This window comes from Nicotiana tomentosiformis, chromosome 1 (genome assembly GCF_000390325.3).
Source record: "Nicotiana tomentosiformis chromosome 1, ASM39032v3, whole genome shotgun sequence".
Lineage (NCBI taxonomy): Eukaryota > Viridiplantae > Streptophyta > Magnoliopsida > Solanales > Solanaceae > Nicotiana > Nicotiana tomentosiformis.
The window spans coordinates 20,067,983-20,140,071 of record NC_090812.1 but is presented as its reverse complement, the minus strand read 5'-3'; the positions used below and the strand labels follow the sequence as shown (position 1 = coordinate 20,140,071).

The window sequence follows — 72,089 nt, the reverse complement described above, 5'->3', positions numbered from 1 at the left end:
TGGACGGAAACTGGAAAAAAAAAATTATATTTTTAAAACTAAATACCGGCCAACGTTGGTCGGTAAATTGGTCAACGAATTGACCCAACTGGTCAGACAAGAAAATTTTGGATTACCGACCAACGTTGGTCGGTAATCTGGACCCAATTTTTTAAATTTTAATAATATTTATATTTACTATCTAAATAATATAAATGTAATTCGTTAACACTTTTGTAATACAAATAATGAATACACTAACATATACTATATATAACATGCTATATATGTAGTTAAAGTAGTACAACGAAGCGTGTTATATATATATATATATATATATATATATATAGAGAGAGAGAGAGAGAGAGAGAGAGAGAGAGAGAGAGAGAGAGAGGTATAGCCGTATATATATAAGAACACGAAGCGCTAGGACCACGGGGTTGGGTTCTTTAATTTATGGGATAGACTTGTGAAGATCCTAATTAGTATATATAATTTATCATCAAATATATCTATTTGTAAATTGATTCATCGACTTATAACTTACTTAGATGCATCGATGAATATTAAAAACAAAACGTTTGACCTATATCGACTAATAGTAAAAATAAAACGTCTCGACCTATATCGATTAATCTATGCCATGCATTATTAGTGATGAATGAATGAAAAATAAAAGAATTAATACTAAACATCTTTGACATATATATATATATATATATATATATATATATATATATATATATATATATAATAAACGAAAGAAGTTTATTAGTATTAAGTAAACGAGTTAAATTAATAGGTCAAACATGGTCAAACTTTAACAAGCTCTATATATATATATATATATATACACACTAATATATACTATAACAAGCTATATATATAGTTAATGTGATGACCCAAAATGTCATATTTAAATTTAATAATTAATTATGTATTCTAAGACCTCAAAAAGTATTGTTTATCATTCCTCGACTTGCGTGCGCAATCCGTAAAATTTCATAGAAAGTTTTTATGTGAAAAATAGATTTAAATATGGATTAGAGTTTTAAAACTCAATTGAGTTGACTTTGGTCAACATTTTGAGCAAACGGACTCGGATCAGTATTTTGACAGTTCCGGTAGGTCCGTATCGTGATTTGGGACTTGGACGTATACCCGGAATCAAATTCCGAGGTCCCTAGCCCGAGATATGGAATTTCGAAGAAAAATTAAAATGTTTAAGTTCGAATAGTGACCGGATGTCTAATTATGTGAAAACGACCCCGGAATAAAATTTTGATGATTCCAACAGCTCTGTATGGTGATTTTTGACTTAGGAGCGTGTTCGGAATTTTATTTGGAAGTCCGTAGTTAAATTAGGCCTGAAATGGCTAAAAACAAGAATTTAAGTTTGGAAGTTTGACCGATGAGTTGACTTTTTTATATCGGAGTCGGAATCCAGTTCTGAAAATTTTAATAGCTCTGTTATGTCATTTATGACTTGTGCTTAAAATTTGAGGTCAATCGGAGTTGATTTGATAGGTTCCGACATCGAATGTAGAAGTTGAAAACTCTTAGTTTCATTAAGCTTGAATTGTGGTATGATTCATGGTTTTAGCATTGTTTGATGTGATTTAGAGGTTCGATTAAGTTCGTATAATGTTTTAGGACTTGTTGGTATATTTGGTTGAGGTCCCGAGGGCCTCGGGTGAGTTTCGGATGGTTAACGGATCAAAAAGATTGGACTTAAAAGCTGCTGCAATGTTTCCTCTTCTGTTGGATATTATGAGTTGATATCGATCCCAGGGTTGACGAGGCTCAGGCTCGAGCTTGAGATCGAAGCCACGATCGAAGGTCCAGCTCGAGGACATGATCAAAGATAAGGCTCGAGGGCTAGGATCGAGACCCATGCTTGATGCCCTGATCGAAGGCCCATGCTCGATGCCCTGATCGAAGGCCCAACCTCGATGCCCTGATCTAAGGCCCATGCTCGATGCCCTGATCTAAGGCACATTCTCGATGCCCTGATCAAAGGCCCAGCCTCGATGTCCTGATCGAAGGCAGGCCATTACCGAGGTCCAGGCTCGAGCCTGTGATCAAAGCCGCGATCGAGTCCCAGTTCGAGGACCAGTTCCGAAGGCTGCTGGGCAGTTTTATAAAAAGAGGACATTCGTCCCATTTGCCATTTTTGACGAACATGAGCTTGAGCGGAGGCGACTTTTGACAGAATTTCAAGGGAAAAATATTGGGGTAAGTGATTCTAACTCGGATTTGGTCGACATATACAAGTATATTATTGTTTTCACCATAAATTAGTGTTTTGAGATTTAAATTTGAGAAATTTTTAGAAATCTCATAGAAACAAATTTTTGAGATTTCAGTATCGATTCGGAGTCGGATTTGAATGAAACTGGTATCGTTGGACTCGTAATTGAATGGATTGTCGGATTTGAATGAAACTGGTATCGTTGGACTCGTAATTGAATGGGTTGTCGGATTTTATAACTTTTTCCGAATTTCGAGATGTGGGCCCCTAGGACGAATTATTAATTAATTTCGGGATTTCTATTTAAAATGTAGTATTTTCTTATAGAATTTGTCCCTATAATTTTTATTAATTATATCAAATTATTTTGGCTAGATTCGAGCCGGACAGAGTTGGATTATCATGGAAAAAGGCATTCTAGTGGATTAAATTAGAGCAAATTGAAGTAAGTTTCTTGCCTAATCTTGTGAGGGGGAAATTTACCCCATAGGTGATTAAATTAAATATATTTTTGCTAAATTGCGGGGGCTACGTACGCACGAAGTGACGAGAGTCCGTGCGTAGCTACTATTAATGCTAAAGTCCGGGTAGTTTAGGACTCAAAGCATGAATTACTTGTGTAAATTGTATTCTTTAATAATTAAAATAATTGATGTATATATTGTGAATTGTTATGAAAAGTAGAAAAATATGAAATTTTCATATGCTTAATTTTTGTTTAAATCAATTAATTGTTAAAAGAAATTGTTCTCCTCCAAAATTTATCTTATAATAACTATACTCTCCTTCCGGAGGCACATAAGAAAATGTCTTCCTTTCTTGTGGAGCGGGCCGAACGCCTCGGCAGGATAGATGCATCTATGGATCGTGCCGCACGTCCCTCGGCAGTGTACACGACACTCTAGATCAGGTCGTACGTCCTCGGCAGAAATCATGCTCAATAATAATAATTACACGATAATTTAATAATATATTTCAGCTTGTGAAGCTAATTAATAAATTGAAAAATCCTTGTAATTTAATAAATTATTATTCTTGCTCGTTAAGGAATTAATTGTTACTCCTGTAAATGAGGTTTAATTGATAAATTGGAAATTATGTGAATTGAAGGAATTTAATTAATATATTGAGAATTGTTACATTTGAAGGAATTTGATTATTTCTGCTGATTAAATAAATTATTGTAAATTCTGTAAATCATGCTGATTTAAATATCCTAGTTTTATTTCAGTTATTATTATTGACCCATAGTGAGTGTCAAAGTCGGCCATCTCGTCTCTACCACTTCGAGATTAGGCTTGATACTTACTGGGTACACGTTGTTTACGTACTCATACTACACTTGCTGCACTTTTTGTGCAGGATCTGAGACAGGTACTAGTGGAGGACCTATCATCACATACCCACGTCACTCCGAGGCATAGTGGTGAGCTGCCTTTTTGAGCCGTTCTGCAGCTACCAGTGTCTCTTCTTATATTTATATTCTGTCTATTTTATTTCAGACAGTATTTGGAGTTTTGTATAATCTACTAGATGCTCATGCACTTGTGACACCGGGTCTTGGCACACACATTGGTAGAAGTTGGTATTTTATTATTTTTTTGGAATAAAAGTTTAACCAATGTACGTTTGACTTATTAGTTGGCTTGCCTAGCTGTAGTGTTGGGCGCCATCACGACCTATAGGTGAAATTGGATCATGACAGTTAAAGTATTACAGTGAAGTGTGTTTGTGTGTGTGTGTATATATATATATATATATATATATATATAAGAACACATATATAGGTATAGCCGTGTATATATAAGAACACAAAGCGCTAGGACCACAGGGTCGGGTTCTTTTAGGGATAGACTTGGGAAGATACTAATTAGTATATATACTTTATCATCAAATATAACTATTTGTAAATTGATTCGTCGACTTATAACATACTTAGATGTATCGATGAATATTAATCGATGATTCATCAAAACGTCTCGACCTATATATCGATTAATCTAGGTCATGCATTATTAGTGATGAACGAATGAAAAAAGAAGTTATTAGCATCAATTACAATATGGTGTATGTGTGTGAGAGAGAAATTACTCACATACTTAATTATAACTTAGAAAATTTACTTAGATAGATGCTATTATAATTTATTAAAATTAAATAGTTAATATAATTATTTATAAAGATTATGCTTATAGTTTATAATTATTTATAATAATTCCATAGTTAAATAAAATAAATGCTTGTAGTTTATAATATATATTTTTATAGTTTATAATATTTTAAGAAAAAAAATACACAAAAAAAAAAAAGAATTTAATTTTTTTTTTTAAAACCGACTAAAGTTGGTCGGTTTTCGATCAAACGGTCAACACTTAATGTACCGACCAAAATTACCGACCAACTTTGGTCAGTAATTCTGAAATCATAATTGAAAAACGGGGGAACCCCCATTTCTCTCTTATTTTCCCCTCTCCTTCTTTATTTCCCTCACTCAAAACCTTCCCCCCTCCTTCTCTATTTCCCTCACATAAATCTCATTCCCCACCCCGCGTCGCCACCGCCCAGTCCTCGCCGTCGCCGCTGCCACTACCTCCCCTCTCCTTTTCCATCTCATAAAAATTATAGGTTTGAATTACAACCCATTTATTTATTATTTCTAGGTTTTGTTAATTAGTTATGAATTAGTTTCAATTGATTAGTGTTTCAATTATTTGAACATTACATTTTATTGAGGATTAGGGTTTAGGTCTTATTTTAATTAGTTTTGTTAATTAGTTTTATTAACTAATTAGTTTTGTTAATTAGTTAATTAGTTATGAATTAGTTTTAATTGATGAGTGTTTCAATTTTGAGTTTGTATTGTCTTGAATAGTTTAGTTAGAATTGAATGATTAACTTTGTATTGTCTTGAATAGTTTAGTTAGAATCTAGGGTTTACGATTTGTTCTTGTGAATCGAACTTTTAGGGTATGGGTTGAATTTCTTTAGTTTAGTTAGTTTATGTTTAAACTCGTAGGATATGAATTAAAATTTTAGTTTTTAGGATTTGTTCTTGTGAATTGAACTTTTAGGAATGGGTTTATAGAGAATTACTTTGTGTGGGCTAATCATGGAGAGATCGATGGTAGCCGTGGGATATTTCATAACATGGTTGTTGGTGAAAGTAGTAGGTCGGTGGAGAATACAAATCTTGATTCTAGAATTTAGGATATGGTTGCGGATGCTTTTGGGATGCACTTCGGGGGTGAGCCCAATGAAAATGTTGATCAAACTCCTAATGATGACGCAAAACATTTTTATGAACAATTAGAGGAAGCTAGTCGTCCACTACGTGAAGGAAGTCCGCACTCTGAGTTGTCTGTTGCAGTTAGATTACAAAGTATCAAATCTGATTGGAATATTTCTCAAGCAGCCATGGACTCTTTCATTGACCTTATGAGTGAACTAGTTGACCCTAATATCAACTTACCTGGTGATTTCTATAAGGCAAAGAGATTGGTTTCTAAGTTAGGACTTTCGTCAATGAGAATTGATTGTTGTGAAGATGGTTGCATGTTATATTATAAAGATGATGCAACTTTAGACAGTTGTAAATTTTGCGAAAAGCCTCGTTTCAAGGCGATGCATTATTTACCTCTTATACCTAGGTTAAAGAGGTTATATGCGTCGATGAGTTCTGCTCCTCATATGAGATGGCACTTTGAAAATAGAAGACCACCTGGTGTTATGTGTCATCCTTCAGATGGAGAAGCTTGGAAGCACTTTGATAGGACATATCCAGATTTTGCTAGTAAACCAAGGAACATTCGGGTAGGTCTGTGTGCGGATGACTTCACGCCTTTTCTATATCTGCGACACTATATTCATGTTGGCCTGTCTTTCTTACACCTTATAATCTACCACCTGAGTTGTGTATGACTAGTCCATATATATTCTTAAATTGTATTATCCCCGGTTCACGTAATCCGAAAAGTTTGATTGATGTATATTTGCAACCTTTGATTGATGAGCTAAAACAATTGTGGTATGATGGTGTTGAAACATATGACATATCAACCAAGCAGAATTACAATTTGCGTGCTAATTTAATGTGGACTATTAATAATTTTCCTGCGTATGGAATGTTGTCTGGGTGGATGACTGCTGGGAAGCTAGCTTGTCCTTACTACATGGAAAATAGTAAAGCGTTCACTTTGAAACATGGCCGAAAGCAATCATGGTTTGATTGTCACCGTCAATTCTTGCCTTATGATCATGAGTTTAGAAGGATGAAAAATGCATTCAAAAAGAATAAAGTGGAATATGATTCTCCACCTCCGATACTTTCAGGTGAGGAAATTTGGGAGAGGGTCCAGAACTTCAGTAAAGTTGCTGAGGCTCCACCTTATAGATTCTCCGGATATGGTGTTAATCATAATTGGACGAAACAGAGTATATTTTGGGAGTTGCCTTATTGGAAGCATAATCTTCTCCGACACAACCTTGATGTCATGCATATTGAGAAGAATTATTTTGATAATTTGTTCAACACAGTTATGGATGTTAAAGGTAAGACAAAAGATAACCCGAAGGCTAATGGACTTACAAGAATATTGCAGGCGGCCTGAATTATACTTGCAGACAACAAACAATGGTAAGGTGTTCAAGCTCAAAGCAAGTTACACATTCACTTTGGAGGAAAGACGACAAATTTGTGATTGGGTTACGAAATTGAAGATGCCTGAGGGTTATGCGTCGAATCTTGGAAAAAAGTAGATATGGAGGTAGGGAAGTTGAGCCATTTGAAAAGTCATGACTGCCATATTTTCATGGAGACCTTAGTGCCTATTGCATTTTGTGGTTTGCCTGAAAGAATCTGGAAACCCATCACAGAGATTAGTTTGTTTTTCAAAGACTTGTGTTCTACCACATTAAGGGAAGAAAACCTACTTCGGATGGACCAGAACATCCGTGTAATTTCTAGTAAGATGGAAAAAATATTCCCATGTGGTTTCTTTGATGTGATGGAACACCTTCCAATACACCTTGTACACGAGGCACGACTTGGAGGGCCTGTTCAATGCAGATGGATGTATCCCTTTGAGAGGTAATATTATAAGTTTGATGTACTATTCTATTTTATTTGAATGTTATTGGCTAACATGAGATTATGTAGGACAATTGGCAAATGCAAACAATTTGTTAAGCAGAGGAATAAGATTGAAGGATCTATATGCGAAGCCTATCTTGCAAAGGAAACTGCACATTTTTGTTCTTATTATTTTGAGAGTAACGTGCCATGTTCTAGGAATAGGCCCAATAGGCACACGGTCGAATGTGTGAATGATCCATTATATCCACCAATGTCCATATTCAATCAACCAGGCCGATGTTCTAAGGATGTTAGAGAAGTTTGAGTGATATGGAGTACAAGTCAGCTACACTTCATGTGTTGCTAAATTATCCCGAAGTTGCACCATTTCTCAAGTAAGTATTGATTTATTAGTTATCAAAATGTAAAATTTACTTTGACTATATATTGATGCAACTACTAAAAATATTTGATATGTCACAGTCACTTTGTGGGTCAATTTGGCCATGATGATGTATATACGAGATTTGATACGTGGTTCAAACAGTTTGTAAGTGTGTGTGTGTGTGTGTGTGTGTGTGTGTGTGTATATATAGTGAATGTATAAAAATTGATACATAAGTTGTGCTAACTTATGAATTTTTTTAACACTATGTAGGTAAATAATCCAAATAATGGTGTAAATCAATTTTTGAAAGATATATCTTGGGGACCTGGGCTTCAGGTCACAACAATGTCTAAGTACGTAGTGAATGGTTATAAGTTTCATACAGAGGATTGCTCTAAAAATAAAAATAGCAACAACAGCGGGGTGTGGGTTCAAGGTGGTGATGGCAACCAAGTTGGAGATATTGATTATTATGGTGTGGTCAAAGAAATATTACAACTAGAATATACAGGTTGGCCATATAAGAAATTGATACTCTTTAGATGTAAGTGGTTTGACCCAAATCCAACAAGAAGTACAAGAGTACACAACCAATACAACATAATTGAGGTTAATCATACGAGGGAGTATGATCGCTATGATCCTCTCATAATTGCACATAACGTTAGGCAAGTGTATTATGCTCCTTATCCATTGCGGCGGAATAAGTCTGATTGGTGGGTTGTAATAAAAACTAAGCATGTAGGTAGGGTGGAAGTCGAGAATGTGTTAGATGTTGCATATCAAAACAATATCTCCAACGTTCACCAAATGGTGTACGATCAGTTAGAAAATGATTTGGAACATCCTGAACGCATATTGGAAGAAGTTGATATAAATGAAGTAACTATTATAGAAAATGAGGACGAAGAATCAACTGATGAAGCTCAAACAAGTGAGGACGAAGAATTCTCGGACGAGGAACAATACGTCAATGAGGATTAAAAAGTTGGTTTTTTAAAGCACTCTCATTTTATAGCTAGTTTCTTATATGTTTCAATCTAAATGTGTATTATATTATGCAGATGGCAGGCAAGGGTCAAGGTAACAATGACCCTACTAGTTCTCGGGGTCGAGAAAAGGGTAGGAAGGGAAAGAGGAGGGTAGAAAATGATACTCCCTCTTGTCCACCCTTTTCAGAGATGCCTATGTCTTATCCTCCACCACACGGCTATACTGAGCTGCCAGATCATCACGAGCCGTACACCTTCATTCAGACACCAAGTCTTCCATCACAAGGCCATAGGACTATACGTCCGACATACAGTCCAGCTGCCTCACAGCCATCTGCATCGCAGCCATCTACATCACATCCACATAGATCACATCCCTACATATCACAGCCACTCGGGTCACAGCCATCGGTATCACATCCACTTGGGTCGCATCCAGCTATGTCGCAGTCACAGGGATCGCAACCATGTTCATCATCGACTCCATATATTGTAGGCCTTTGCCTGCGAGGCAGTAGCTCTAACCCGCCTACACCGTCTTCACATGCCTCTGATACACATGCTTCGGATGGTGATGACGAGGTAGTGCATTATGATCGATATGGCAGGATCATCATAGTCTCTGAGGGTGATGGGTAAGTGTTATTCATTATTTTTGCGTCTATTGATTTATAACATTTTTACTAAGATATTAATGTATTTTTATTGTTAAATTACAGGTTCAGGCCGGGTAATAAGACTACGAAGATAATAACCAATGCCATCAGAAAGCTTTATGATGGCCCTTATGCGACTTGGACTGATTGCCCATTCTCACTGAAAGAGCAAATTTTCAATCAATTTAAGGTATAAATGTTCTTTTAAACAGTTTAATAATTTATATTTATGATGTTTTCATCTAATATTTAACTTTTGAAATACAAAGCAAGTGTGTATGGGAAGACCACTATAACGCGGAAGTGGTTGCAAATTTTCATCATAAAGCTCGCAAGAGATTGGCGGATGCTTTCTCAGATGCTAGAAAGAAGAATAAGAGGCATGGCTGGTTACTTGAGAATTTGTGGAATGATTTGCAAAGGCAATGGCTTACCGCAGAGTTCTTAGAGAGGAGCGAAAAAGGAAAGAAAGCTCGTGCATCCGAGAAGGGAGGCTCCTTGCACACTGGAAGTGCGATCAGCCTAGGGACAATAAAAAGAAGATTGGTACGTAATTGCTTAAATTATTTTACTTTTCTAAGTATATCTATTCTGTTTATTAACTAAATTAATTTGTTTTCAGGAAAAGAAGTATGGGCGTCCAATGAGTCATGATGAGCTATTCAAGGAGACACATGTTGTGAAGAAGAAGAAAGAGGGGGATCAAGATAGGTGGGTCGAGGACCGGGCCTCGACTGCATATGTAAGCTTTCAATTTTATTTAAGTATTATAATTTACTTTTATAAACAACTTGAAATACTGATTTAATTTAAAATAATATAGGGTCGCTACCAAAGTAACGTGGAGGAATTCATCCGTAGTCATCCAGCTGGTGAATCGGGTGAGCCAACCCAACCTTCGGACGAGGATGCTGAAAGAATATGGTTGGAGTCTGTTGGCGGTCCAAAATGGGGGAAGGTATACGGGCTTCCTACTAAAAACTTCCATCGCTATAAGTGTGGAATGCGAGGAATAGGGACTTCCTCGCAAGGTGAGCAACTTAATAGGGAGAGCCTCTCTGCTATGCGGGAGACAGTGACAAAGCTCACATCCGAGCTAGAAGCGGCCAAGGAAAGAGAAAGGCTTAGAGATGCTCAATTCCTTGGCATGCAAGCTCAGATCAGAACTCTCCTATCTAGTGGAGCTTTTCCGTTGCCCCGATCTTGTGAGTCATCTCCAGAGGGTCGACCTCCACGTGATCGTTCCTCCCGTCCTGCTCATGATCGTTCCTCCCGTTATCCCCGTGATCGTGCTTCCCATCCTCCACAAGACCGTTCTCTATATCGTCTTGTAAATGAAAGTTTATCAGACAGTGTTGATGATGTTGTAGAAAACACCCCTTGACTTTTATATACTTTGAACTAAACAAATAGAACCAGTTTTGAATTAGTTGTAATTAGTTCTAACTTGGTTTTGGAATTTTATGTTCAATTGAACTTTAATTTGTTAGTTTTAAAGTATTTATTGAATGTTTTGGTTGTTGTTGTGTTGTTGTTGTTATTGTTGTTGTTGTGTTGTTGTTGTTATTAGGTGTATTGGTATGCTGGCAGGTGGTGTAGCTGCCAAAACAGGCATTTTATGCCAAAATTAAACCCAGAAAAACCGACCAAAGTTGGTCGTTTTTAATAAATAAATAAAAATTATTCCAAAATACCGACCAAAATTGGTCGGTTAATGAACATTGAATTCCCAGAATTCAACATTACCGACCAACTTTGGTCGGTATTTTGCCTGCACTGTTGAGATTACCGACCATAGTGGGTCGGTAATGTTTAATTTTAATTATTTTAAAAATATATATTTTTTCAATTACCGACCAAAGTTGGTCGGTTTTTTAAAATTTTAATAATTAATAAAAAAAACATAATTTAGTTAAACCGACCAACTTTGGTCGGTAAAATTAAATTAATAAAATATGTTTCCGACCAAAGTTGGTCGGTAAGTACTTATACTTGTCAGATGGTCGATTTAAGCTACCGACCAAAGTTGATCCAACCAACTTTGGTCGGTAAGCCATTCCGACCATCAAAACACCGTTCACACCCTAATGGTCGCGTTTTGGTCGGTAATTGGCCATAACCGATCAACTTTGGTCGGTTTTTAGCGAATTTCTAGTAGTGAGAGCAAAAGGATTTCATTTCATTCCTTCTGTTTTCATAGTTTACATTGGCATTTTGCTATGTAGAAAAAAAGTTGCCATGACTTGTGGTTATCTTGTATAACTTGTTTCTTCGGGGCTGGTTGTTCAGTCCTCGGTCCCGATGATGCGTGGCATTCAGTGTTGCCTTGTCGGATTTTCGTTCCCGGTTGATGTGGCATTCAATGTTGCCTTGTAATCATATCATTATCCCCCCCTCCCCCGTGTTCTAATGCGAAGAATGCGAGTTGGAACACCGGAAGTCTTGTATCTTCGAAGGTTCCACCGATGAATTGCTACGTAACTCTTCGCTTGGCAACATATTTTGCTTTCCCCTTAGGAATTCATGCTGTCGAGAGAAAAAATGCCTAACAATCCTCTAGTGGTTTGTGCTCGTGAACGATCGTGTAACCTTTGTTTGGTAGCAAACTTAACTTCCCGATGGGAATTTGCTACCGAAGCAAAGATTACCTTATCGTCCCCGAATGGAGACTTGTTTGTTTGCCTTGTCATCAAAGGTCTTATTACTGTTGTTTTTGTAGTATGCATGTGGTTGCTGCCTCGTTAAAAACCTTGCCTGAAAAAACCTAATTAGGATAAAAAGCGGAATGAAGGACAAAAGAGTGTAGCACATACTTTCCGTTTGACTGTTGTTTGTCAGCAATAATATTTTTTGAGATGAGCCATGTTCCAGTTGCTAGGCAACTTGTCTCCGGTGCGGTTTTCCAACTCGTATGACCCTTTATCAGTGATAGTCGAAATCCGGTAAGGGCCTTCCCATATAGAGCCTAATTTGCCGGCGTTGAGTTCTCGGGTGTTCTGAGTCACCTTCCTCAAGACCAATTCTCCCACTTTAAAATAATGAAGGTTGGTTCTTTGATTGTAATATTGCTCCATTCTCTGCTTTTGGGTTGCCAATCTGACATGCGCTAATTCCCTGCGTCCCTCGAGCAGTTCCAAGTTGATTAGCATTGCCTCGCTGTTCGATTCTTCGTCTGCCTGGAAATACCTTAAGGTTGGCTCCCCTACTTCCACCGGTATTAGAGCTTCTGCAACGTACACAAGGGGAAAAGGTGTTTCTCTTGTGCTTGACTTGGCCGTTATCTGGTAGGCCCATAGCGCTCCCGATAACTCTTCGGGCCAGCAACTTTTTTGCTGCTTCTAACATTTTCTTTAGGTTTTGCACATTTGTTTTGTTTGTTGACTCCGCTTGTCCGTTTGCACTCGGATGGTAAGGTGAAGAGGTAATCCTTTTTATCTTCAAATCTTCAAGGAATTTTGTAAGTTTTGAGCCGATAAACTGTGGCCCGTTGTCGCATGCGATCTCTTTCAAGATTCCGAACCTGCAAATTATATTATCCTACAGGAAGTCGACCACTTCGCGTTCTCCGATATTTTGATAAGGACCTGTTTCCACCCATTTGGAAAAATAGTTAGTCAAAATTAAAAGGAACCTTAACTTTTCGGGAGTCAGTGGTAGTGGTCTGACGATGTCCATCCCCCATTTCATGAACGGCCACGGGGATAGAACTGAATGCAAGGTTTCCGTCGGTTGATGTACTAGTGGTGTGTGGCATTTTCGTACAAAGTTTTTGGCATCTTGTTCCAAATGGGACCAGTAATATCCTGCTCGGACTAAATTCAGCACCAGAGAATCTGTGCCCGAGTGGTTGCCGCATATTCCTTCATGGACTTCTCTCATGACATAGTTGGCTTCTGATGCTCCTAAGCACCGGGCCAACGGGCCTTGAAAGATTTTTTTGTAAAACTAGACTTTCCTGAAGCTATATCGTGCAGCTTTGGTGCGCAATGCTCTTGATGCTTTGGGGTCCTCTAGCAACTTTCCATGCTCAAAATAATCGATTATAGCAGTTTTCCAGTCCCAGATCAGACTGGTCGAATTTACCTCGTAATAACCCTCTGTGTCCAAGGATGAGTTCATCAGTTGTACAACCGTACCTGATTTTGGTCCTTGGATTTCTGTTGATGAGCCCAGATTTGCTAATGCATCCGTTTTCGCATTTTCTTCCCTCGGGATGTGGGTTATTGACCACTCCCGAAATTTTGTCAGTAAAGCCTGAATTTTTACTACGTATTGTTGCATACACTCATCTTTGGTGTCAAAAATTCTGTAGACCTGATTTACCACTAAATGTGAATCATATTTTACTTTGATGGCTTCGAAGTCAAGTCCCCGGGCCAATTCGAGCCCTGCAATCAAAGCTTCATACTCTGCTTCATTGTTAGTTAGAGGAATCGTTCTGATGGGTTGCCTTAAGGTTTCCTCCGAAGGCGTGATCAAGACTATTCCGATCCCGGACCCTTTCACGTTTGAAGCTACATCCTTGAATAAGGTCTAGACTCCCGACGCCGGTTCTACACCACTATTGCCTCTTTGGCGGCCAGTGGAAATAGTGCCAGGCTGAAATCGGCCACAAAGTCAACGATCACTTGTGATTTAATCGTTGTCATTGGCTTATATTCTATGTCGAACTCGTTCATTTGAACGGCCCATTTGGCCAATCTACCCGAGAGCTCGGGTTTATGGAGTATATTGTCACGTCCTTAGTTGTTAACTAAGTACACGTGCGGCACTTGACAACTCGCTCACGATGTTGCACAACTTGCTCACGTTCTTTCTATGCTAAGTCAGCCTTACCACACTCAAGATCACTAAGGGAATGTTAGAACACAAGAGAATTGACAAATCAAGCTTTTGTATTAGAGAGAACTTGATTGTTTTCCTTGGTGAGTTACAAATGACTAACCCCCTTTATATACTAGTTTCATAGGGGCTAGTGAGTAAATAATAATTATACACAAGACCATTATTATTTAAAAGTAAGTCCCTTCTCTAGAATATTCTACATAGTTAGAATCTTCTAAGGACTTTCCTAGCAATTCCATAGGGTTCTAAGGTCTTCCATGAGAAATCTCCATATTTCTCTAGAACGTTCCGACATGTGCTAATCTATTTCATATGTAAGCTTCCACATGGCATTAATATATGTCAAATGGCACCTACATGGCATGATGATGTGGCGGTTCATGACACTCTACCCCACCTAATTTTGTGCCTCCCTCGGCACAAAGCATCGACACGTACGTATGCACCTCGCCTTGGTGTCGCCGGAGATCTTTGTCCATTAGTCATGATGCTCTATGGAGCGGTTTGCCTTCCCATGTCACAAGGTAGTGGTCACCTTTATTCTTGCCCTGTTTGTACTTTGGACGGCGAGCAATGATGGCTTCGATCCTCCGCCCATCGGATGCCTCTCCTTGCTCTTGGCCTGAATCTCCCCATGACTCGACCAAGTGTAGCAGCTTCTCAAGCATCGGGTACATGCTTCCACTCCCTATTTGGCTGCCTCCGTGGTCACAGCTTTACTGGCAAACTTGGCCTCTCTACTTGGTGCTCCATCTAAGTCCGATAGCATGCCATCACTTTGTAACTCGCCATCCTCTTCAACTATGTCCGCCCAACGTTTCTTGCTACCACCATGCTCCATTTGCTTGGCTCCAAGACAGGCTTTGGAATCCCCTACTTTCGTATTAGATTCCAAGTGCATCCCCCCAATACTGATGGTCCCTCATGTGTCACCCTTGTGTGCTTGAGCAAAGTTCCTGATCATTGTTGCAAGCCTCCCCAAATCTGGGCATTCACTTGCCCGATGTGATCCTTTACAGAAGTAGCAACCTCCCTTAGGCACGTACTCGCTACCGTTTTTCGGCCCCTTGCCATTTCGCTTGGACCCCAGTCTATTATGGGATGGACCCTTGCCATTGCCCTTGTATACCTCGGTTATGCCTTTCCCGTTGTCCTTGTCATGATCTCCCCCACCCCTCTTGGCGTTGCCTTCTTTGAACTTGGCAGGCTCCATCTTGAAGTCAATGAGTAACTCGGCTACCGCTATGGCCTCATCCACGTTGGCTACTTGATGTCTTCTTAACTCCTACTTTGCCCAATTTTGCAACCCATCCATGAAGTAGAAGAGTCAATCTTCCTCGGATAATGACGGGATTTACAGCATTAATGTAGTGAACTCGCGCACATACTCCCGAATTGTGGTCGTCTGTCGGAGCTCCCTTAGCTTCCGCCTAGCCTCATACACCACATTCACCGGGTAGAATTGCTTCTTCAACTCCTTCTTAAACTGCTCTCACGTCTCAATCTTGCATAGCCCATTCTCCATGTCAACACACTTTCGACGCCACCACAACGCAGAAATCGCTGAGAGGTACAACACAGCAGTGTTGATCTTGGCCTCATCGTCTTTCACTTTGCCGTGCCTGAAGTAGTTCTCCAAGTGCCAAAGAAAATTCTCCACTTCTTGTGCACCACGAACACCTTTGAACACCAGCGGTTTGGTAGCCTCGATCTTGGCCTCCCTCGTCACAATAACATTAGTGTCTACCTCGGTTACGCCAGCATTGACATGTTCCTCGAGTAATTCTATCTTTGCCTTCATAGCATCGATAGTACTCAAGGACTCAATAAGTCTACATTCCAAGGCAGATATGGTTTGCCTTAGCTCCATCTCAGTCTGTGTACGTCCCTCCAAGTCATTTCAGATACTCTCAATCTCCTCAAGAGTGTGTCCTTCAAGAACGCTAAGGTTGCATTCCACCTTCCCCAAGCATTGGCCAAAGATCTTGATGGCATCCATCCTCGCATTCACCTTCATCACCCACTCTTTACCGAGCGAGACGTCCTCCAACAGGACCTTCACTTCATCCTCGCTCGCTTTAGTGGCAGATGGTTCTTGGAATGTAAGCCCCTCGTACCTCTTGGCTCTTGTTGGTGGCATTCCTCTTTTTTTTATAGCCACGCTTGCCAGCAGTATCCTAGATGACGTTGGCTTGGGTATTGGCAACATTAATTTCTCCGTCGTTCGTCATTCCCTTAGTTGTAACCTTTTCTCTGATACCACGTTGCCACTTCCTTAGTTGTTAACTAAGTACATGTGCGACACTTGACAACTCGCTCACGATCTTGCATAACTTGCTCACATTTTTGCTATGCCAAGTCAGCCTTACCACACTCAAGATCGCTAAGGGAATGTTAGAACACAAGAGAATTGACAAATGAAGCTTTTGTATTAGAGAGAACTTGATTGTGTTGCTTGGTGAGTTACAAATAAATAACTCCCTTTATATACTAGTTTCATAGGGGTTAGTGAGTAAACAATAATTATACACAAGACCCTTATTATTTACAAGTAAGTCCATTCTCTAGAATATTCTACATAGTTAGAATCTTCTAAGGACTTTCCTAACAATTTCATAGGTTTCTAAGGTCTTCCATGAGAAATCTCCATATTTCTCTAGAACATTCCGACATGTGCTAATCTATTTCATATGTAAGCTTCCACATGGCATTAATATATGTAAAATGGTGCCTACGTGGCATGATGATGTGGGGGGTCATAACAATATTCCTCAAAGGAAAAGCAGTCACCACCGTTACTGGGTGGCATTGGAAGTAAGGCCTCAGCTTTCGGGCAGCTACCACGAGAGCTAAGGTCAGCTTTTCCAGATGTGGGTAGAAGGTTTCTGCTCCCGTTAAAATTTTCCTAATGTAATATGCAGGGAATTACGTACCTTTTTCCTCCCGGACTAAAACAACGCTTACCGCAACTTCTGAGACTGCTAGGTAGACCCGCAATGTTTCTCCTTCTTTAGGTTTCGAGAGCAACGGAGGGCTTTACAAGTATTTCTTTAATCCCTTCAAGGCTTGTCGACACTCTAGCATCCACTCGAAGTTGTTTTTCTTTTTGAGCAGCGCGAAGAAGCGATGACATTTTCCCGATGATCGAGAAATGAACCTGCTCAAAGTCGTTAATCTGCATGTGAGTCTTTGGACTTCCTTTACGTTGAATAGTTGATCCGGGATGTCCTCTATGTCCTTGATTTTGTCGGGATTTACCTCAATTCCTCTTTGTGAGACCAGGAATCCTAAGAATTTACCTGAACCGGCCCCGAACGCATACTTCTCGGGGTTAAGCTTCATATTATGCTCCATCAGTGTGTCAAACGTTTCTTGCAGATGCCTCAAGTGGTTACCTGCATCCAGAGACTTAACGAGCATATCGTCTATGTATACTTCCATAATTTTTCCTATTTGTTTTTCGAACATCTTATTGACGAGCTGTTGGTAAGTGGCTCCGGCATTTTTTAGTCCGAAGGGCATTACATTGTAACAATATGTACCAAAATTTGTTATAAATGAGGTCTTTTCTCGGTATTTTGGGTTCATATTGATCTGATTGTACCCAGAATAGGCATCGAGGAAACTCATTAACTCATGCCCGGCCATAGCGTCGATTATTTGATCGGTATTTGACAATGGGAACGAGTCCTTCGGGCATGCCTTATTAAGATCTTTATAATCTACGCACATACAAAATTTATTGTTCTTCTTAGGAACTATTACCACATTAGCTAGCCAAACCAGATATCTTACCTCTCGGATTGAACCAATCTTAAGTAAACGGGTTACCTCTTCTCAGACGAACTTATTCCTTGCTTCGGCAATAGGGCGCTTCTTTTGCCTTACTGGAGGTATGCTCGGGTCCAAGCTTAACTCGTGCACGGCTATTTCTGTTGGGATTCCTGTCATATCCTCGTGCGACCATGCAAAATAATCAACGTTAATTTTAAGGAATTCAATAAAATCTTGCCTGAGCTTTGGGTGTAGTCCGGTTCCCAAATGAAATTTCCTTTCTAGGAATTTTTCAAACAGTGCAACCTGCTTTAGTTCTTCTGCCGTGGATTTCGCTGCGTCCGTTTCTTCCAGACTTCCGGTACTTGAAAATACCTTGGTCTCTAACTCTCCTACCCCAGGGAAACTTCCTCTGGTTCGGGGTCGGAAGTCGGTTACGATAACTGCTGTGCCGCATGTTCCTTTTTCTTGCTATGAGATACTGAGATCGCATTCATCTCTCTTGTTGTCGGTTGATCACCTCTTATCTTCTTGATCCCATCGCGTGTCGAGAATTTCAGCAATTGGTGGTACGTCGAAGGCACAACTTTCATCTCGTGAAAGCCACGGCCTTCCCAATATGATATTATAGCCCATGTCTCCATCTACTACTTCAAAGAGAGCCGTCTTTGTTATTCCCTCGACCTTTATGAGCAGTAAAATTTCCCCTCGGGTTGTCATTCTTGCGAGGTGGAATCCAGCAAGGAGCTTTGTCGACGGGATGATGCTCCTGGTGAGTTTAGCTTGATCCAGAGCTCTCCATTATATGATATAAGCGAAACTTCCCGGATCCTCTAAAACACGTTTAATTTTAAAGTTTAACACATTTAAGGAAATTACGAGTGCGTCATTGTGCGGCAGTGGTAATCCGTCTGTATCTTTATCTGTGAACGTGATATCATCTTCCCGGAGCCTCTTGCTATGGGTTGTTGAAATTTCTGTCTTCATTGCGGACAAGAAGGTGATCTCATTGATCCCATCCCCTCCGAAGATCATGTTGATCGTTTGGCATAGAGGTTCCTCTCCTGGTTTTGAGGTTTGCGCTTCACCCCTGTCCTAGCCATAGTTGTTTTTGGCTCGGTCACTCAATAATTCTCTGAGGTGACCATTCTTTAGCAGCGTTGCCACTTCTTCCTGGAGGTGCCGGCAGTCCCCGATCCGATGGCCATTAGTGTCATGGTATTCACACCATAAATTTGGGTCCCTCTGACTGGGACCGTACCTCATCGGTATCGGGAACCTTGCCTCTTTGATTTCTCTCATGGTCGACACTAACTCCACCACGTTGACGTTGAAGTTATACTCTGATAACTTTGGATAAGAAGAACCTCGTGGTCCTGAGGTTTCTCTATCCCGCATTGCTCTGTTCTTCCGCCCATGATCGGTCCTCCTATTAACGATGAACTTGTCCGATGTCCGGAAGCTCCTGTCACGACCTTCCGCCCGCTCGTACGGTAGAAACCGGCCCCTTGAGTTCCGCCTATCCGAGTCAATACCATCCTTCATTTTTCCCTGTTCTTCTTCGGTCCTTTGATCGATGACGCAAAGCCGACCTGATCGTCTTTGATCCTTATTTCCGACTTGCACTCATTGTGGACATCTTCCCAAGTTATTGCTTGAAACTCGAGCAGGCTTTCCTTCAGCTTACGGGAAACATCTGAACTTCTCGGGTTTAAACCCTTAGTGAATGCTTCAGCAGCCCATTCATCCGGGACAGCCGGTAACAACATCCTTTCCTTCTAGAACTGGCTAACGAATCTTCATAATAACTCGGATTCTTCTTGCGCGATCCTGAATATGTCGGCCTTTAGGGCTTGTACCTTTCTAGCATCGGCATGGGCCTTGATAAATGAATTCGCGAGCATTTCGAAGGAATCTATGGAATGTTTGGGCAATAATGAGTACCATGTTAAGGCTCCCCTCACGAGAGTCTCACCAAATTTCTTCAATAACACGGACTCGATTTCGTGAAGAGCCGGATCATTTCCTTTCACCGTCGTTATATAGGTGGTGATGTGCTCATGTGGATCTGAGATCCCGTCATATTTTGGTACTTCAGCCATTCTGAATCGCTTTGGGATTAGTTCCGGGGCCGCAATCGGTTTGTACGGTAATTGGATGTACTTCTTCGAGCTCGGGCCTTTCAATACTAGAGGTTTTCCCGGGATTTGGTCCATGCGGGCGTTTACTTCCTTCATGAACCGCAAGAGTTCCTCTTTGAATGGATCATTATCGTTGTTAAGGCCAGATATACTCCCCCCAACCCCGTCGGAGGCAGCTTTGCCCCTAGGAGTGTTGTTGTCGATTTTGTGCGTTGTTTGGTTCGTAGGAACAACGGGAGGAACTGGATCTCGCCTGTTTTCATTATTTGAAGCGCCTAATAGCGCCTATTTTAACTTCGTCATAACCTGATCCTGTCGCGTTAGGTGATCTAGAATGATTGCATGTTGCTCTTGCAAGATCCTTACCGCGTCTGTTACACGTCCCTGGTCAGCATCATCTTATTCCTCATTGTGAGTGTCGCTGATTGAGTCCTCAAGATATGGGTGTTCCCCTTGAACCTTAGGGTTGCGAGCGTTTTTAATGGTATTGATTGGCATTTTCTGTGATCTTGCTAAGACAATATCGACCAAAGCTTGTGAGTGAAAGAGGTAAGGATCGATTTAACCACACGACTGTCTAGGTCCCACGGTGGGAGCCAAATTATTTACCTGAAAAATAGTACAGTTGAATTTGTTCGTGATTCAATTTGATCCCAAAAGATAACGAATTAATCAATTTTCATGCAAGATACTTAGCTCAAATGTAGATAAAATGATAGATTTGGAGAGTCCGGGAATAGGATTTACGGGCACAACGATGATAAAACTAACAAGCGAGGGAGAGAAAAAAGAGGGTATCAAAGTGCTATCAAGAATCCTTTTTATGTTCTCCAGAAAAACCATCCTCTACAATGATAGTTGAGCCTATTATTTATAGCTCAGTGGGCGTAATGTAAGGGTGGCAAGTGGGCCGGTCCGGGACCGGCCCAAGCCAAATGGGTCAGGACCGATATGCGTGGGCCTGGTCGGGGCTTCTGGGCCGGTTCTATAATTGGGACCGTTGGGACCGGGATCGGGACCGGACCGGTCCATGGCGGGCCAAACGGTCCCAACGGTCAAATTTTAAAAAAAAATTGTAATTTAAAATCTAGCCATTGGGGACTGTCACAAAATAGTCGTTGGCTATTTACAAAATAGCCATTTAACCTCCCCCTCCCAACTTTGTTTTAACCCCAAACTTTTTATAATTATACTTTTTTCCCATTTTCAACTATAAATACCCCCTCATTTTTTTATTTTTCTTACAAAATTATCAATCTATCACAATCTCTCTCTAATTTTCTTCTATAATTACTACTATTGCTTACTTTATTGTTACAATTTGTGAAAAAATTATGAAGTTGGTGAATTGAAGTCTTCAAGTCTTCAACGATAATCAATTTTCAACAAGTTGTTCGTCAATTCGGTAAACTCGTTCCAACTCTTAAGTTTTAATATTATAGTTTTGTTTGTTTTATTTATTTTCTATTACTTGATTAATTAAGATGGCTTCCTTAAAAAACCTTTTTGGTAAAAATAAGGGAAAATCAAGAGCGGCGAATCTAGTGCTCAATTTGTTCCTCCTCCACTGCCCCGGGCTCCCCGAACCAAACCTCATATCCGTCCTACACCTGCTATTCTTGATAGCGATAATAGTTTATTACAATTTAGTGAAAGAAAATTTTGCCATAATATTAGAGCCAGTGAACAATTAGACCATGAATTAATGAATGATCATTATTCTAATCCAACTATTGATGAAAATGATGATGAGGAAATAGATTTTGATGAAACTCAATCGAATGATGATACACCCACTAGTCATTCTCCTCATGTTAATCCAACTAGTGATAACCCTGCTAATCCAAATGATGCCCCATCTGATACTCTTGTTACTACTCCTACTTTTTCTAGACAACCTATCAAACGGACGAAAACATCTCATGTTTGGCCATTTTTTACTCAACTAATTCCAGAAAATAAGATTAAGTGTAAAACTTGTGGCACGGAGTTAGCTTTTAAATATTTTGGATCACGGGAGGGGGGGGGGGGACTTTGGCTTGACACATATTAAAACACCCTCAAGATAGAGTGAGATATCTTCGTCTGAAAGCTTTGGCCGAAGGGAAAAGTGTACCTACTCCTAGTCAGGCTGACCCTAGTACCGGTTCAAATCAATTTCAACCTGGAATTACACTGTTACCGGTAGTATTTTATATTATGATCCAAAAAAAGATCGGGAAGAATTGGCAAAAATGGTAACTGTTATGTGCTTACCCTATAGTTTTCCTTCTGACCCTAACTTTGTGCATTATATTAGAAATTTTTTTAATCCTACTTATAAAGGTTTTCCTCGCACAACCGTAAAGAGCGATATTTATAAATATAAACATGAATATGAATAATATTTGCGCTATTTATTTACTCATATAAATTATCGTGTTGCTATTACAACTGATATTGGTATAAGTGGTAACGACTGTGATTACCTTATTGTTACCAGTCATTGGATTGATGAGGATTGGATAATGCAAAAGCGCATTATTGCTTATAGAATAATTAATTCACGTCACATAGGGTAATTTATTGCTAGCACAGTTACAGATATTTGTAGATATTTTTGCATTAGTGATAAAATAATGTCAGTTTCAATTAGGGCTGGCAAGTGGGCCGGTCCCAGGCCTAAACGGGCCAAGTGGGCCGGTCCAAACGGTCCCGAGCGAGGGCCAAACGGGCTTTTTCTAAGGACCGGCCCGGACCCGGGACCGTTTGGTCCCGGGCTAAACGGTCCCGGGCAACGGGCTAAGTGGGCTATAAGATGTATATATAGTATATAAGATATATATAAGATGTATATATAGTATATCGATATAAGATGTATATATATATATATATATATATATATATATATATATATATAAAGCTATATTCGATAAGCTATATATACATCTTATATATTATATATAAGATGTATATATAGTATAGTATATATATTAAATGTATATATAGTATATATATATATATATATATATATATATATATATAAGCTATATTTGATAAGCTATATATACATCTTATATACTATATATAAGATATATATATATAGTATAGTATATATATTAAATGTATACATAGTATAGTATATATATTAAATGTATATATAGTATATATATAAAAGCTATATTCGATAAGCTATATATACATCTTATATACTATATATAAGATGTATATATAGTATAGTATATATATTAAATGTATATATAGTATAGTATATATATTAAATGTATATATAGTGTATATATATATAAGCTATATTCGATAAGCTATATATACATCTTATATACTATATATAAGATGTATATATAGTATAGTATGTATATTAAATGTATATATAGTATAGTATATATATATAAGCTATATTCGATAAGCTATATATACATCTTATATACTATATATAAGATGTATATATAGTATAATATATATATTAAATATGTATATATATATATATATATATATAATTATATATACATCAAAAGGATGTTAAAAATAATATCTAAGTCTAAAGACAATAATATTATAAAGAGATATACCTTGTAATTTTATTATAGCATTAAAAAATATGGTAATATCTTTCTTAGTCTTCATCCCCCTATGGAATGAGCACAACAAGGTGCTAATACCACTATTGAGAAGAAGAAAAAACTAATCAAGATGTGCCAAAATATAAGTTACATAATACATACTAATTTTTGTTCATACAAGTTACATGGTATCTCTTACAAATTTCATAAATCTATCAAGGTCCGAAGGAATTTCCGTTGGTGGTGGCGGAAAAGTTGCTTGGTCATCGCCACTTCCATGCGAAGCAACATCCTCCGCAAGTTTAGCTAGCATTTCTTCGTAAGCTTCGTCTTCATCTGGTTGTGATTCAGCAAGTCCAAAATTTCTTCTTTCCGACCGGATCCAATCTCTGAAAAGTACTGATTTTTCCAAACTCTCCCTCATAGACGCTCTATAATCACCGAGTTGAAGTCTTGCTTGACCGAAAGCGCTCTCTGATACCACTGTTGAAGCTTGAATAGTTAAAATATCTCGGGCCATCCTTGAAAGAACCGGAAAGTATTTTTCTTTGTCCTTCCACCATTCCAAAAGATTAAAGGAACCGTCGGGATTCACTTCCTCAATTCCATGCGACAAATAAACTTCAAGCTCATTTAGTTGTAAAAAATCACTACTACTAGAACCTTGAGAACCCCTAAACCCCGCCCAAGCATTAAGTGCTCTTACTCCCGCAGTTCTTTTAGATGATTGAGAATCAGAAGAAGAATGAATTGCAACATTTAGTCTAGCATGATTTAATGCAACTTGATAAGTATTAAAAATAGTTTGAGCATTTATTCTAATTGAAGCTATTGTTTCCGGAAGTTGAGACAATTCCTCATCTTTAAGTGCTAAACCATTATAAACAGTTTCATACCAAAAATGAGGACCTCCTAATTTCATACAAGGATTTAAATAAGCAGAAACACCATAAATAGGGGGAATAGGAAAAAAATATTTTTTAAACATTTTTCTCATAGAATCAATAGCAAGTTTATAAATTTTCCCACCCTCGAAAAAATGAGCAAACAAATTTGCAAGTTCTGCAATATAAACTAAACAGTTAGAAATAGTAGGATAATATTGCCCAGAAAATTTATTTATAGCAATATAAAATTTTTCTAAAAATTCTACAAGTATTTTAACACTAGCCCAATCCCCATTTGTAAGGTGCTCATCATCATCACTTACATGTGCATTAAATATTGAGTTTATGGAGTTTCTATATTCATATGCAACAACCAAACTTTCATACATGTAATTCCATCTAGTTGGACAAGGTTTAGGAATCTTTCTTTCTCTTAGGCCAAATTCATCGCATCTTTTAAAATATTCTCTAAGTCTACTTCTACGGTTTGAATAAAAAAGCCAGTTAAGAGCCATTTTAACCTTTTTAATTTTAATATTTAAAATTCTTATACCATCACCCACAATTAAATGGTAAATATGACAAATACATCTAACATGAAAAATATCACTAAATGTAGGGTTTAGCGTAGTGGTAAGCAAGACTATAGCATTTGTGTTACTAGTAGCATTATCCATTGAAATTGACATTATTTTATTACTAATGCAAAAATATCTACAAATATCTGTAACTGTGCTAGCAATAAACTGCCCTGTGTGACGTGAATTAATTATTCTATAAGAAATAATGCGCTTTTGCATTATCCAATCCTCATCAATCCAATGACTGGTAACAGTAAGGTAATCACAGTCGTTACCACTTCTATCAATATCAGTTGTAATAGCAACACGACAATTTATATGAGTAAATAAATAGCGCAAATATTATTCATATTCATGTTTATATTTATAAATATCGCTCTTTACGGTTGTGCGAAGAAAATCTTTATAAGTAGGATTAAAACAAATTCTAATATAATGCACAAAGTTAGGATCAGAAGGAAAACTATAGGGTAAACACATAACAGTTACCATTTTTGCCAATTCTTCCCGATCTTTTTTTGGATTATAATATAAAATACCACTGGTAACAGTGTTAATTCCCGGTTGAAATTGATTTGAACTGGTACTAGGGTTAACCTGACTAGGAGTAGGTAAACTTTTCCCCATATCTCATTTTATCTTGAGGGTGTTTCATTATGTGTCTAGCCAAAGTTCCCGTCTCTCCCCCCCCCTCCCTCCCCCTCCCCCCCCGCGATCCAAAATATTTAAAAACTAACTATGTGCCACAAGTTTTACACTTAGCCTTATTTTCTGGAATTAGTTGAGTAAAAAATGGCCAAACGGGAAATATTTCCGTCCGTTTGCTAGGTTGTCTAGAAAAAGTAGGGGTAGTAACATGAGTATCAAATGGGGCATCATTTGAATTAGCAGGGTTACCACTAGTTGGGTTAACATCAGGAGCATGACTAGTTGGTGTATCATCATCCGGTTGAGTTTCATCAAAATCTATTTCCTCGTCATCATTTTCATCAATAGTTGGATTAGAATAAAGAGCATTCATTAATTCATGGTCTAATTGTTCACCAGATCTAATATTATGGCAAAATTAACTTTCAGTAAATTATAATAAACTATTATCGCTATCAAGAATAGTAGGTGTAGGACGTATATGGAGTTTGGTTCGGGGAGCCCGGGGCAGTGGGGGAGGAACAAATTGAGCACTAGATTCGTCACTCTTGGATTTTCCCTTATTTTTACCAAAAAGTTTTTTTAAGGAAGCCATCTTAATTAATAAAGTAATAGAAAATAAATAAAACAAATAAAATTATAATATTAAAACTTAAGAGTTGGAACGAGTTTACCGAATTGACGAACAACTTGTTGGAAATTGATTATCGTTGAAGATTTCAATTCACCAACTTCACAATTGTTTCACAAATTAGAACAATAAAGTAAGCAATAGTAACAATTATAGAAGAAAATTAGAGAGAGATTGTGATAGATTGATGATTTTGTAAGAAAAATGAAAGAATGATGGGGTATTTATAGTTGAAAATAGGGGAAAAGTGTAATTATAAAAAGTTTGGGATTAAAACAAAGTTGAGGGGTTAAATGGCTATTTTATAAATAGTCAACGACTATTTTTGACAGCCCAACGGCTATATTTTTGACAGTCCCGGACCCTGGCGGGCTAAACAGTACCGGGCCTGACGGGCCCAAATCATAGGACCGGCCCACGAGACCGGCCCAGGCCCGCTAAAACGTTTAGCCCGTTTAGCCCGCGGTCCCGGGCCTGGACCGGCCCACTTGCCACCCTTAGTTTCAATGGATAATGCTACTAGTAACACAAATGCTATAGCCTTGCTTACCACTACGCTAAATCCTGCATTTAGTAATATTTTTCATGTTAGATGTATTTGTCATATTTACCATTTAATTGTGGGTGATGGTATGAGAATTTTAATTATTAAAATTGAAAAGGTTAAAATGGCTCTTAACTGGCTTTTTTATTCAAACCGTAGAAGTAGACTTAGAGAGTATTTTAAAAGATGTGATGAATTTGGCCTAAGAGAAAGAAAGGTTCCTAAACCTTGTCCAACTAGATGGAATTACATGTATGAAAGTTTGGTTATTGCATATGAATATAAAAACCCCATAAGCTCAATATTTAATGCACATGTAAGTGATGATGATGAGCACCTTACAAATGGGGATTGGGCTAGTGTTAAAATACTTGTAGAATTTTTAGAAAAATTTTATATTGCTATAAATAAATTTTCTGGGCAATATTATCCTACTATTTCTGACTGTTTAGTTTATATTGCAGAACTTGCAAATTTGTTTGCTCATTTTTCCGAGGGTGGGAAAATTTATAAACTTGCTATTGATTCTATGAGAAAAATATTTAAAAAATATTTTTTTCCTATTCCCCCTATTTATGGTTTTTCTGCTTATTTAAATCCTTGTATGAAATTAGGAGGTCCTCATTTTTGGTATGAAACTGTTTATAATGGTTTAGCACTTAAAGATGAGGAATTGTCTTAACTTCCGGAAATAATAGCTTCAATTAGAATAAATGCTCAAACTATTTTTAATACTTATCAAGTTGCATTAAATCATGCTAGACCAAATGTTGCAATTCATTCTTCTTCTGATTCTCAATCATCTAAAAGAACTGCGAGAGTAAGAGCACTTAATGCTTGGGCGGGGTTTAGGGGTTCTCAAGGTTCTAGTTAGTAGTGATTTTTCACAACTAAATGAGCTTGAAGTTTATTTTTCGCAGAGAATTGAGGAAGTGAATCCCGACGGCTCCTTTAATCTTTTGGAATGGTGGAAGGACAAAGAAAAATACTTTCCGGTTCTTTCAAGGATGGCCCGAGACATTTTAACTATTCAACCTTCAACAGTGGCATCAGAGAGTGCTTTCAGTCAAGCAAGACTTCAACTCGGTGATTATAGAGCGTCTATGAGGGAGAGCTTGGAAAAATCAGTATTTTTCAGAGATTGGATCCATTCGGAAAGAAGAAATTTTGGACTTGCTGAATCACAACCAGAGGAAGACGAAACTTACTAAGAAATGCTAGCTGAACTTGCGGAGGATGCTGCTTCGCCCGGAAGCGGCGATGACCAAGCTACTTTTCCGCCACTACCAACGGAAATTCCTCCGGGCCTTGATGGATTTATGAAATTTGTAAGAGATACCATGTAACTTGTATGAACAAAAATTAGTATGTATTATGTAACTTGTATTTTTGGCACATCTTGATTAGTTTCTTTTTTCTCTCAATGGTGGTATTAGCATCTTGTTGTGCTCATTCCGTAGGGGGAAGGAAGACTAAGAAAGATATTGTCATATTTTCTTAATACTATAATAAAATTACAAGGCATTACTTTGAATATCTCTTTACAATATTTTTGTCTTTAAACTTTAAATTTGAATTAAAAAATTTAGGTCACAATCCTATAATAAAATTTACAAGGCATTGCCTTAGATATTTTTTTTAACATCTTTTTGCCTCTGATTTCTATTTAAAATATATATATATATATATATATATATCTGTTAGGCCCATTTAGCCCGCAGATCGGGACCGTTTAGTCCGGGACCATGAGTTCGTGGGCCCGATCCCCGGGCCGATTCCTACAAAAAGATCATTTGGCCCGGGACCATTTGGCCCGTTTAATTTGGGACCGACCCGAGACCGAGATCGGGACCGTTTGGACCGGCCCACTTGGCCCGTTTAGGGCCCGGACCGGCCCACATGCCAGCCTTAGCGTAATGGTTGGGCCCACCACTAATGATAATTATTGAAGTGTGATGATGGAAACCTAACGATAAACATAAAAGCCCAAATTCTTGTAATGAGCCATTACTCTTTAATGTTATGGAATATTCTTCATTAAATGTTACCGGGCACAGCATGCTTAATGCCTTTATGGACCTGCCTTTCTCGGTGACACACGAGGTAGATGTGCCCGATTTTCTGTCCTCCCGGCTTTAATTTCACGTGTCTCCTTCTTTGGTGGCCATGTAACGTAACATATTTTACCCAATACAATGGGCTGGGTCAAGATGGTTAAAATTTGTGTCATAGCCCAACCCACCTAACTCTTACCAATCTTTAATTGATATGTGTTGTTTCATGGAGTATGAATTATATAATTACTAAATAAGATTTTTTTTTCTTTTGTTGTGGTCATATATAACATATCAAACAAAAATAATATTTCTAAGATATTTTAACAAAGTTACTCAAAGATTAATTTGGGCTAAAAATCAGCCCAACTTTAAATGGGTTGAGACGGGTTGAGTCAAGGTAAACTGACTTCAATAAATGAGTAGGTCAATAACCAACCCAACCTTAGACGGGTTGGGCGAGTCATCTGGGTTTGGGCCAAATTTGACAGCCCTATGTATTTCTATACTTAATAATTGGATGTGAATGACTTTAAAAGGTGCCCAAATATGCCTGGAATATGGAGTGAGGAGCAAGTGGAAGCATGGAAACCAGTAGTGGAGGGTGTACATGAGAAAGGAGGGGTCTTCTTTTGTCAAATTTGGCATTCAGCTCGCTTGTATGTCCCTACTATTAGTGCGTTATTTATCGGCGGAATTCCCATACTTACAGGTAAGACTTACAATAGGGAAATCCCAATTCATTGGGCCTTTCGATACAATCAAATAGAAAGCCCCAAGGGCGCCATATTCTAGGAGCCCAAACTATGTGATTGAATAAATCCTCCTGCGGGTCAAGGGCTCCTTTGCCATGGCACATCTAAAGCGATGTGATATGAAATTTGAAGCTAGAACTATATATTTACAAGATACACCGTAGATAAGGAGGAATAAATGTACTCGAGGATTTATGATATTGTTTTCTAAAGCATTTCTCTATTTTTCGGTTTCTTTCTTCTTTTTTCACATGCAGCACCTGCAGATAATCAAGTTTACGAGAAACCAATACGCCATCCTAATTTGAAATCTGATGAAATCCCTGGAATTGTCAATGATTTCAGGATCGTAGCCCGTAATGCGATTAAAACTGGTAACATATATTTTGATACTGATAAACCACAAGAAATTCATCAAAACATGATAATGAAGATTGAGAAGTTAGCTAGCTAGAAGGTTAATTAACCTGGTAATTAAATACATAATAATCTATATATTATTAAAAGTAGAGAAAAAAGTCCTCACATCAAGCCAAGTGGCAGCCTCAGAAGGGCACTTAACAACTTAGGACAAAGTAAGTTTGATTAGGTAATAATTAGTTTCTTTTTGAATTTAAATTTTAAAAATTAAAATTATATATAATTTGTTGTTAATTAGTTACTCTTTTTGAATTTGAATATAAACATACTTAACTTCTTTTTTTTTACAGAAATAATAATTTTTATATATTAAAAAAATATTTATTCAAAAACCAATTCTATTATAAATAGGGAAGTTGCTAACATGACAGAATAGTATTTCGATTATATGTAAAATTCAAAATGAAGAAAATTAATTATAATAATATAGTATAAAAAATGTACAAAGATGAAAATAGAGATAAAATGAGGATATTTCAATTTTAAAATAATTTAGAAAATTAAATAAATTAAGTAAATAATACACAAAGATATTATTGATAAGTTTAAAAAATTGACGAATTTATATCTATATCTATATCTATATATTATTAAAATGAGAGGAAAATACATTCACATTATGCAAAGTAGCAGCCTTACAATAGGCCACTTGACAGTTCAGGGACAATGTTAGTTACGTTAGATAATAATTAGTTTCTTTTTGAATTTAAAATTCAAAATTAAAATTAAAAGAAGAGGAAAAAGTCTCCATATTAAATCAAGTAACAGCCTCGCAATAGGCCACTTGGCAATTTAGGACAATGTTAGTTAGGTTAGTTAATAATTAATTTATTTTTAAAATTTAAATTCAAAATGAAGAAAATTAATTATAATAATACAATATAAAAAATGTACAAAGATGAAAATAAAGATAATATGAACAATAAATAATATTTTAAAAATAATTTTTTGAGAAGTAAGAAAAATTATGTTAAAATGAGTAGTGGACAATGATATTAAGCCAAGTGATGTGCTAATAAATCATTATATTAATAATGTAATAATATTAAATACTAAAAATTATAATAAAGAAAAATAAGAAACAAAATATTATACGATGACTATATAATTTGTTTTCTTTATTTTCATATAGTTTAGTTAATGAAATATTGTACCGAGAAGTAAATGTTAGTTAAAATTTTATTTACGACGTAATATAATACACTAAAAATATAAATGATAATTTTAAATAATTAATATTCTTTAATATTGACTGCGCATCGCGCGGGTTCTAATACTAGTTAGATCTGGAAGCAGTGGCGGACGCACATGGTGGAAAGCGAGTTCAGTTGAACCCGCTTCGTCAAAAAATAATATTGTGTATATGTATAAACTACGATTAAGCTGCATAAATTTTCTATAAATATTTTATTTGAACTCACTTGACAACTACTATTTTACGACTAAAGTTATGTGCTTCTAAGATTGAACCCGCTTGCACAAAATTCTGGGTCTGCCACGGAAGAGCTAAGACCCTTTTTAGTCCACCCTCTTCAGAAGATTGAAAATATATGTTGCTTTATTTGAGTGCTTAGTTTCATTTACTCAACTACTTACGTAACTTTTCATTAAGTTTTTAAGCATTTGTTAACTTAACTAGTCTCTTGTGTTAAAGAATTTGATGGAATTGAGATCAACGCTGCAAGTGGCTACTTAATTGACCAATTCAATATTGATGCAAGTATTGAGGACCGTTGTCGACTTGCCCTGGAAATAGTAGAAGCAGTGGCTAACGAAATCGGAGCAAATAGAGTTGGTATAAAACTGTCTCCTTTTTCAGATTATGATGGCAAAGAAAAGGACTCATATCCAGAAGCGGTAGCAATTTACATGGCGAATGAACTAAGAAAACTTGGTGTTCTCTATCTTCATGTGGTTGAGCCAAGAGAAACAGCTAAGAGTCTTCTTCCCATTAGGAAGGCTTTTCAGGGGACACTTATCGCTTCGGGTGGTTATAATAAATCTGATGGGGACAACGCGATAGAGGAGAATTATGCAGATTTGATCTCATTTGGACGTATGTTCTTGGCAAATCCAGATTTACCTAAGCGTTTTGAGGTTAATGCTCCACTTAACAAGTATAATAGGAGCACATTCTATACTCATGATCCAGTTATTGGTTACACTGACTACCCATCTCTTGAAGTAATTGCTTCCTAATTATTCACATGGTTATGGAAAAAGGAATATCACGGATTGGAGCTGTGTCTATCTTGTTATAAGCATTGTATTGTATAATAAATAAGTTCACATGGTTAATTGTGGAAAGAATCATGTAGAATTGTGTGTACTTTGATGAAAACACAGTATGATCTGATGTTTTGAAATTGAGGTTTTATTTGTAAGTTTGACTTTTAAGAGTTCAATAAATCCTTTCTTGTTTAGCACTAATTACATTATCTTAATCAAAAACTCTTTTAGCTATGGTTTAAGATTAATACTGCATATTTTAAATCAAACATGAATTATCTCATCCTTTAACTGTAAGTGGTATTTAGACAGCCATAAGATTTGTATGAATTGAGGAAGTAGAGGAGAAAGGAAAAATTAAAAGCGACAAATCGTAGAAGTCTATCACATTACAAGCAAATTGTAGTACAAGTTTTTAGAGTCTAGAACCAAATTGACGCAAAAAGCTAGTATAACGCTAACGGACATTAATTTGAGACGTAGGGTAAAGGTCCTATAACTATTAAGTTGATCATGTTTAGTTTTTGGTACTCATTTTTATTATAAAAACAGTTTTTTGCATCATTTTGATTCCGGACTCCAAGTTTGAATAGGTAAAACAGTATATATGTGACAATAAAGCGAACCAAAATAGTATTTAATATTAGCAAAATGATCTTCGTTAAAATAGACTTAAGGATTAACGGAGTAAAAGTAATTGATAAGTATTACTTGATAAGAAGTAATTTTAAGTGCAAAAATTGACTTTATAAATAAGAATTCACGAGTTTAAATAGAATTGTTGAAACTAATTATAAGTAGTAGTGTACTAGAAATATTTTATAAATTTTAAAGATCTTTGAATGAAAAAGGACGAATTTGCAAAGTTAGAATAGAAAGAGAGTTGGAAGTTTTGCTGTGGAAAGAATATTAGATGATTACATAAAATATTAAAAATAAATACTAAAAAGCTTCATCAAACTATAAGAATTTATATATAGAAAAAGTTGTAGTAAAAGTTTGGGGTAACTAAAATTTGGTTAATAAGCACTTGGTAAATAAGGGAAAAGAGCTATTACCCAAACACCTTGTCTGTGCCTGACAAAAGAAAGGAACAAAAATATCTGTCTTCACAACAGAACCAAAGGAAACAGAAGGAGAGCAGAGAGGGCGAAAGAAAAGGAGTTTTATAGCGAGCGAGAAAAAGGAAAAAGCAGACAGACACAAAGAGAGAGATGAGAGGGGTCTCATCATTTCCCTTTCTTCTCTTCTTCCTTTCCTTTTCTCATCAATTCATCGCAGGTTTGAATTCCGCCCCAGATCTTACATTACCAATAGTCAGTTCTTTTTTTTCTTCCTTAATTCAATTCTATTTAGTTATGTCGATTTTATGGGTTATATCATAATTGTATTGGCAAATGTTTCTCTTAGATCCGTCGTGTAATTTCGGTCTCAATTCAATTCGGAAATGATTTGCTTTTTTATTGTGATAAAAGAGAACATTAAAAAAATCGAAATTGCAGTGTATAGGAAGCTAAAAATGTGGCTGTTATGGTCCGTTTCTATGCAAATTTCGTAATTTACTTTCGATTTAACTTTCCTCTTGGGATAAGGGTTGTGTGTGAAAAGGTTGTCATTTGCTAATTATTATCATTGTCATTTTTTTCATAACCATGGTGTCCGAGCTAGCTTGTGCGCAGAGGCGGATCCAGGATTTAAACTCTATGGATTCAATTTTAATGTTTTTAACATTGAACCCATTATATTTTTAAAGTTATGGGTTCATATCTATTATTTTTGCAATTTTACTTAATTTTTACATACAAATTTTTATTCCGCGTCAAAAGTTATGGGTTCATTTGAACCCGTAGTTAGTACACTACATCCGCCTTTGCTTGTGCGTACCTCGACTAATTCCACATGGTACCTACTACCTCTCACCAGTACAAATACGGGTAATTCTGTCCATCAAGGCTTGGACAGAAGTAAAGAAATCACCTAGTAGTATTTTTTTTGCCTGGGCTGAAATTTGAACTTAATACCTCACGGTTTTTAACCTACTTCATCAACTACTAGGCCACGCTCTTGGGTGCTATCATCGTCATATTATTTATCTATATGATATTTGTGAGTGGCATCAACATTAGTTTCAGCAGGCATCTTCAATTAGGGATGAGAAAACTTTGAAACTGGAGTCTTGAGACAACTTCAAGGAAATGAAAAAGATCTTGTTTTGATGTCACATAAACTCAATTACAGCTTCAGATTTATTTTCTTACTTTTTTCAAATGAACTACTATGGTTTGTTACAAGAGATTTTTTTTGATAAGTAGGTTTGTTACAAGAGATATTCTAACATCAGTTCGATCCAGTTTACTACATGCAATTATCAGATGGGTGTTAGGATTATTGAATTGCATGACCATTCCATTAAAAGTTTAAGTTGTAAGAGAGGGACATGTTTATTTATTTATACTAGGCTTGCAACCCCCCCACCCCACCCCACCCCCCAATACAAGCCAGACTTTTTTTTTTCTTTTTAAAGTCGAGCCAAGCACGCAAAAATGCTTTCTGATAATAAATGACGATGAGACTTGAACTCGTGATATCTGTTCCGATACTATGTAGAACTGTTTGACTATCTTATCTGAACTTTTAAGCTGTTAGAGAGGGGGCATACTTATCTATCTATTTTAGGTACACAACAAGTACTCTCAACCTTTAAGGTTAGCCAAATATCTGTGAATAAGAATGGTTTGGGTTTATTTCCAGCTATCTGGTTTTGCATGACTGAATAAATCTTGACATGGAGAGATGGAGTCAATGTGCTTCGAAAAGCTCGCTTCCCATAAGCATTTCTATCATTTGATGTTTTTCCGTCCTTGTTCGAACTTCGAAGATACCAGGAACAGACCTCATCAAAACTGTTTATGGCTACATTTTCATGAACTAGCATTTGTGTATTTGAGTTTGGTTTCATTTTGTCAGTTTGATTGCTTTATATGTACGCTTTTCACTTTCAGGCTTTTCAGATGATTCTTCAAATCCCAAAAATGGAACAAAAACTGATACTCATGCTGCATCCAGCAGTAACACTGGGTCAACGATACTCATTGTATGCCTTGTCCTTGTGGTGATAGTGCTTCTATCTTTTTTCCTTTTCAAGTTTTGGCAAAAGAAGAAGCGGGAAGAGCAGTATGCTCGTTTGCTAAAGTTGTTTGAAGAAGATGATGAGCTTGAGCTTGAGCTTGGTCTTCGGGATTAAATCTGTATCAGATGCTAACAATCAATGTACTGAGGTGAGACTCTTTATTGTACTCTCTTCCTTGGAACTCTCAAAGAAAAAGGAAATGTTGCTATGCGTTCTACTCCTAGCTCTTACGTGGAATCTTGGAATTATTGATTGGTGGGTGAGCATAACGTTATTAGCACAAACTGTTTTTACCATTTAAGAAGACATTCGCTTTTTTGGGTGTCTCAAAATGTTCAACACACTAGCACTGATCAACTACTTGGAACAATTATAGTTTAAACTTTAAACTATGTAGTTCTGGTGTCCCTGTGATTAAACCTATACAGCGACATCAGCATGATATGAAAAAAAGCTTTTATCTACCACTATCACTGTCATACCTGAGCAAAGTAACTCTTTCAGCCAATATGCTCGTTTATAAATGGGAAGGAAGGAGCTAATATCACTCACTGTGCACCTTGCTAATGTTTATTACCTTATAGATGTGTATGGGTAGTCTTAAAGTCATTCGTTGATAAAGTTCTGTTTATTTGCTTTAGTATTTTCCAAAGAAAATATCAATTAACTATGGACATTTTCTGTCAAATCCTTTTATCTTTTGTACAGTCTTCTTCTGTTTCCTTTTGTTAGTAAGTTGCAAGCAATCAAGCATGTCTACTCTTTCCTGTTATTATGATTTAACAGTAACATGGTTCCCGTTATCTCAAAATTGTATCAAGATGATATATGGTTTGTACAACTTCTTGTGTCAATTATGACGCTGCAACGCAATTCTAGTTCTTCTCCTTTGCTGAATCTTTTAACACGATTTCTGAAACTCTGTGTTGTGGTTGTGTATTTTGGAAAACGATATAGGAATATGGAACTTATCAGAATTTATAAGCATGAGCGGATATGTACTCTGTAAATTTAATGACTCATATATGCTCTAATAGTTCAGGTTGCAAATTTTAAGGTTGTACTTGTATGCTCTATGGAGTTCAAGATTCAATTCTGTGAAATACCTACATCTACTTCAGCAAAAAATATCTACATTTCTATGGTGAATGTGATGGCATGTAACCTGATTCTTAGGGTGTGTTTGGTATGAATTCCAATTTTTTCATTTTTGGTTGGTTTAAATGTTTTGGAAAACACTTTCCTTATAAACTCATTTTACTCCCAATTGGAGAAAATATATTTTCCTTATCAAGAGAAGAGAAAACATTTTCCAAAACTCTTCTTTTCATTCCCCACCCTCACCAACCCACCCCCCACCCACCCCGAATTTATTTTTTTACTTTTTTTTTGTAATTTTAAATTTCTGTTTTTTCGTTTTTCTGCATCACCCACCCTCACCACCCCCCACCCCGCATAAATTTTTTTTTTACTTTTTTTTTGTAATTTTCAAATTTGTGTTTTTTCTTTTTTTTCTGGACCACCCCCTCCTCCCCGCACAAAAAAAGGTTTTTTTTTTTGTAATTTCAAATTTCTGTCTTTTTGTTTTTCTGCAAACCCAACCCCCCCCCCCCCCCCCCCCCCCCCCGGAATTTTTTTTTTTTTTATATTTTCAGTTTTAGTTTTTTCATCTTTCGGTTTACAGGTTCGAAATTTTACAAGTTCCAAAGTTATGAGTTTGGAGGTTTATGTGTTTGGAAATTTACGTGTTTAGAAATTATAAAGTTTACAGGTTCGAAATTTCGCGGTTTCGAAAGTTTAGCGGTTCGGAAGTTTATGAAATTTGTGGGTTCGGAAGGTTTGTTGGTTCGAAAGTTTATGGCTTCATGTTTATTGTATCTAAATTATTTATGAATACTTTTGAGAAGTTATTTTCCTTAATTTGCGTACCAAATACCGGAAAATGAATAAGATTACTACTTGTTTTCCAAGAAAATATTTTCTTGGAAAACATTTTCCGTTATACCAAACACACCCTTAGAATTCTTTAATTTGACCTTCACACCTATGGGTGATTTCCCGGGAGGGCCAGGACTATTGTTGGATGTGGCACTCAAGGGTGTGGCCTAGTGGTCAATGAAGTGGGAGAAGACCATGAGGTCTTAGGTTCAAATTCAAGCGGAGGTAAAAAAAAAAAGTGATTTCTCTCCATCTGTCTAAGCCTTGGTGGGCATAGTTACTCAGTACTTGTGCTGGTGGGAGGTAACAGGTACTTGATGGAATAGTTGAGGTGTGCGCAAGCTGGCATGGACACCACCGTCATTCAAAAAAATGTTGGATGCACGTGATATATTATATTCTACACAATTTCTTTTGATCTTTTATACCTTGGCAGTTATGTTATCCTGTTATTATTTAGGCTTTTTTGAGGAGTGTCAGTCTGCTTGGTGCATGAACTGGTCATGCTGATTAGGAAGTGTCTTTTTTTTCCTTTTTAAATGCCGACATGTTATATTTTTATATCCGGTATCTGCTCAAACTGTAATATTATGCAATGCTGTCAACTATGTAATTGACTAGTCTAATTCTTTATTGCATCTGACTTTTGCTTTGAATTACTATTTACCCTGCGTGCAGATGCAAGTAATATCTTAAATTCAGATTGTTGGTTCATTGATCACAATGGGTTGGATGATTCCAGAACCTTGGCATAATCAAGAGAATTTTTATTTCACAGTTGTAGAAATATGTATCAGTATTAGCAGAACCAAAATTTTCATGCATTCTTTTTTTGGAGACAGATCGATGGATGACAGATATTGCCAAAGGACTCCCTTCCGACTCAGCAATGTAATTCATCCTTCACATATTCACTCTGTAATGGTGTAGTAGGTATTTGCAGCTTGTTAGATGGCTTTGAAACATGAGGTATATTTTTTCACAAAAGCTCAAATGAGCTAAACTGTATCTAAGTGTACACATTTACTTTTGTACCCTCCGATGTAATGTTCGGCCTTCTCTTGTGTGTGAGTGGAAGATGATATCTCTTCCCTTAATAAGAAGTCCATCCCTGTGACATGCTACTAGTTAAGCATTAAACATCCATGAAGTTTCTAAATGTTTGGTCCGAAACATAACTATCCCTTGGTTCTGGACAGAACTTTCTTCATATCTATTTTGGGATCTCCCCTCCTTTTTTAATGGTGGCACTGCTTACTGTACTAATGAACTACTGTACTAATGAACTACTTATCAGTAGCCTTTGCTTTCCCTAATTCATTGCCTCTCAGTCTCTGCCAAATCTTCCACCTGTATTTGTTCAAGAAGGTACAATTCATCATTCTCAAAAGAAAAAGATGAAAATGACGAAACTTGATAATTGTCTAAAAAGTGTGAACTTATAGATTAAGGAAGCTGTTTGATGTGTTACAGTGCCTTTCTTTTTTCCTTACTCTTTTATTTTGCGATAACAAGGGGAGAATATCCGACTTTTATTCACATGGTGCGTCCTTCCTTTTCTTTTAAGTTCCTGATAATGAGTCAGCAGCAAGAACTGACCCAAAGCTCAATCGAAATATTTCTATTGTTTTATAAAGGAACAACAAATAGGACTGGTGAAAGGACAAGGAGTCCCCATTGACCAAATAATCCATCAAAGTTCTTAGGCTGTCTACTATATTTTCACGTAGTGGACAAACAAAAGGCTTCAGGTTAAAGTTAGAACTAACTTCAGCGTGAAGTTACAGTTTAACAGCAAGTAACTGAAGCATTGGTACAAACTTAAAGTGAGATATTCAGCATATCATATATCAAGCTTCTGTTCTCAATATATTTATTCAGAAGTTAAAGCAGTTGGTCTGCATTAAAATAATACATGAAACATCGTGAGTATTCAATAAGAATGAAATTATTGTAATTGCTTGAACACATTGACCACTAAACCTAGATTAAGACTAAAGGTCAAAACCTCTAGGAAAGATGGTTACAGATAAAAGCCATATTAGAGCTATCTAAAGAAGCTGCCTGCGGGATGCCTGCATTCTGTACCAGAAGCAGACTCGGAAATCGTACTAGTCAGGCGGATAAGCTATATTCTGTGTCTATCACTAGACAGTCAATCAGCATTCCAGCAATTAGGGGTCCCCTGACCAAGAATAGGTGTCATCTTCCCGTCTTTGCTCGTTTCATTCCTGTATTACTAAATGGAGACATGCTAGGGCTCATTCGAGGACTCATGCTTGGGCTTTCTTCCCTTAATGTACCATTGAGCATGGCCAATTCCCTTAGTTGTTGTTTCTTATAGACATCCATAGATTCATCCTGATACAGGCAAAGTGAGGGAGAAAAAGGTCAACAGGGCTAGATAAAAGTTGAAAGCAAATGACGGCAAATGGCAGCAGGTATAGCGTTTTAACTCATACCACAGGCTTTAATAGGTTCTCTAGGATTGAAACTGCATGATCGATACGGGCATCAATGATGTCTTCCGGAAATTCAGCCTCCACCAGGAGATGTAGTGGCTCTTTGAGGTGCTCGTACCCAGGTTTATCTTTCAATTTCTCTTCCTATACGAGGGGGAAGAGAACAATGCAAAATTGCAAAAGACAAAAACAAATACACCATGAGCAATTTAAAACTACTTGTAATTTAGACAACAAAAAGATTCTGGACATTACAACAACTACTCTGACAAAGACAAAGGAAGTGTGTGAGAGAGAGAGGGAGAGGGAGAGACTTCTCTTAGAGATGCATATTACGCCTTGACGAAGCAAGGCATAGTAAATCTTAAGTTATTCAAGCTTGGTCTTTTAACAATTATTGAGTAAGAAGAGTAAGAGGGACCAATACCTTGATAGAGTCCTTCACTGAGCCTTGTCCTCTGATGTAGACTCTACATTCTGTAATGGCTTCAACCCTCTTTAGGGAATTCCCACGTGGTCCCAGAATTCGACCAACAAAATTAAACTGCATGATTTTAACTTGGTCAAGATCTCTTTCAAAATTTAGGAAGACAATGAGCAACATTAAACACCACTCAAATAAGGTTTCACATACATTTGGGAACTTCTCTACAGGAACATCAAGTCTTATGACTTTCTTCACAACAGGAGTGGTTGCAGTTCCTGGCACAACATGCCAATCCAGAGGGGAAGGTTGAAATGGAGCCATTTTCTGGAGGAGTCTATTTTCCTGTAGTAAGTAAATAATATCAAGTGGTAAATCCTCCAACAATGTCCTCAAGCAGTTTTTCAAACTCCTTTAAGTTATGAAAATAGAATTAACATTTATATTACACAAGCAAAGAGGTGTCAGCTACTTACAGTATCTATACTGGGGACTAGGACTAACAACTCCTACAATATCTACCAGAGAAGAAGTGCTTTTTTTCCCTTCTAATTATGGCTAACTAGGTTCTGTTTTTTGCTTGACAAGGAAGCAACAAGTGGGAAGAGAAATGGAGGTTATATCTTCATGAAAGTTATCCACATGCAAGGACGACAAGACAATTAATAGATTACATTTTCTGTGAACAGCAAACAGTCCGTAATAACATCTGAGTAGGCAACACCATCGTCAACAAAGGCACTATTATTGATAATGATGCATAAGAATCCCACCTACTGCACGTGCCATTTCTTTCTAAAATTTGCGGACAGGCATAGTGTCCTGAGGCTCAAGCTAAATAGATGTTGAAACTACCAATTGAGCTCAGTATTTCCTGAGCTTAAGAAAGTGAACTACATTTACAGTGCTTGAATTACCACATTCAGTATTAGAACTGCTCAGATAACATCAATTACAATGCTTGAATGGTGTGCTATAAGCCTCTGGTAGTCTGGTGTCCAAGGAAACACATAAGTAATTCACTTCCAATTGATTTCTAAAATTAAAGGTATGCTAAAAATAGAGCAACTAACTAGTTAAGTTCTATAAAAACGCATAGTTTGAGAATCAAGAAAAATCATATTACTGAAATCAACAATGTTATACTAACAACTCTTGCTCACACTCTTTAATTGAAGGGAACCAGTATGGAAGTGTATGACCACATTAAGAACAATAGTCATTACATGATTGCATACCGAAGTATGACCCATAAAAGCCATACATACCTAAGCTAATCTCCATGAAGAAAGAAACATCATACCTCAGTTTGCATTGCACTCCATGCCCCTACATTTATCTGACCTCCATTCATCTGTTGACTGAACGACCTATGTGGACTCTCTTGTCCCATCCTTTCCTGATCTACAAACTGATTTGACAACAATGCTGATGCTCGCATGATTTCTGCAGAAGTAAGAAATCCAAGACCTTATTCAGTCACTAAATAGGATGCTTCCGTCAATTTACCTTTCACAAAATTTCAGCTAAGGCTGTCAGTGGTGGATTCACCAAGCCATCCATAAGACACCATTTTTGGCTTCACGTTAACCATATTCAATTTCATCCGGTTTAAACAAATAGTAATGTTACCCACATTTGAAGTTTGTAAAATAAGCATGCCAATAAGATGACCCAAATGAATCATTTTCCCAAGAACTACTGTCACAAGCCCTTGCCTCATCCGATGTTAAATGCACGAGCTAGAGAGCACAATATTAAGCTACAGGGTCAAACTCGACATCAAATTTCGCATAGATACAAAAAGTCCATCATTCCAGGACTATAATGATACAGAAGACGAGTGAAAGAAAGTGGAAACCAGACATTTTTCTCGGTCAGGCTTTCAACCAAATTCTGATTTGTAGACTTGTATCCGGAACAGCTACTCAGAGACTTCTGTTTGATAACTTAGCATTTGGTAAATAAATCTTTTCCTATTCCACTTAATGATTTTTTAGTTTGTTACTTAAAAGTGTTTGCATCTTGTTTTAGAATACTCCTGGTCTCAGAAGTCAAGCAATAGAAGTTGCCCTATTTTCCCGTATTAAAACCTTGTATAAATAGGAAATAAGAAAAGTGACAAAAACTTGATGAATTCTTTGAACTCAATAAAGTTTGTAAATCTGAATTTATTTACTTTTCTCGTGAAGCTTTTCTAGCTAATTTGGTGCATAATGATTAATAAAGCTTTAACTTAGATGAGTATTCCTACTCAATCTTCATTTCTCTTTGTAGAGCATTACTTGTAGCACCAAGAAATCATGAGTTTTTGTTCTGTCATATTAGGTTACTAGTGAAAGTCCCCCAAGTTTTCTGCATCTTTTCAACCAACAATTAATACAAATCAGTCCTTAGCACTTTTCTGGGGGGGATAAATAAATCATCCCTAACTTCTTATGATTCCACAGTCCAATCATAGGCTTGCAAACCTCAAACTACCGCTTCATCACCTTATTCTATTATAAAAATGCATATGATACTTAAATTGCCTTTAGCTGACCGATTACTGACTATGGTAGAGTCAGAATAATTGGATATCCAATAAGGCATCATATGCAACGGGATAAGATTACAGACATACAGCAAAAGGAAAGCTACCATGAATTGATCTTCAGTCAAAGTGAAAACTCGTCTATAGGCACCACCGAACAAATACATGGGTCAACAGTCTTACATTTGGTGATATTAACAAGCCAAGAGAAAATTCAATTCCATCAGAGTGGTTGAATTAGAAAGTCCGACCCAAAGAGTAAGATTTCCTAATAAAATAACATTCACTGATTTATGGAATGTCCTTTTAGAGGAAACAAATCAACAAAGAAAGTTTGAAATTAATTGTGCCGTACCTTGACTATCAATGATATTACCATCAAATTCCGCCATTTTGGCGCATTACGGAAACTTTCTTCACCAAATATTGATGTATAATTATTGGTCATTGACAAAGACCCCATTCCAGAAACACCAAATGTTGCCATCTTCGTCATCAAATTATCAGACTCCAAAATACTTCATTTTTCACGTTTTTTACATTTGGGAGGTCAGAAAGCACAAAGAGTGTAATCTATGCCATCAAATTATAAAATCTTAACATACTTCACTTGCAACATGTGTGAGTCTTAAGCATGTGTTGACAAGGGACATCAAATATGATGCGTAGGAGTCCAACACTTACTGGACGTTAAACTTATATCTCGGTGACACTGAAGAAAATGTAAAGATGACCTTTACTTTTACTTTCCTTTTGGGTTATATATATTTCTTTTACATGCGGAGTTGGTGTGAAGGTGGAGGAAAAAACTATGAACACCTAAGACCCTGTAGTGACTCGGGATCTTGTATCACAACACATCAATTTTTTCAAGGGTGTTCTGAACTATGAGAGCAAGCCTTGGTGCAACAGCAGAGTTGCTCCTTTGGTAACTTGTAGGTACAGGTTAAAGGGTGGAAACTGCCTCGTTTTGCAGAAATGCTAAGAGAAGGTTGCGTACAATGCGCCCAATCATCCAATCGCCTACTCACCCCTAACCTCGCACTAGCCCGAAGCACTTTGCAGTTTCACACAGGTCAAGCCCGCACTTTAGTGGTGTTCGAACTATGTGGCCTTTTACTTACCAGGACTAAATTGTACATGAACAATTCAGGCTATCATCAATAAACAATTCAACGCTTTGTCCGGACCAAACAGTTAATAATACTTTCATCAGAACAAAGAAACTTCCACTCCAACACAAAGACACCCATACTATTGTAAAAAGTTCCTGTGGTTACATTTTACTACCTTGGTTTAGAAGCCTACTGCATACAGGCAGTATCTGCATGAACGGACCCAATTTTTGCCTCTCTCCCAATAAATCGGCCAAATATCTGCCATTTCGCAAGCAGCCAAATCAGATGTTAGTAGGGAAAGATGCATCTACAACTGTCACAGAAAGTAATAGAAATAGGATACGCTTTTGCTTTTCTAACTACTATTTATAAATAATTGACCAATTGAAAATTGAGATCCCAATGTAGATATTAATCGGGTTGCAGAGGTGGACTTAACAAGTGCTTAAACATACAACTGTCTTATTACAAACATCACTTAACCTAGTACATGAGGTTACTGAGAAAAATCAGCTTCACACAGAAAAATTTGAATAAACTTTAATCAAACAAAGAGTAGCTAAGAATACCACAATCCGGGTACGTCCTATTCAATTGAGAAGCCTCAGCTATTGCCTAGAGTAAAAGGCAAGAGGCACAGAAGTGGCCTTGTTGTAATAGGTTCTGACCATCTAATCAATGCCTGTTGCACATTGAAGGTAGTAGGTGCAGCCGTGCAGGCACATCCACTACTTTGTCTCGAAGTAAATTATAAATACATGTAGTTGAAAAGTTTTTACAATCATATATTTATATTTAGGGAGCTTGAACCAATTATTACAAATAGTTGTACGTTCAGTGGCATTCTGCACCTATTGGCTTAAAATCTTGGATCTGCCTCTGCATCTTGGAGAGACTTTATACAACAGTAAGGGATCCTAAAGTGGCACCACATGTAAGAACAACAAGAAGCTAATATTATAGAGATGATATAATCAAGGTTTTGTATATTCAAGATGCCTATAAAGGCAAATAATCACTTATGAACACAAGAAGACATCCAAAACCCCAAGAAATATTGAGTCAAATCCAGAAATAGGAATCACAAGAATGCACAAAAAACCACAAACACAGATCCAGACCCCAACATACAAGAGAAGCAGCAAAAGATGAAACTGAATCAAACAAGAAAATAGTAACTGAATCAGAGTCAAGATTTGACCTTTCACGATCTGTAAGAGAAGAAGACCTCTGAAGCGGAGCATGGATTCCAGTAGGAGAGTACTGGAAGTAACTCCCAGGGTGTATTCTATTCTCCATATTCATCATCTGATAAAAACCCAACTTTTCCCCTATATATATATATATATATATATATATATATAAATCTCTTTTAGTCAACAAACTTTTCAATACAAACGTATAACACAAAATAATGTTCTTACTGGGAACAGCTGTGTTGATGGCTAAGGCAAAAGATGAAGGTGGGGAAGAGAAGCTGAAGTCTGCTTCCCCCCTTTTATTGGACCCTTGAGTTGTTGGTGTGGGGAGGGGGGAAGAAAGAGACTGCTTAGTGAGAAAACTCCTATAAATACTAATAATAATGGCTGCTACACTACCATTAGAAAAAGGGTGTGTGCAAATAGAGTAGAGATCTTTTTTAGAACCATCACATATATTTTCTTTTTATATTTAAATATAAAAAAAAATTAATGGTAAATGTTTATAGCTAATTAAATGATATATTGAAAATAATGAATGTGGAACTATGACCATAGTAGTGAATGTTAAACCATAACACGTAAAACTAAAAATAATTATTTTGATTTTTTAGTATCGATACCTAAATAGAAATAAATTAAAATTAATGGACATGCCAAGCAATGGTAAGTTTTTTCTTACTTCTAAATTCTAATAACAATTTTGTATAAATATTGAAATAAATACAACCTCTTGATGTACAAGTTTGGTATTATGTCCTTTTTTACTTTAATTTTGTCACTATCATATTACTAATTTATGTATTTATAGAGTGCCTAAGGTTCTATTCTAGCCGGGGGGAAAAAATACCGACATGTAAATGATAATAATATCTAGGATCATGCTGTCTTTATTGCCCCTTTCCCTATTTTAGCATTCCTTTATCTTTTTTTCTTGTTTTTCTTTTATGTCATTTTCTTCTTTTTCGTAGTATCACTTACAATAATATTCCTTTGCATTTGGAATAAATGCTAAATATATCTTCCAGTTGTTTCAATTTGCTTTTGATTTGCTTGTGCTTGCATGCGTGCTCTATATGGACAAGTCGACATTTTTGTGTTTCAAATTCATAAACTATATAATCATTTTCCTCTTTTGTGAAAAAAAAAAATGATTGCATGTCTAAAAGTTATAGTTACGTAAACGTGATCAAATTAAACGTGTTATAAAATTTAAAGTAAAATTTATACGAATATTTCATAAGAGTGATTGGTCTATTTAGTTTTTTTTCGTGACAGACCTATTTAATATTATTATGCGTGTGAAGTATTTCTTTTAATTGAAATGTGGTCTCTTGTAAGAAAGGCTTTGAACAACTATGAGAAAGCGTCGGTAATGCATCTATCCATATCTTATCTTATAGTATTAATAGACATTCACAATACCACGTATTTGCAATAATGGTTAACAAATCAATGGAATGCACTTTTCGTTTAATATTAATTTCTACCCAACATCAATTAACTCGTACCAGTTTTCTCAAAATATAGTATGTATAGCTAACAAATTTATGATAGATTTCTTTTATTTTTAAGTTAAATAATGTTTAGAGAAAAATGCATAATGGAAATGTCAAATTACTCCTAGGTAAAAACGAAAGTTCATATACTAAAATGCATATATGAATATTGTTAACGTCCTTTATAATTTCAGATAAGGGTGTCATCCGACCTAATATGGGTCAATCTGCCCCCTTGAGAATGAACCCTCACAGTTATCGAGCCGAGCCGAACTGTCATTACGGGTTAGGTCGGGGGCGGGTCAATTTAGGAAAATGGTTGTGCCCCCAACCCCTTACCCGATAGGGGATTTTGGTGGACCTAGCTGTCCAGGCCAAATTAATTTTTAAAATTTTTATTTTATTTTATTATTGAAATTGACATTCACATAAGTTGTAGGCAACCATTTTCATATTGAAATCTATATTTTTTGCATACAAATTTATATATCCAAATATTACAATGTTGTACCACCCCCACAATACTTTTTAACACCTTCTCTGTAAAACCTTGGCAGTAACCCCATTAACATCTCCCTCACTCTCTCTTTTGTCGTCGTCAACCAACAACAAATACCATTGGCTACCCTAGAAACAAACAAAAAATATAGAGTTCAATTAGAAGAATAAAGGAAATATTTGAACTTATTCAACAAATTCATATCATGATGGAAAGGAAATAGCACATTTCCAGATTCATCAATTAACAATATGAAATCAAATTATGAAGGAGACAGGGAAGGCTAGTTTCACTGCTAACTCGTTTAATCAGAGAAAAGGAAATTCCAATCAATATAATAAAAGCTTTCGATTTCATCAATATTTGTTCCATCTCCTAAAATATGTAATCGAAGAAGACCCACAAAGATTTCGAATCAGAGCTCCGACGACGTTGTCCTTCCTTGACAACTGATTTCTTTGAAAACAAAATCGTGAGATTTCTATTAGGTCGTATTTTATTTCTAGTTGAAGCTTCCTAAGCTTTTTTTTAAACGATGTGGCGGAGATTATGACAGTCAAAATGGTGATAGGGCGTAATATGGCCAAATTTTCTATCACATTTGTCGTGACATAATATCCATTATAACAAATTTATGGTTCATGATATTTGCCATGACATAATATCTATTATAATAAATTTGTGTATCATGACATTTGACATGACATAATATCCATTATTAGGCCAAGAATTTCTTGCTATAAATAGAAGAGTTTCTCCTCATTTGTAAACACACCAATTCAAGAGTTTTTCACTCTTGTCTTTCTTTTTCCTCTTTTATTTTATTATAGAGTATTTTATAAGAGAGTGAGTGTTGGAAAACACTTGTGTGAACCCTTTCTTTGGAGTGATCTTGTGAGGTTATTGTCTTGGAGTATTTGGGATTAATTAGAGTATTTACTCTAATTTTGTACTCTCTTTTGTACTCTTGTTATTATAGTGAAATTGCTCATCTCCGCTTGTGGACGTAGGTCACCTTGACCGAACCACGTTAAATTTGTGTCTTTTTTATATTCTTTAATTGCCGTTATTATCACCTTCCATTGTCTTTGTTATTATCATTATACCGTTGTTTGGCTAAATTTCGCATTACCCGGATTCCCGATCTTAACAATGGGTGTGATTAAATATGTGGAGTATAACTTTTTTTTAATTGAAGAAAAACTATGGTGAGATTGGTGGAGATGGAGGCGGTGAAGTGGAGTGGTAGATGAGAAACCTGTTAATAAAGAAGAAGGAAGAAGTGAAGAAAGAAGAGAAAATGACGAAGAAAAGTAAAACAAAAAAGAAAGAAAAATAAAAATAAAATACATTTAATAAAATATCTTGTAAAAATTAAATTTTATTTTTTGATCCCCTCACTCTCTTTAGTCTTTAAGCAAGTGACATACACTCTTTTATGTCATGTATGCTGGAAAAGGGACAGTAATACCAACTCAAAGTTGTTAAGGGAGGTTATAGGACCCCCAAAGTAAAAGGGTACATCTATTAAAGTGAGAGACAATCCAACTGGGTAATTATATATTCTTTGAGTAAGTTGTGTTCATATTTGCCCAAATCGACGGGGCTAATGCTTACTTTATTTATAGTTGCAATGCATTGCAACTTCCTTGTTTTTCATAAATTTGTATGTTTCTCTAAGACAAACTTAAATTTGCTCTTTGTAATTTTGGGATATATATTTTTGTTGTTGGCATGTCCGCACCTTGTATCATTTTACATAAAATGATAATACATGTTGGTTTAGACTAAAAGCATGTTTGGCCAAACTTCTTAAAAGGTCAAAAACGTTTTTTTTTCTTAACTTGAGTTGTTTGGCCAAACTTTTTTGGGAAAAAAAAAATAGTTTTGGGAAGAAGCAGAAAAAGTAATTTCTTCCCAAAAGCAGAAGCAGTTTTGACTTTTCTTCTTACCAAAAATACCCTTAACAAAATATAATATATGCCAAAATAACCGTTAAACCTAATACTTAGGATATTAATATATAAATATTTCTTATTATTTTTATGATAGCTTTCTAATATATAGTGACTTTAGGGGTGAATGTTTTGATATTTGTTGAATGATTTTTAATATATTTAACTTATATTAAAATAATTAAGTACTTTTAAATTTTATTTTCATATTTTACTTAAATAAAATAAAAAGATTTAATTATTGCATGTAATAACAAATTTTTAAGATTATTTATTTACTTATAATATTAACTATTAAGTAAATCTATTCATGTCCTTATTCGTAATTTGATACTTAAAATCACTTTCTGAAAAGCTTGGTCAAACACAAATTATTGCTCAAAAGTGCTTTTAAGAGTGATTAGCCAAACACAAACTGCTTCTCTCCAAAAGTATTTTTTTTTCAAAAGCACTTTTGAAAAAAATACTTATCAAAATAAGTTGATTTCTCCAACTTGGCCAAACAGGCTATAAACCGGATCACTAGATGACACTTAATACTTACTAAATACTCTTTGGATAAATTTTTTATTTTGTAAAAAAATAATCTAGACAAGTATTATTTGGAAAACTCAGACCAATTAAACTCTTTATTGAAGATCTCTAGATACTCAATTCTCAATATCTTCATTTTTTCTTAACAAAAACAGCTCAAACATATTTAGTTTAAAAAAATGTAAAATTATTTATATTTTTTTAAAAAAAATATCAAACAAACATTAGAAGTACGGGTGTTCATAAAACTCGAAAAATCGAACCAAATCGAAAAACGAACTAAACCGACTAAAAAATCGATATTTTTTCGGTTTGGTTTGGTTTTGATTTTGAATTTTAAAACCGATCAAATTTGGTTTGGTTTTTATTTTAATAAAAAAATAATCGAAAAACCAAATAAAACCGAATATAGTAGTAGCTATTTAAAATTTATTATTATATCTATATATATGTATATTTTTATACAAAGTTTTTTAAAATTTTATGTTACATTTTAATAGTTTGCACTTTTAATCTAGTTATTTGCTATTATAATAATCTAGTTATTTGCCTTTACATTCTAGTTTGATTAGTAATTTTTTTTGTTAAGTACAATAATTTATTTCATGTTAAAAATAATTTATTTTTAATTGAGTCCTAAAATTATTCATCACTATTTGGTTCAATTATCATCAATATATCTTGGTAAATGATAGATTTATCAAAGAGCAATTGATTTGATAGTGTTATGTTAAAAATGTAGTCATTATAATATATATTTAATAGTCTATATCTCATATTTAAAAAAAACGATAAATAATAGAAAACGGACGTAGACCGAATTGATAAAAAGTCGATTTATTTGGTTAGATTTGATTCAAATATTTAAAAAATACACCTAATCGGTTTGGTTTCTGGTTATGGAAAAAAGATCCAGCAACCCCCTCCATATTAGAAGAGCCGAAAAAGAGTTGAAGAAAAAGGCCTTTTTGACAAACACTGCGTCGAGTATTCGTATCTCTGTAAAAATTTATATAAATACAGAGACTCTTTCCCAGAATCCTCTTTCGTCACTCTGTTAACATCATTCTCTCTTCTTGTTTATTGTTTCTCTCTCTAAATTCCTCCAACCTTAGACTTTCTCTTTCTATTTTTCTCATGCATGGACGGACATTCATCACGGAATTGGAAAAATTAGGGCACACAAATTTCGTCGATCTATGTTGTTGAAGCTGTAAGGGAAGATGTGATTTCTGATATATTTTTCTGGTAAATTTGGTGTAAAGTTTCTGCGAAAAGATCAAAGGAAAAAAGTATTATTCGCATGAAGGGACCGTTAGATCGAACAAAAGTAGTGCTGCGGCACTTGCCCCCTACAATTTCTCAGTCTATGCTTGTTGAGCAAGTTCTTTCCCGATTCACTGGTCGCTACAACTGGTTCTCTTTTCGTCCTGGCAAGTCCAGGTTAGGGTTTCGAGTTTTTGTTGTTAAACATTACTATTTTAAATATGTTTCCTGGCTTTAGTAGTTATACTCCATCCATTTTACATATGCATAGTATTGTGATTGATTAGGATTGTGATTTTGAAGTAAGTATTGTTCACTTAGAATTTTGATAGTTCGATTGGGTTCTGTGAACTTATGATTGTTCATTTAAGTTTTTTGGGGTACGTAAAATTGGATATTATTGACTGAAATACAGCATCAAGGAGGTGCCACTGTACAAAAGTTTCTGTACACCAATAATTCATGTTATGTAAGCATATGTTAGAAAAGATAAGGCTTTATCCTTAAAAACATTTATAATTCCTCTCTGTCCTTAGTGTCCGTTTAGGATAGGGGATCAGCAGTGTTACTGATTGATTGGTTATTTGTTTTTTATTTTGGGTCGCTGTCCTGTGTGTATTTGTGAGACAGATGAGGCTTTGGCAGGAACTGTTTGGGGAATGTATACACTAGTATGGTATATTCTGTTAAAAGGTGGGCGTGTCTGGGAAGATGAATACCCATAAAGAGAAGAACAAAAGCATAAGTAGCGCAGTAAATATCTTCCCCTTTGCTTGCATGAAAAGAGCACAATTGCAAATGAGATCGTTGTCGGTGTAGTTTGTCTGCTTCGTTCTTTCATAGCTTGTTCTCTTTTGATAGGGACCAGGGTCTTTTAGCAGTTGATTTATCTGTACCTATGATTTTGTCCTTGCTCTCCCTTCTTTAATGTTCCTTTATTTGGTGATCTCTTTTGGTTGGTAAAACCTTTTGCGAATTTAGTATGAGAGAATACAGTAGTTTATCCGGATAAGGTGGTAGCCTTTATTGCCTTTACTTGTATAGATTTTTCGTTAAAAATAATGACGGTGTGCTGCATTTTGAAGAAATTCGTGAACTAGATTGCCACCTCTATGAGAGGGATTTTTCAGCGTCAGCTCTGAATCTGATTTAAAGCATTATCGTTTATCCAGTCTGTTCTTTCCTTATTTTGTTTTCTTAGGATACATGGAGATTCGGGTTTTCTGGCAATCCGTCCCTTCCCCGGACCCCGCGCATAGTGGGAGCTTAGTGCACCGGGCTGCCCTTTTTAAATTCATCAGATCCTTATCAAGAAAACTAACCGAAATTTATGGTTTTGTCTTTGCTCTCTCATTTATTGTAGCCTTTGTTAGTTAGAATTTTTGTTGTTGTATGGTATATCTTTTTTTCGAATTTATAGGTAGTTGAATGGTTTTGCAGTATATGCCTTGCAGAATTTGGCGATCATCTTTACTGCCTTGACTTGTTAGACTTTAGTCAGAAATACTAACTAGTGCGGTGCTGTTTCAAAGATAACGTGCATCTGTAAGAGGGGTTATCACTTTGTGAACGCAAATTAAAAATCTAAAACTCCCTTATTTATGATTTTGTCCTTACTCTCTCACTATCTTCTGAATGGTATGCCTTTTTTCAAATTTGTCGGAAAGAGGGGGTTGAATGTTTTATTAGAAAAGGATGATCACCTTTATTGCCTTGACTTGCAAATAAAAACTGATGAGGTGCTGTTCTGAAGAGAATGCTAAACTAGATTATATAGCCACTTGTTTTTTTATAACCGATTAAATAGCTACTTGTGCAAAAGGGTCAACTGCCTTTGGTCTATATAAGTGGATGCGCAGATGTATAGTCCATATAATATCCTCTGCTGTGGAATATTTAAGTTCTTAACACGGTAAAGTTTGTCCCAGAGGACATTTTATTTAGTCTTTTACCAGGGCTATTGACGGATTAATGAGTCTTGGATACCATCTTCCCCCCCGATAAGTGATTCTTGAAGATCACCCTGTATTGAGTGTTTAAACATGCTTTGGATGGGTAAATTCCTCATAACTTCTCTATAATAAGCCATATAGATGCATGCTTAGACATCTGAGAAACAGTTGTTACGAGAGAATTTATCTCTATTTATCATATTTACATCTAGTCAATGTGTGGATTATATACATTCCTGTAATTTTTCAAGATTATCCTATTATAGATCAATGTCATTTTCCTTTGACAGGTTAGCTAGTGTTGGACTTGTATTTTTGTGTATAACTTATGTACATAGTTACATATATTGTTATATGGATGCTTTTCGTGGTTTGTCTTTCAGTTGGATCACTGTTCTAGAAGGATTTCATTTTGTTTATCTTTATGTCCATTTTTTTTTTAATTATTTACACTGTTGGAGTAGGATTATCAGCTATGTCGCAATTAAGCGCAGATAATTGTGCCAGCATGTTATGTACACAACATGAACTTAGTATGATTTAGATTGCCAAAGTGCACTCCTTTTTCCCTCAATGTCAGTGTCTCTTATAGTTCCCTTCAGGCCTTCACCTCAAATTTTCTCCTGCAGCCAGAAGCATCAAACCTATTCAAGAGCCTATGTTGACTTTAAGAGGCCAGAAGATGTTATCGAGTTTGCCGAGTTCTTTGATGGACACGTTTTTGTAAATGAGAAAGGTAAAGCTCAAGAACAGTTACAAGAGCTTAGTTAGGCTTAATTGGGTATTCCTCCTTCAAGATGATATTTAAAAATTGTTTGAAATTCATTTCAACATTCGCTACAGGATTAAAATTTTTGGTCCTGTTTACTGTAACTATGTAAAGAAAATGTTGATCCCTTGTGTTATCTAGTTCGTGATAGTTCTCTGTGTGGAATTATTTGGTCTTTTGTTTGCCAATTTGTTTCTTACCTTCGTGTGTGTCTATACTAGGCACTCAGTTCAAAACTATTGTTGAGTATGCTCCTTCACAGCGTGCTCCAAAACGCTGGTCCAAGAAGGATGGCCGCGAAGGAACCATCTTGAAAGGTACTAAATTAATGTGCGGATTGCATCTGACGTAGCTATCTCCATCTAGTCTGCAGTCACAGTTAAGTTTATTGATGCACTTGTAGATCCTGAATATCTGGAGTTCCTTGAATTTATTGCAAAGCCTATCGAGAATCTTCCGAGTGCAGAAATACAATTGGAAAGAAAGGAAGCTGAACGAGCTGGTTAGTTAGACTATTTCCAGAATGTTGATGCTGTCCTCCTGCATCAAACTGATATTTAATCTATAAAATGAGAGATTGTGGAGAACAAACTATGGTGGTGGAGTGCATGTTCTGAAATTGAAGTTTCACATTTTCGTTGGTTTTTAGGTTCTGCAAAGGATGCTCCTATAGTTACTCCTTTGATGGACTACATACGTCAGAAAAGAGCTGCCAAGAGTGGAGCTCGGGTAGGAGTTCTCCTGTTATTAAATTTTAACCTGTTAGATTTTCATTCTTCCAAATAGAGAAGTATTTCACGGTCTCTTTCTCTCTCCCCCTCTCTTGGTACATTCACCTTCCCCCGAGCCCGCCTTGGGGAGTCTTCTGGCACTGTGGTTATTTGGTACATGAATGCTTTCCTCCCTTCCCTTAGAGAGAAAGAGGTTAGAGAAAATAAATGGGTCTTGTGTGGCATTAAAGTACTTCTGTTTTTCGTCTGTATAATATGAGCATGTGAAGAGCAGAAAATACATTTCATCATTCTGCAATGAATTATTGTAATGCCAACCTCCTCTTTCATTTGATATTTTGGCTTCAATCATGATCAGTGCTCCAAGTAAGAAGGTTGCAATTTAATATCCTGTGCTGTCGGAGGCTGATTACTTTCTTGGAGACAAGCATGGATGTCACCCTTATATATATGATCTCCTTTCAATTTCTTAGCTAGGATCAGTATATTCATGTAAATCGAGGCTATGTTCGTGTCAGAAGCAATTTACCAGCTGTTCACACCATTGCAGTGGTTTTAATTCAGTCTAAAAACATATGCTGCCCGTGAATCCATTTTTTAGCTCATTAATAAATTTAAAAAGAAAAGAAAAGGGGTGACTAGCAGCATAAGTTTTGAGCATAAATAATGTGAAAGGATGGTAAAATGATGAACAAATTACTGTAGTGGGGAAAATATTTTCTGGGACCCTTGATATGCATCAAATAGTTATTCGAAGGTTAGGTCCTTTTCTTCTGAAGTTGCTGGGTCAGTCTTCCATTTCGTACGTCATAGAGACATTTATAGATCTAAGCAAATCAAAAGGCCAATATTGAAGAATTTATTATATATGCTTCCTAGATATGCGTTAAAGTGTTATACTAGTGATTTATGGACAAAAATATGACGCGTAACTGGATTAAATACAGAAAACTTGTGACCTAAGTGGCCTTGATTAATTTGTTTGGATAATTGATGGTAAACAGCTCCATGATTTTTGTGAGCAGGCTGAATCTGTTGACAATGAGCTTTTCCATTAACCATCTATTACATTGTCTACACTTCTCAGAGGTGTACACTCAATTCTGTTTAATAAATAGCGATGATGGTACCACTCATGATTTGGTGCATCTTCCTTCAAGTTTAAGGATTCGTACTAACTTCTTATCCTTGGTCTTTGACAGAAATCTCTATCTAATGGGAGACCGACCAGAAGAGCGAACGGCACATCCTCAGGAAGTCCTAGCTCAAGTGCATTTAAACAAGGCTCTGAAAAGAGAAGGGTTTCTACAACCATGGTAAGGATGTCGTCTTCCAATCCAACTTTTTGGCAATTGGTACTCTTGGTATTAGATCTATCTATTTCATGCAAATAGCTCTGCATTTGATCTTCTCTCAGTTGCAACATCTGTGATCTATGTGCTTGTGAAAATAATGATATACCTGCTTTGACTTCTGCATCAGCTTTTCTCTGTTGATTTTCCTGTCCTCTAATAATTGATTGAGGATATTTTTCTTATCGAACTCTTGTTCATGTGGACAAGTAGCTTCTGCTTTGGGGGATATTTCTTTTGATGGATGTGTGGTTTGTGATGCTTTATCTTCCATCACTTATGGAACTGTTTGATCGTACAGTATGTTCTTCGAGATAGTTCTAAGGCTGGGAGTGGCAAAGACAAAAGACATATTTTAGTTCCAAAACGTGACGATCAGCAGCAGGCTGAGAAGTCTGGTACCTCCGCTCCTGGATCTGGGGCTGATGCAGTTGAAGAGGAAACTGGTATGCAGTATGCCTACACTTTAGTTGTTAGTTGTAATCACATGTTTTCCATGCTTGCTTTCATACATACTCTTTTTAGAAGCAAGGAACTATCATAAGCACAAATTGACATGGTTTTGGAATTTTCTGATAAATAAAGATATATTTTACGTACCACTGCAGCATGAGAGCGCTGGGTGTATACAATGGTACAGCAAAAATCTTAGTCACCTTAAGCAGGAAACTAACAAAATCATCTTATCATCTGTATAATGGACAATAACAATACATCAGAAAAGACAAAAGCTCTGAACTTGTGGTCTCCTTTCACAAGATAACACCTGCATAATGTTGATTCCACTATGGCGAAATGCATAAATAGACCCTTTAAGTTGTCCACAACGATCAGAGACATTTTAACAATGCTAATAACCAGATAGACACCTCTACTTGGTTATAAGTGTATCTTTTGAACATCTGGTTGGCTAAGGGGATTGATCTGGACTCTGGAGTGAAATTGCAGGGTAATGGGATTGTGGGAAGGTCAATGGGTTTTGGGAGGTGATTTCAATGTTTGCAGATTTGAGATTGAAAGGTTCAATTGCAATAGAAGATCAAACGCCATGAAGCATTCTCAGACATCATCCAGGACCTAGATGTCATTGATCTTCCCCTCCAAGGGGCACAATACACTTGGTCGAGAGGTGAAAACAGCTTGCAGGCATCAAGGCTTGAAAGGTTCCTCATCTCACAAGAGTGGAATGAAACTTTCAGAGCTGTGAGGCATATTGCAATGACAAAGGTGATCTCCAATCGTAGGCCAATCCTATTGGAATGTGGGGATTGGGATGCAACTCCTTCCTACTTCAAGTTTGAGAGTATGTGGTTACAGTTAGGGGTGTACATAGGTCGGGTTGGTTCAGATTTTTCAATTATCAAACCAAACCAATGGCGTCGGGTTTTTAAATTTATAAACCAAACCAAACCAACAAAGTCGAGTTTTTCAATCTCGGTTTTTCTCGGGTTTTTTCCCTGTAAAATCGTCATAGCATAAAATATGTAACTTGTGCTCCAAATATTTCTTAAGTCCTAGTAAAATACAACTATATAATGTGTTTTTCAAGAAACTAACGCAATAATATGTGAGATAAGTCATAGCATTATACTAAAATATTCAATAACAAAGATAAAATAATAAAATTACATAAAATAAATATTGCTAATTAATAAGCCATAATGAAAATTAACATAATCTAAAAATACTATATAGGTCATGCTAAAATAAGTATAGCTAATAAGTACTAATATTAATTACATAACTAAGCACTAAAGAAAAAGATAAACTAAGTTATGCATTTTCATTATAAACCAATATAAAACTAAAATAATTATCCAACACTATCGTCATTCCTAGTATTGAATTGAATTTCTTTTATTAGCATTAGTATTGATTTGAACTTTGTTTGAGTTACTACATTTAAGAGCTATAAAATTTATTTACTATTCAAGAATGTTAAGTTTAAACTTGAAATAATACGTTAAAAGATAAAACTGTGAAAAAGTTTAAGAAATATTTATAAATTACATTACAATAAATATTTATATGTATAAAATATTTTTAAAAATTATATAAATGTACTATCGGGTTGGTTCGGTTTCGGTTTGACTTTTTTTAGTTAAAACCAAACCAAACCAATTATGGTCGGGTTTTATTTTCCAATACCAAATCAAACCAAACCACATTTTTTTTTATTTTTTTACCGGTTTGACTCGGATTATCGGTTTGGTGCAGTTTATCGGTTTTCTTTGTACACCCCTAGTTACAGTCGGATGGATTACCCGGACAACTTAAAGACCTGGTGGCACAATTACACATTCACTGGTAGTTCAGATTTTAATGCAAAAGCTGAAAAGCCTTAAAAAGGATATCACCGTTTGGAACAAGGAGTTTGGAAGAGTGGAGACTAGAAAGTCCAGGGCTTTGGACGAGCTCATGATACTAGAACAAGCCACAGAAGGAAGGCAACTGAGCTAACTGAGGCCAGTCAAATGGTGAACCTGAGAGTAGAGATTCAACAGATAGCCAAAGTAGAGGAGATATCATGGAGGCAGAAATTTAGATGCCTTGGTTTAGAGGGCAAGGGTTCTTAATCTAGATCTTCAAGCTTCTTACTTTTATTTTTCATCTTTTAGCTTTTAAAAAAAAGCTATTACTTTTTTTTGACAAGGTAAATACTTTCATTAATATGGATTAATCTCATGAATACAAGCAGTATACCAAGTTATAGAGAATCTACAACATAATATGATTCCCAATACCTGATCTTTTATACAAACCGGAACCTCATGGGTGCACCAAAAAGATACTAGGAATGAGAGACTATTCCCTTCAAGCTGTTTAGTTGTGTCAAACGGTAACTTGAAACATGAAACGTTCTCCCTCACAAGGATTGGTTTTCTTGTTTATGATATATTCTTTAATCTTATTAAACTTACTAGTTTCTGGACACGTGTGTTGCGCGTGTTCCCAATATCAATGAGTACCAAATTTTTAGGTAATAAAAGTTACAAATTAACTAAGCATTTGAAGTTAAAGTATGTCACTAACATAATTCGATTTCAGTGACTTAATATTTGAATATGGAACCTGCAATGAACAATTATATTAAGTTAGTCAAATGTTATTTTCAATTATTATAATTTTATTTTATGAGTTGCAAACATATTAATTGGTCTTTTTGTGTATGTTCCTTTCTACCATTTTAGTTAATCTACCATTATTAATGCTTTGTGATGATACTGATTGGCAGAGCAAAATATACTATCAAAAAGATTATTGCAAGAAAATTCAGTCCCCAATTAAATTAGGAATCAACTTTTGTAAATCTGCATATTACATTAAAGGTGATACATAAATATAACAAGAGATGTAAAATAACGGGAATATAATCGGCTCCACAAATAAGAATAAAGCATATTCTAGACACTTATCACAAACCCGTGTCACCCCGTAATAAAGATAAGTCATCAACTGAAAACACAAGTAGATAAAAAAGCTTGAACAAGCTAAGAAAAATTTGAATGTTATGCATGTGATGTGACTGAGTCTCGAAAGAACAATGGTATTTAATATGTCTTCAAATCCTAAAGAAATAAATGATATTTGAATCATTTCTCATAATTGACTAAACCTTAACATTCTAATATTAAGAGAAACATAAACACAAAAACAAAGAATCTAAGTCAATAGAGGAGTTACTCATGAACAAAATTTTCCTTTTGGATGGAGTGTTAGTTGTTTGGATATGAGTCTGGCGCACTTGATCAGTTGCTCATGGCATGGACTTTGAATAAGTAGCTCATAGAAATACATTAATCCCTGTGGACTTTTGAACGGGCCATATATAAAAAGTGTTCTTGCTGTAAATCTTATCTTAGTTGTGCCACTTGCAGTGATGGTAAGCATCTCCAATAGTTTGGCAGTCAATGTTAAATTTTAATACTCAAAATCTAAAAAGGCAGAAGATAATAAGATGGGAGAAGATAAGGCTATTGATAATCAGAGTTTTGTTTTAATGACAAGTAAACACAAGATATAAATATATAATTATGGAAATCAATTAATTAGGAGAAGAGGAAGAGACTCAATGACATAATTATTATTTATGACTATATGATATTTTTCTACTTTTGTACATGAATCTAGTAAAAGAGTTTTGAATAAAGCATATTTAAAATTGCATTTAGGATAAAAGTTGAGAAGTAAGTTAAGAGAAAATGAAGAAAATATAATAGGGAATGGTAAACGTTAGATCTAATAGATACATGTGTGGCAGCTAATTGAAGGGACTCAACACTATTATTGATTAAATGTTACTATTTATTATGAAATATTTTACCTTTTTGTTATTTTATATAAGTTATATTTTTGTACAAGAATTTTATGTAGAGTTGTATCTAATTGAAGGACGAAATTGTAACTCAATTTTTCATGGGCATTTTGGTAATCTAACTTTAGTTATAAGGACTTCCTACTTTTAGTATAACTAGTTCTGGACACGTGTGTTGCACGTAGAACCCCATGTTAATTGATTTAAAATTGGACCTTAGTGCTCAACCACTAGTCACCTTTTCGACCAACATAAGGGCCCTTCGAGACCCCCAATACCTCCCTAGCGGCCTCTCTAATGTAATTTGCAGTCGCGGCCCACATACCACTTGTGTTCGCACTTATCTTCCATGCCCCCATAGCCAATAGCTTATCCCCCAACTCCTAGGCTCTAACCTTCGTCAAAGCTCCCCATTTGATCCTAGAAAGACCATACGCAACCCTTTTTCTCTGCTTCCTCATAATCTCCAAATCCATGACCATGGGCCTATGCTGGGTCGAGAGGTTCTCACTTAGGAAGACCTTGAAATCTACGCACAGACCTCTATCTGACTTTCTAAGGAGTAAAAGTCAATCTGAGTCTTGGCTACCAAACTCTTAAAAGTAACCAAGTTCTCCTCCTTCTTCGAAAAACTCGAGTTAGCAATCACCAAGTCAAACGCCTTTGCAAAATCCAACAATGACATGCATCTATAAAGAGAAAAAAAAAAGAGTTAATGCATTACATATATAGCTAGAAACACATGAATGAGTATATTTGTCACATAATTAGTACTGAATTTTTTTTACCTTGAAATTGAAATATACTTCCAATAAGATTGTAAAATCATAAAGCAATTGCAAAAAATGGATTCACTAAAAGATTTTCAAGTTTTCATTTTATATATGCTGAGCAAATGAAAATTTCTAAGATCAAACAAATATCATTATAACCACCATAAGATAATATAAAAAATGCCATTTTCTTTTGCACTGCTACTTGTTAGGGGAAATGCGCTGAAAGTTATAATATATTTACATGGCGAGTCAATTTGTGCGTAACTTATATAAGTACAACAATTGGTTTTTGAGGAGCAAATTTGGCTCATTCCCCTGCCAGGTAATTGAAAGAGATTGTAGAGAGAATTTCTTTTAAATTCTACCAGCCTACCACCAACAAAATAATTTTCATGCTACAACACTCATTTCCATATTAAGTCCATACATAAGATACCTTGCAGATACATGGTTGTTGTTGATCTTGATAGCCAGAGGCAGAGCCAGGATTTCAAGCATATGGTTTGGAATTCTAATTTTTTAAAGTTATTAGGTCAAATATAGAGTTTGAAAGCTATTGGGTTTGGCCAAACCCGTCCCGACACTCTAGCTCTGCCCCTGTTGATAGCAATTTTTTTGACATACTTCTTGATCTTTGAAAGAACCAGCATGCAAAAACAATATATATCAACTGTTAAAAAGAAAGAGAATACTTGACAATATTTTGTGACAGTTTGGGATTGAGCCTTATTTGTTGTTGTTGTACATGTGTCGATGAAGCATGATATTATAAACTATAGAGACAGGAAGTAGGCGAAGAGTACCACAAATAAAATATCAATAATATAGTCATTGAACTTTTAAGAAATACTAAAATGTTCCATCAAAAGAAAACGAAAGATATATCAATATGGTCTTTATATAAATTTGGGTTGGAGGGAAGGTAGGTTGCTCTGATGGTAAGCACCCTCCTCTTCCAACCAAGAGGTTGTGAGTTCGAGTCACCCCAAGAGCAAGGTGGGGAGTTCTTGGAGGGAAGGATGCCGAGGGTCTATTGGAAACAGCCTCTCTACCCCAGGGTAGGGGTAAGGTATGCGTACACACTACCCTCCCCAAACCTCACTAGTGGGATTATACTGGGTTGTTGTTGTTGTTGTTATTGTCTTTATATAAATTTGAATTCACAACTGACTAATAAGTACAATTTTAAAATTCAAAAGCTAAGACACTACTCTATATGCTAACATAATGAAACACGCTTAAACTTTCACAACAGTGATATAAAGAGTTTGATGCCTTAAAATTAGTGATGTGCTGGACTTCTTAAGCTCTTTATATAAGAAATTAAGAAGAGTAATTTGAAGAATTGAGAAAGATCTGCTAGAAATAGTCCTTGACGTCGTCAGAGCCAATAACACTGGAGAAGCAGAGTTGATGGAGATAGAACATTTTCTTGCCTTTATATATATCCTCCTTTTCAGTTGGATGGTGTTGCTTGAACTTTCCCAAGCGTTTTTTTATTGAATTAGTCTACAATAAATAATTCAATGTGCCTCTTCAAATATTCCAACTTTTTCTACGGAAACAAAGCGGTTGGCTAATGCAAGTGTGTTTAATTAATGTGTTGACATATGAAAGGAATGATATTTATTCATTTATTGAATTATGGTTACTTGTAACGGAAGAAATGTTTATTTTCTTTTATACAAAAATATTGAAAGTGTTCTAATAAAGGACGAAATGTGGAATTGTAACGGAAGAAATATGTCTTTTTGTAATACAAAAATATTGAAACTGTTCTATTGAAGGACAAAATGTGGGTATTTTCGTAATTCAAGTTTAGAGATAGAGGCTTCCCACTTTTAGTATAATATGATATGATGATATGATATGATGAACGATAACGGTCTTTAACATTTTTAAAATTTATGATATTAATTAATCATCATCTATGCTCTGAAAATTGTCTATCTAAGGGTTGACTAGCTTTATTGAATTACCAAGTTATTTTTACTAGCTCCATTACAAGATGTTATGATGGGATCTTGGAGCTAGCCAATAACAAGAAGATATACCTCAAAGAGGCTAGTCAAGAGTAAGGGAGCTCAAAAAATCTAAAAAGACAGTAGAACTATTTACATAGGACTGTTTGTCCCAACAAAAAAGACTTAAGTAGACATCTGGCCCTCGGCAAGTGAATTGAAGTTGAGACTCCATCAAAACATCTGAGGTTTCTTTCAGTCCATATGTCTCTTATGCCAAGTTATTACACATTACCAAGTTATTACACATGATTTTTTAATTCTGTTAGGGTCTGAGTGATCTTGTCCTCGAATCCTCTCTATGCCTCTTATGCCATTTTTATCTATGATCCTACAATCAATCTGTCTCTGAAGATTGTCTATCTACGATGACTTGTATCTTTTGATTGAACTGAATCACGGAGCATAAAACATGGTCTTTTTATGGGGCTCTCTTAGTAAGGGTTTAAAAATTTGGATTGTTGATCTTCTTTCTCTTCCCATTCTTGACATTCATTACTTATTCATCTTACATGTTTTTAGAATGCTTAAGGTCTGTTGAATTTGTTCCAGGTGGAGCTGCTGATGTTGGGAAGAAGAAAATCCTGCTCTTGAAGGGAAAGGAAAGAGAAATTCCTAATGTAAGTTTTACTTTAGTTGGGGGGTGGGGATGGGGGTGGGGGTTGCACACTGAAAATGAAATTAGCTCCACTGTGCCTTAGGTTGGGGGAACTCCATTTCCTTTCATAAGCTCTGGAAGTGAGAGACGTCTAGGTGTTAGAGCATGTTTATTTTTAAGATAACTTTTGCTAATCTCTTTTAGTCAACTAGGCGATCATCCCTCATATTCTTTACCCCCAAACTTCCTGACTGATATGTTCACAGAATCAGTGGAAATGTTTCTGTGCATATGGATTGGTCCATCAAACCTTTTGAGGTGATCTAATCTGCGATGTTATTTACTTCTAAGTCACAGTAAGGCTTTCTTTTGTAATTAAAAAACACTGATCTGTTCGACACAATTGTAATAACTTAATGCTGTAATGCACGTGGCAAAACGATCTGGCTCACCTTGACAAAGAAAAGGTGGCCTTGAAGTAGTTTGAGGTTCCAGATGCAAACGGGATCTTATTACTATTGAGTGGTCACCAGACACCACTATGTGGGATTACACTGGGTATGTTGTTGTACTATTGAGTGATCACTGCTAAAGGTCAAAAGTTCTGTTAATTTCATTTGTTTCTCTGATGAGGAGGGAATCCCTTGTTGTTTAGATAGTTGATTTGCTTTAATTGATATGTAATGGATACTTGTATCCAACACTTTAATGTATAAAACCAATTTATGTAAACCAATTTGGTTCATCCCGATAAATGTCTCCTGGAAAATTAATTTCAGTTTAGATTTTCTGCAACTTTGAACTTATTAGTCTTTTCTTTCCTTCATAGGTTTCTAGTGGTTCATTGATTCAGGACAATGCGGCACCTATTGTCAAGAATACAATAACATCATCTGCTCCGCAACAGAACCAGCGCCGTGAGGCAAGTGGGAAGATCATTAGAAGTATTCTTCTCAAGGATGCTCGTCAAAATCAAGCTCCTTCTGCATCCCAACAAGAACAGCACAGCCAGGATAAGGACAAAAAGCCTCCTAGGCCACCAAGCGTGCAGTTGTTTCAGAAAGAAATTAACGGAGTTAATGAGGATAAGATTGTTGGAACTGATTTGCATGTTGTCCACACTGAAAAGCAGGAAAGACGCTCTAGGATTAGGGATAGGCCTGATCGTGGTGTTTGGACTCCTCTTCGTCGTGCTGATAGTTTGCATGCTAGTGATGAATCCTTGTCTTCATCTACCTCTCAATCTTCTGAAGTGCTGGATTCTCTTGAAGGTTTGTTCACTAGTATCACTCATGTTTGGTGTTCTTGACCTTTTGCCAGATGCTAGATTTTCTAATTATTTTGGTTGACAGAAAACTATTCTGCCTTTTATTTTCTTGTCTCTCATTTGTTATAAAGATTAAAGAGAGTATATTCATCATTTTCTTACATCTCTTAATTTTAATTTACATGTATTAATGTTTGTTAAGGATTAGGGTTTACTCAGTTTTCTTTTCCCTGGAATCTTCCCCCTTTTTTGGGGGGGAGGGGTGGGGGGGAATCCTTCTAATTTTCTTCTTCTTCTTTTTTAGGAAGTCAGGGTGAAACCAAAAATGATCTGCCAAATGTTCGTGGTGGGGAGTTCAGACCCATGGGAAGCGGGCGTAATTCTCATTCTTCTTTTGACAATGGTTAGTTTTGTTTATGGGTCATGAAACTTTGTGATTCTTTGCTACACGTGAAGTATTGTGCTCAATATTTTCTTCCCTCTTTTCGTCACTGGGACATGTTTGGTTACGTTTAAATTTTTTGATGTATCTAGGTACTTATAAACGTCGTGGTATGAGGGATGATGGCATTTCAGTAGGGGAAGGAAAACCCTTGAGAAGGGGAGGTCCTTCTAACTATGGTACCCATGAGGTGTGCTTTGTTTAGTACAATGTTTCATATTTTAGTGTAGGCCGATGTGTTTTCACTGTGTGTTTTTACTGATTTGCTCACATGGACTATATGATGTTCATGCAGAAACAAGTGTGGGTCCAAAAGTCAAGTTCTGGTACTTAAGTTTTGTCATTAATGGTAAGCTTTAAAGTTGGCTGTTCATTTCTGTTGTCCAAGTTCTTTTCATTTTAGTGGTGTTGCTTGATAGATGAAAATACCTATCCAAAAGAAATGCTTAATAGATGAATAAATGAATGGCATCGAAGCACTACAATTGCCACAGCACTCATTCATTTAAATGTACAAGTGGCACGAGATATACTTTATTGTCAACTTAGTTTGGTTATGTCTAAAAGTGCGTAGGTGGTAAACGCATGGCGTATTTCTTTTTGGTGAGTGCAATCTACCATTATTGATTCAAAGGTTGAGCCTTCAATTTATCTAGTTTTTTCTGCAGCGAAAAGCTTGGTTTTGCCATATCAGGTATTCGTGGCTAGTGGCTGGAGCTCTCTTTACTAGACACATCATGTATGAGCAAGGTTCCTGGAGTAAAGATAAGGATCTGAAGGCCTTAATGAAATTTTTGACTCGCCAAGGTGGTTTAGAAACTGGTATATACTGCTAAACTAGTCTTTGATCTGACTGAATTGAAGATGGCTGGAGTAGGGGCAGGAGGAAAGGAAGTCGTATCAGTGATATATACACCACGATTTTCAGCTGGTGCACCTTATGAAGTCTCTTCATCGGTGATGTGGGTTTCCTTGTTCCTGTGATTGATCCGGCTGATTATCAAATAATATGGTTCTATAGATGGAAGGTTTCCTTTGTTGAACTGTAAATACGAACATGGTATTGTGTGAAGTGCGCCAATAATCACATACATATGTTTCATAGCCCCATACTAGTTCTAGGCTTGACTGATTGGAGATTGTCAAAGAAGAAGCTTGGAGTTGCTGCAATCTTGGTTGAAGCTTGTTGTCTAAGTGGGGCCCTGATGGCAAAGCGTTGAAGAGGTCGGTTCGTAGTCGCTTGTTTGTGTGTATGGATGGGGTTGCTAGTCCAAGGGATGTTTTATCGAAATGAAAAAAAGTGTTGTTCCAAAAAACTATAGTGCAATTTTTATATTTATCAATAATATTGTACGGTTGCAGATTTAACTTTATTTTCCTGACGAAACACCCATAATCCTCTGCCGAGAATCAAATTTCAGGCAGAAAATGGATTCTTACGGTAACGTGAGTGGCTTTTTCGTGTTTGGATACATTAAATAAAATGTCAATGGTTGTCATAACTCATAATATATCAACGGATGTATTTTTTTTTTTTTAAAAAAAAAACGGAAGCTGCTAAAGACAGTGACGCAAATTTTTTGATAAAGTGCGGAATAATACGTGAAGGTTCAATGCCTAGTCAGATTTTTCCTGATTCAATGATCCATTGTCAATTCACAGTAATGCGATGCAATAACCTTATATTTAGCTATCAAATAATTATCTGCATTTTTATCTTTTCTAGTCAAACTCAGTTTGAGAAAATATATGATTCCCAATAATTTTTGTCGTTTTACTCGAACTATTAGTGATAAAAGAATTATTGTATATATTGTTATAAAATAAAGACCGTAAAGTAAAGACAAATATAAAGAGAAACTGATATATTATTCAAACTTCAAACTTATGTGCATAATGAACTGAAATCTTCTCTATTTATAGAAAAAAGAAAGTTGCTGTGTAAACTGCTTCTGCAAGCTGCTGTGTAAACTGCTACTGTACCAGATATAGATAATCTTCTACCGGGGATAATGTTTATCCATAACGGAGTATCGAAAGGATAAGCTCATTATACCAGATATAGATAATCTTCTACCGGTGGTAATGTTTATCCATAACGGAGTGCCGAAAGGATAAGCTTATTATACCATATATAAATAATCTTCTACCGGGGGTAATGTTTTATCCATAACGGAGTACCGAAAGGATAAGCTCATTATACCAGATATAGAAAATCTTCTACCGGGGGTAATGTTTATCCATAGCGGGGTATCGAAAGGATAAACTCATTGTACCAGATATAAATAATCTTCTACCGGGTGTGATGTTTATCCATAACGGGGTACTGAAAGGATAAACTCATTGTACCAGATATAAATAATCTTCTACCGGGTGTGATATTTATCCATAACGGGGTACTGAAAGGATAAGCTTCTTCAAGAGACTTATTTTCAATAGAGTACTAAATAGATAAACATATTTACGGCGGAGTCTCATATAGATAAGTTTCTTCAGGAAGCTTATTTTTAACGGAGTACTAAATGAACATCCATAATATAATATATTTATAACACTCCCCCTTGGATGTTAATTAAAAGATAATGTGCCTCATTAAAACCTTACTAGAAAAAATTCCGTGAAAAAAAAATCCTAGTGAAGGAAAAAGAGTACACATATTTAGTAATACGCATAACTAGTTGTCTCATTAAAAATCTTATAAGGAAAACCCCGTGGGAAAAACCTTAGGAAGGAAAAAATAGTATAGCGCGTATTTTACTCCCCCTGATAAAAATCTTATTTCAAATATTTGAGTCTACGCATTCCAATCTTGTATACCATCTTCTCAAAAGTTGAAGTTGGCAAAGATTTAGTGAATAAATCTGCCGGATTGTCACTTGAACGGATTTTTTGCACATCAATGTCACTATTTTTCTGAAGATCATGTGTATAGAATAATTTTGGTGAAATGTGCTTCGTTCTATCTCCTTTTATAAAACCTCCCTTTAATTGGGCTATGCATGCAGCATTGTCTTCGGATAAAATTGTGGATCTTTTATCACATTCCAAACCACATTTTTCTTGAATAAAATGAATCACTGATCTCAACCACACGAACTCCCTACTTGCTTCATAAATAGCTATTATCTTAGCATGATTTGAAGAAGTAGCAACAATAGATTGCTTTGTGGAGCGCCATGATATGACAATACCTCCACATGTAAACACGTACCCGATTTGAGATCGAGCTTTATGTGGATCAGATAAATAACCTGCATCTGCATAACCAACAAGATCTGCACTACCTTTGTTAGAATAAAATAAACCCATATAAAGTGTTCCCTTTAAATATCGCAATATATGCTTAATCTCGTTCCAATGTCTCCGTGTAGGAGAAAAGCTATATCTTGCTAGTAAATTAACAGAAAATGCTATGTCAGGCCTTGTAGCATTAACAAGATACATAAGTGCACCAATTGCACTAAGATAAGGTATTTCGGGACCAAGGAGTTCATCATCCTCTTCTGGAGGTCGGAACAAATCCTTATTTACTTCAAGTGATCGAACAACCATTGGTGTACTCAATGGGTGCGCTTTGTCCATATAAAAGTGTTTTAAGACCCTTTCTGTATAGGCAGATTGATGAATAAAGATCCCGTCTGCTAAATGTTCAATTTGTAGACCAAGACAAAGTTTTGTCTTTCCAAGATCTTTCATCTCAAATTCTTTCTTAAGATATTTAATTGCCTTTTGGACCTCTTCTGGAGTTCCAACAAGATTTATGTCATCAACATAAACAACAAGTATAACAAATTTTGATGCCATTTTTTTTAATAAAAATACATGGACAAATAACATCATTTACGTAACCTTCTTTAAGCAAATATTCATTGAGGCGATTATACCACATACGCCCAGATTGCTTTAAACCATACAAAGATCTTTGTAATCTAATTGAATACATTTTTCGAGATTTTAGATTTGCTTCAGGCATTTTAAGTCCTTCAGGGATTTTTGTATAAATTTCATTATCAAGTGAACCATACAGATAAGCTGTTACTACATCCATTAGATGTATTTCAAGCTTTTCATGTAGTGCTAAACTGATGAGATATCGAAATGTTATGGCATCCATAACAGTTGAATATGTTTCATCAAAATCGACCCCAGGTCCTTGTGAGAATCCTTGTGCGACAAGGCGAGCTTTGTATCTTTCAATTTTATTTTTATCATTCCTTTTTTGTACAAAAACCCATTTATGACCAACTGATTTTATACCAGTAGGTGTTTGGACTACTGGTCCAAAAACCTCTCTTTTAGCAAGTGCGTTCAATTCTGATTGAATTGCCTCTTGCCATTTTAGCCAATCAGATCTTTGCCCACATTATTCGATAGATCGGGGTTCAAGATTCTCACTATCTTGCATAATGTTAAGTGCAACATTGTATGCAAAAATATTATCTACCACAATTTCAGATCGATTAAATTAATCCCTTCACCATTAGAACTTATTAAAAGTTTCTCACTAACTTGAGTCTCGGGTTCATTGATTTCTTCAGGAATCTCAGAACTAATTAGATCTTGGGTCTCTTCAGGGGATCCCTTCATAGTATCATTTTGATCATTTGTTATTTTTCTTTTTCGAGGATTTCGATGCTTAGAACCCAAAGGTCTACCACGCTTCAGGCGTGCTTTGGGTTCACTAGCTCTTATACTATTAGATGGTCCTGTTGGGACATCAATTCGGATAGGCACATTCTCTGCAGGGATATGTGACTTAGTTATCTTTTTCAAATCAGTAAACGCGCCTAACATTTGATTTGCTATATTTTGTAAATGAATGATCTTCTGGACCTCCTGATTACATATAGGGGTACGTGGATCAAAATGGGATAATGATAAAACTTTTCACACAATTTCTCTTTTGATTTCCTTTTTCTCTCCCCCTAATTGTGAAAATTTTGTTTCATCAAACCGACAATCTGCAAATCGAGCAGTAAATAAATCTCCCGTCAATGGTTCAAGATAGCGAATAATAGAGGGTGATTCAAACCCAACATATATTCCTAATCTTCTCTGCGGGCCCATCTTACTGCGTTGTGGTGGTGCTACTGGCAAATATACAGCACATCCAAATATTTGTAGATGGACAATATTTGGTTCATGACCAAAAACTAATTATGACGGAGAATATTTATTATAATGTGTCGGTCTGAGACGGATAAGTGATTTTGCATGCAAGATAGCATGGCCCCAAACAGTAGTGGGCAATTTTGTTTTCATAAGTAGTGGTCTTGCTATCAATTGCAGGCGTTTAATAAATGACTCTGCAAGGCCATTTTGAGTATGAACATAAGCTACAGGATGTTCAACTTTTATCCCAACTAATAGACAATAATCATCAAAATCTTGAGATGAGAATTCTTCAGCATTATCAAGGCGAATAGCCTTTTTAGGATAATCTGGGAATTGTGCCCTTAATCGAATTATTTGGGCTAATAGCTTTGCAAATGCCAGGTTGCGAGATGATAAAAGGCACACATGAGACCATCTTGAAGATGCATATATTGGGACCATAAAATATCTAAACAACTCACTTGGTGGGTGAATAGGTCCGCATATATCCCCATGTATACGTTCTAAAAAGGCAGGGGATTCAATGTCAACCTTCATTGGTGATGGTCTAGTGATCATTTTGCCTTAATAACAAGTATCACAAGAAAATTTATTATTTGTAAGAATCTTCAGGTTCTTTAATGGATGCCCACTCGAATTTTCAGTAATTCGTCTCATCATTATTGATCCAGGATGGCCCAAACGGCCATGCCAAAGCACAAAAATATTTGAATCAGTAAACTTCTGGTTTACGATAGAGTGTGTTTCAACTGTACTAATCTTTGAATAGTATAAGACAGAAGATAAAGTTGGTAACTTTTCTAGAATGCACTTCTGGCAAGAAACATTCTTTGTAATACAAAGATATTCCATATTCATTTCATCTATCGTCTCAACATGATACCCATTTTGGCGGATATCCACAAAACTCAACAAGTTTCTTCGGGACTTGGAGGAGAATGATGCATTATCTATTATAAGTTTTATTCCTTTAGACAGAAATATAGTGGCTCTTCCGGAGCCTTCAATTAAACTTATATTACCAGAAATTGTTGAAACATTTGCTTTTTCCTTATGCAAATAAGAAGAGTATTTCTGATCTTTGAATATGGTATGAGTTGTTCCACTATCAATTACAGAAATATCTTCATGATTGATCTTTGATCCAAACATAATTTGAGAATTATCCATATTCTTCAAAATGACATAAACAAAATAAATATGATAGTAAACATCATTATCAAAGCATAACTTTTATTTATGTACAACAATTACATAACCATACTATCTACTACAAACAACAAAAATTAAAATATTTACAATTCTACAGATTCATCACCGATCACATGACTTATTTCTCCTTCCGGGAGTGCAAAGTAATAAGCTACATCCAAATGCATAAAGTCTAAATTATCTTCAGAAATAAAATTTATTTCAGCATTTTTCTCTGTCTTCTTCAGGGAGGCTTGATACAGCTCAACCAGGTGCTTTGGCGTACGATATGTACGTGACCAGTGCCCTTTTCCTCCGCATCTATAGCATGCATATTCTGGCTTTGCCGCTTGCACCGCTTCATACTTTTGTTCCTTTCTTTTTCACTGTTGGTGGTGATGAGGGTTCTTTGGTGCATTATTATTACCATGATTAGAGTTTCTTCCTCGATCACGGCCATGACCACGACTGGGGCCACATCCTCTTTCACGCTTAGCTTGGTGAAAGTTCGTCTCATTCACTTTAGGGAATGGACAAGAACCAGTAGGTCGGCTTTCATGATTTTTCATTAATAGCCCATTATGTTGCTCGGCTACA

At 36.1% G+C, this 72,089-nt stretch overlaps 5 protein-coding genes across 8 annotated transcripts; 3 read left to right on the top strand and 2 right to left on the bottom strand.

Moving 5' to 3' along the window:
- Positions 1-12,171: 12,171 nt before the first annotated feature.
- Positions 12,172-14,859, bottom strand: LOC138904200 (uncharacterized). The gene is made up of 2 exons (XM_070192707.1): positions 14,718-14,859; positions 12,172-12,563 (listed from the first exon to the last, which is right to left on the bottom strand). The coding sequence occupies exons 1-2, from the start codon at positions 14,857-14,859 to the stop codon at positions 12,172-12,174; spliced, it is 534 nt and encodes a 177-aa protein (XP_070048808.1).
- Positions 14,860-29,551: 14,692 nt separating this feature from the next.
- LOC104085214 (12-oxophytodienoate reductase-like protein) lies at positions 29,552-32,598 on the top strand. Its single transcript, XM_033653170.2, has 2 exons — positions 29,552-29,714; positions 31,832-32,598. Exons 1-2 carry the CDS (start codon positions 29,552-29,554, stop codon positions 32,374-32,376), a joined length of 708 nt encoding a protein of 235 aa, XP_033509061.1. The 3' UTR covers positions 32,377-32,598.
- An 878-nt stretch (positions 32,599-33,476) lies between these two features.
- LOC104085215 (uncharacterized) lies at positions 33,477-38,614 on the top strand. Of its 3 annotated transcripts, none has more exons than XM_070178954.1 (3): positions 33,477-33,687; positions 35,409-35,679; positions 38,142-38,614. In XM_070178954.1, exons 1-2 carry the CDS (start codon positions 33,621-33,623, stop codon positions 35,648-35,650), a joined length of 309 nt encoding a protein of 102 aa, XP_070035055.1. In that variant the 5' UTR covers positions 33,477-33,620; the 3' UTR covers positions 35,651-35,679; positions 38,142-38,614. The 3 variants fall into 3 exon arrangements, with proteins under 3 accessions (XP_070035055.1, XP_009587500.1, XP_009587499.1); XM_009589205.4 differs by having other exon boundaries at positions 35,409-35,684; positions 38,317-38,614; XM_009589204.4 differs by having other exon boundaries at positions 33,480-33,687; positions 35,409-35,684; positions 38,153-38,614.
- Positions 38,615-39,320: 706 nt separating this feature from the next.
- Positions 39,321-45,590, bottom strand: LOC104085216 (KH domain-containing protein At1g09660/At1g09670). The gene is made up of 8 exons (XM_009589206.4): positions 45,436-45,590; positions 45,213-45,342; positions 44,184-44,269; positions 41,664-41,806; positions 40,571-40,705; positions 40,364-40,480; positions 39,937-40,080; positions 39,321-39,835 (listed from the first exon to the last, which is right to left on the bottom strand). Exons 2-8 carry the CDS (start codon positions 45,317-45,319, stop codon positions 39,677-39,679), a joined length of 891 nt encoding a protein of 296 aa, XP_009587501.1. The 5' UTR covers positions 45,320-45,342; positions 45,436-45,590; the 3' UTR covers positions 39,321-39,676.
- Positions 45,591-50,599: 5,009 nt separating this feature from the next.
- LOC104085217 (regulator of nonsense transcripts UPF3-like) lies at positions 50,600-66,554 on the top strand. 2 transcript variants are annotated; one of them, XM_009589207.4, is made up of 13 exons: positions 50,600-51,140; positions 53,518-53,651; positions 53,906-54,001; positions 54,088-54,186; positions 54,334-54,413; positions 55,618-55,731; positions 56,069-56,213; positions 63,432-63,499; positions 64,307-64,748; positions 65,049-65,147; positions 65,279-65,376; positions 65,482-65,535; positions 65,855-66,554. In XM_009589207.4, the coding sequence occupies exons 1-12, from the start codon at positions 51,001-51,003 to the stop codon at positions 65,518-65,520; spliced, it is 1,554 nt and encodes a 517-aa protein (XP_009587502.1). In that variant the 5' UTR covers positions 50,600-51,000; the 3' UTR covers positions 65,521-65,535; positions 65,855-66,554. The 2 variants fall into 2 exon arrangements, with proteins under 2 accessions (XP_009587502.1, XP_009587503.1); XM_009589208.4 differs by having other exon boundaries at positions 50,601-51,140; positions 53,545-53,651.
- Positions 66,555-72,089: the final 5,535 nt, after the last annotated feature.

Excerpts from the sequence above, each read along its gene's own strand:
- LOC104085215 (XM_070178954.1), top strand. The coding sequence starts at position 33,621 with ATGAGAGGGGTCTCATCATTTCCCTTTCTTCTCTTCTTCCTTTCCTTT. Across the intron at positions 33,688-35,408 it reads TTCTCATCAATTCATCGCAG|GCTTTTCAGATGATTCTTCA; the intron begins GTTTGAATTCCG and ends TTTCACTTTCAG.
- LOC104085217 (XM_009589207.4), top strand. The coding sequence starts at position 51,001 with ATGAAGGGACCGTTAGATCGAACAAAAGTAGTGCTGCGGCACTTGCCC. Across the intron at positions 54,002-54,087 it reads CGAAGGAACCATCTTGAAAG|ATCCTGAATATCTGGAGTTC; the intron begins GTACTAAATTAA and ends ATGCACTTGTAG. Across the intron at positions 56,214-63,431 it reads TGCAGTTGAAGAGGAAACTG|GTGGAGCTGCTGATGTTGGG; the intron begins GTATGCAGTATG and ends AATTTGTTCCAG.
- LOC104085214 (XM_033653170.2), top strand. The coding sequence starts at position 29,552 with ATGCCTGGAATATGGAGTGAGGAGCAAGTGGAAGCATGGAAACCAGTA. Across the intron at positions 29,715-31,831 it reads CGGAATTCCCATACTTACAG|AATTTGATGGAATTGAGATC; the intron begins GTAAGACTTACA and ends CTTGTGTTAAAG.
- LOC138904200 (XM_070192707.1), bottom strand. The coding sequence starts at position 14,859 with ATGTACCCGATGCTTGAGAAGCTGCTACACTTGGTCGAGTCATGGGGA. Across the intron at positions 12,564-14,717 it reads CAAACAGGGCAAGAATAAAG|AAGCTCTAATACCGGTGGAA; the intron begins GTGACCACTACC and ends TGTACGTTGCAG.
- LOC104085216 (XM_009589206.4), bottom strand. The coding sequence starts at position 45,319 with ATGATGAATATGGAGAATAGAATACACCCTGGGAGTTACTTCCAGTAC. Across the intron at positions 40,706-41,663 it reads GGAGTGCAATGCAAACTGAG|GAAAATAGACTCCTCCAGAA; the intron begins GTATGATGTTTC and ends TACTTACTACAG. Across the intron at positions 40,481-40,570 it reads CTGTAGAGAAGTTCCCAAAT|TTTAATTTTGTTGGTCGAAT; the intron begins GTATGTGAAACC and ends AAAATCATGCAG.